The sequence below is a fragment of the Prunus persica genome, chromosome G1 (assembly GCF_000346465.2).
Source record: "Prunus persica cultivar Lovell chromosome G1, Prunus_persica_NCBIv2, whole genome shotgun sequence".
In the NCBI taxonomy this organism is placed as follows: Eukaryota; Viridiplantae; Streptophyta; class Magnoliopsida; order Rosales; family Rosaceae; genus Prunus; species Prunus persica.
In genome coordinates, this window is record NC_034009.1 from 11,018,115 (window position 1) to 11,090,203 (window position 72,089).

General features: G+C 35.1%; 6 protein-coding genes and 1 pseudogene across 8 annotated transcripts in view; 3 read left to right on the forward strand and 4 right to left on the reverse strand.

Moving 5' to 3' along the window:
- LOC109950508 lies at positions 2,206-5,683 on the reverse strand (annotated as a pseudogene).
- On the reverse strand, positions 14,975-15,762 carry LOC18788981 (monothiol glutaredoxin-S2). Its single transcript, XM_007225909.2, has one exon. It carries the CDS (start codon positions 15,558-15,560, stop codon positions 15,252-15,254), a length of 309 nt encoding a protein of 102 aa, XP_007225971.1. The 5' UTR covers positions 15,561-15,762; the 3' UTR covers positions 14,975-15,251.
- On the forward strand, positions 22,103-23,072 carry LOC18792328 (monothiol glutaredoxin-S10). Its single transcript, XM_020556012.1, has one exon. The coding sequence runs from the start codon at positions 22,526-22,528 to the stop codon at positions 22,832-22,834; it is 309 nt and encodes a 102-aa protein (XP_020411601.1). The 5' UTR covers positions 22,103-22,525; the 3' UTR covers positions 22,835-23,072.
- On the forward strand, positions 31,012-36,985 carry LOC18792881 (serine/threonine-protein kinase PBL27). The gene is made up of 5 exons (XM_007223096.2): positions 31,012-31,539; positions 32,460-32,656; positions 32,884-33,073; positions 35,220-35,611; positions 35,746-36,985. Exons 1-5 carry the CDS (start codon positions 31,410-31,412, stop codon positions 36,373-36,375), a joined length of 1,539 nt encoding a protein of 512 aa, XP_007223158.1. The 5' UTR covers positions 31,012-31,409; the 3' UTR covers positions 36,376-36,985.
- Positions 37,786-45,005, reverse strand: LOC18789607 (ISWI chromatin-remodeling complex ATPase CHR11). The gene is made up of 25 exons (XM_020555390.1): positions 44,640-45,005; positions 43,938-44,072; positions 43,723-43,829; positions 43,382-43,494; positions 43,166-43,263; positions 42,799-42,978; positions 42,484-42,705; positions 42,123-42,257; positions 41,753-42,035; positions 41,584-41,657; positions 41,226-41,446; positions 41,037-41,124; positions 40,858-40,951; positions 40,578-40,766; positions 40,421-40,452; positions 40,223-40,296; positions 40,046-40,135; positions 39,883-39,952; positions 39,716-39,770; positions 39,571-39,629; positions 39,325-39,490; positions 39,059-39,237; positions 38,695-38,910; positions 38,473-38,571; positions 37,786-38,384 (listed from the first exon to the last, which is right to left on the reverse strand). Exons 1-25 carry the CDS (start codon positions 44,877-44,879, stop codon positions 38,367-38,369), a joined length of 3,237 nt encoding a protein of 1,078 aa, XP_020410979.1. The 5' UTR covers positions 44,880-45,005; the 3' UTR covers positions 37,786-38,366.
- On the forward strand, positions 66,535-70,762 carry LOC18793219 (lipase). 3 transcript variants are annotated; one of them, XM_020555393.1, is made up of 11 exons: positions 66,535-66,741; positions 66,840-66,909; positions 67,354-67,433; positions 67,738-67,803; positions 67,882-67,929; positions 68,023-68,090; positions 68,414-68,486; positions 68,571-68,732; positions 69,495-69,689; positions 70,007-70,095; positions 70,253-70,685. In XM_020555393.1, exons 2-11 carry the CDS (start codon positions 66,843-66,845, stop codon positions 70,464-70,466), a joined length of 1,062 nt encoding a protein of 353 aa, XP_020410982.1. In that variant the 5' UTR covers positions 66,535-66,741; positions 66,840-66,842; the 3' UTR covers positions 70,467-70,685. The 3 variants fall into 3 exon arrangements, with proteins under 3 accessions (XP_020410982.1, XP_020410981.1, XP_020410980.1); XM_020555392.1 differs by having other exon boundaries at positions 66,535-66,737; positions 66,829-66,909; XM_020555391.1 differs by having other exon boundaries at positions 66,552-66,737; positions 70,253-70,762.
- The window catches only part of LOC109946730, a 1,421-nt gene continuing 515 nt past the window's right edge, over positions 71,184-72,089 (reverse strand). Inside the window, exons 1-2 of the mRNA XM_020555394.1 lie at positions 71,774-72,089; positions 71,184-71,592 (exon numbers count right to left, since the gene is read on the reverse strand). The exon at positions 71,774-72,089 is cut by the window's right edge and continues 515 nt beyond it. Coding sequence (XP_020410983.1) covers positions 71,447-71,592; positions 71,774-72,089 — 462 coding nt within the window. The 3' untranslated portion in view covers positions 71,184-71,446. The remainder of the gene's footprint in view (positions 71,593-71,773) is intronic.

The window sequence follows — 72,089 nt, forward strand, 5'->3', positions numbered from 1 at the left end:
CACTTTTTTTAAAAAAAATTATTTGTTTTTACTATTAAAAGAAAAGGCAATTACTATTAATTTCTGTTTAACAACGTACTAATTTTCTTATTTTTGTTTATTAAAAGAAGAATACTAATGACAATTTGATAATTGGCACATTTTGTGCGTCTAGTTTTGCCCATGAAACAAACAACGTAGTGCTCAAATTTGAGGTTTTAGTAATAAAGGAGTATGATACATTGCGTTTCGTAAAGAAACTCTTTTAAATACTTGTACCAACAATCTAAGCTTTAGTATTTGTTATAATTATGGAGGTTTGGATGAAAAGTGTATAAATATCTTATAAATACTTGTACCTAGCCTATAAGTACTTGTAGGGAAACTCTTTTAAATATTTGTAATTAGCGAAACTCTTTTAAATACTTGAACCTAGCCTATAAATATCCTGTTGTCTTATGGAGGTTTTGGATGAAAAGTTTGAAGAAATCGAGGGAATACAAGAGAGAATGATCTGTATAATTTTTTATTTCTCTTTTTTGAATGAGTTACAAGGCTAAGCTTCAGTATTTATACTGAGCTTTACAACTAATAACAACCGAGCACATGATTAGTTTCCTCCAATATTTTAATTTACTAGTGAAAATTATATATTAAAAAAATTTAATTGTCTAAAAGGAGTGGATAATTCAATAAACGAGAGAATGCAATTAGACACCATACAAATTTTCCTCTCCCCTCTATATACATCTTTATGAGAACATTTTGAAATGGCATGAAATCTTCATTTTCCGTTAGTGCAGTATAAGTGTGACTTGTCAAGTGGAATAAAATTTCATATGATAAATCATTAGAAATTTTTTATTTATGGGCATGCAATACGAATGAGTTCATTATTAGTATCAACATCAGTTGAGTCTCACATAATTAATTACTTATAGATCTCATTTTTATTTGATACTTTTTGTTAGGTCTTATAGCCGCATTTTTATTTGATAGTACGAAATTTATAATATAAGTAGAAGACATAATTAATTTATCATGAAAATCGGGACAGTAAAGAAATAGCTTGGTTGAATTTGTGTGTGTAAGAAGACTTTACCTAACTTTGGAATTACTCTCCAGAACCAACGTCTTTTGTTTTTTTATTTCTTTGGTCGAACATGTCTTTGTTGTATCTTATAAATAGGATAGTGACAATTAATTCCGTATTTTGCGTTTGTTGGCCCATTTCACGGGTTGTATTTTTATTATTTTTAATATTGTTATTCTTTTAGAATTTCAATAATTTTCGAGAAAGTGGGTTAGGGCCACGGGAATAAACTGCTAAGAAGATGACATGAGGCCTACAAAGCCCAAATTACATAGTCCCAAGAAGAGAGAACCCAATTCACTTGAGCTGAGAGCAATCGATGGGAATTCATCCCCACTCTCTCCATAAATAAAAAAACAATTTGTGAGGATGTTAATTGTTACTAAAATTGTCAATTTGTTTGATACACAAGGATGACTAAATTATTTCTAATTTGATTGATTTTTGTAGGGATATTAATTGAATTGTAATTTAAAATATAACAATTCTGATTATTTTACCCCAGAAAATTCATCCGTGGCGGCCCGAAGTTGGCCGCGAGATTGTTTTCACTTGTTATGTAGGCGTGCCATTGTTGGCAGTGAAAACTCCAACAGAAAGTGATTGAAAATGTAAAATGCGCTCCAATATCAACTCTAATCAATCGATTGTGCATTGGGTGGGGAACTGACCCAACATAGATTCTTTTCTATGTCTTAACGAAGAGGACTTCAATAGTTTTCTAGTGTGAAGATAAGAACAAGTAGAAAATTAAAATAACAAAAATGAAAATGAGAAATATGATATAGAACTGAAGCTTTCTCGATTCAGTTCATTACCGATGCAAACTCAAAGTAAATGACAAATAACTGCCCTAAACTAAAGAGTTCTCTATTCACTTCAGTGCAATTATAGATTTTGAAAGTAAATTATGTAAAACTGAGGCAAAAGATAATACTTGCCAGAATGATTTTCCATTAAGCAATAGGTAAGATTTATACAAGAAAGTTTCCTAGAATCAGGTAGCTATCTCTACAATCTAGCAATATAAAAGAGGTAAGAATACATACAGCTAATCAATCAATTACAGCTTTCCTATTCTATCAAAGCAATCCCTAAACTGTAGCTAAGTCAATGATTCTCAACACTCCCCCTCAAGTTGGAGAGTGAATGTCAAGAACTCCCAACTTGCGCAACATGTTGGTGAAAGCATCTTTACCCAAAGGTTTAGTGAACACATATGCTATCTGTTGTGCAGAAGCAACGTATTTAGTGACAATTAAACCCTCTTGAATCTTTTCTCTGGTAAAGTGGCAGTCCATCTCTATATGCCTAGTGCGCTCGTGGAACACATGATTGGTGGCTATGTGTAAGGCTGCTGTGTTGCCACAATGAAGTGTTGTTGCCTCTGGATGTGACAACTGTAGGTCTTGTAACAAGCTTCGCAACCAAGAGAGTTCACAACAAGTACCTACCATGGCTGTATATTCTGTCTCTGCAGAAGAGAGAGACACAGTTTTCTGTCACTTTGTCCTCCAAGAAATCAGTGAGTTCCCTAGAAAGACACAGTAGCCAGTGGTGGATCTCCTAGTAGTAGGACAACCAGCCCAATCTAAATCACAATAGGCACTCAACTTTAAATTATTTTGAGCTGGAAAGAAAAGGCCTTACTCTTAAGATATTTCAAGATGCGAAGTGCCACTTCCATATGTGGCTTCCAAGGTTCATGCATGAACCTGCTAAGGACGTGAACAACGTATGTGATGTTGGGCCTTGTGATAGTCAAGTAAATTAGACAACCCACCAACCTCCTGTATTTAGCTGGGTCTGTAAGCAAATCACATGCATCTGACAATTTGAGATTTTGTTCCACAGGGAAACAAACAGGTCGTGCTCCTAGTGATCCTCCATATTTAAGGATGTCAAGAGTGTATTTCCTTTGTGAGATGCTAATGCCCTTAGTTGAGCGAGATACCTCAATACCCAAAAAGAATTTGAGGTCGCCTAAATCTTTGATGCAAAACCGGGTATAAAGGAACTGTTTGAGAGAATTAATAGCAGCCATGTCGTTACCTGTAATCAATATATCATCTACATAAATTAAGAGAGCAGTGAATGATTTCCCTTTTTTGCATGTAAACAAGGAATAGTCCACTTTGGATTGGATGTAACCGGCAGCTTGAATGGCTTCAGATAACTTAGCAAACCATTGTCGAGAAGCCTACTTAAGACCATACAACGACTTGTTGAGGCGACATACCTAATTCTCCCCCTGTCACTGAAGACCAGGAGGTGGAGTCATATAAATTTCTTCATGGAAATCATGAAAGAAGGCGTTGTGAACATCAAGTTGGTGGATAGACCATGAGTGAGTGGCAGCAACCGCAAGGAGACAACGAACTGTAATCATCTTAGCCATGGGAGAAAAGGTGTCATGATAATCCAAGCCTTCTGTCAGGGTGTAGCCCTTGGCAACTAAGCGGGCCTTGTACCTCTCAATGGACCTGTCGGAACGATGCTTGATCTTGTAAACCCACTTGCAACCAATAGGTGTTTTCCCTGGTGAAAGATAGGTGAGAGTCCAAGTCTGGTTTGACACCAAGGCTTGGAGTTCAGAATCCATGGCTTGTTGCCAATTGGGGTCAGTGGCAACTTCTACATAAGTATGAGGCTCCACGTGGTGTGTAGATGCATGTATGTTGAAAAAGGGTTCCATGTTCCCTAAAAAAATCATATAAAGAAGAGAATTCTCCCCCATTGTCCACACGAATGGTTTGGATGGTGGTATTGAATTGTGTGCGAACCATGGAAAAGAATGATTTAAGGATGCCTTGTGTTTCATGTTCATGATGCATGAGAAAAACCCATGTAAATCGAGAATAATCATCCACAATGGTTAAAAAATAACGCGCTCCTGAGGGGAAAGCAATTTTATGGGGTCCCCAGATATCAAAATGTATAAGGAAAAATAGTTTTGAAGTTGAAATTGAACTAATGCCAAAAGGGAGGCGAGTTTGTTTTGCCAAATGACAAACATCACAAACATTTTTCAAATGGGAAGAACAATTCAAAGAAGTCTTAGCTAGAAATTGAAAACGAGAAGAGGAAATGTGTCCTAAGCGGCGGTGCCACAGATCTGCAGATAAGGTAACGGAGTGGCAGGATGGTTGGGTGGTGATAGAGTTTTTGTCAGAAGCCAACGCCACGGGTAGTAGAGACCGTCACACTGTTTACCTAGACCAATTGTCGTCCTCGTAGCCAAGTCCTGCAAGATACACCAAGTAGGAAAAAAAGTAACTGAGCAATTCAATCCTTGTGTAAGCCGACTAACAGACATAAGGTTGACTTTAAAAGTAGGTACACACAAAACATCTCTCAAATAAAGATAAGAATTAATTGTTAAAGTTCCAATGGAAGTGATGGGAGCAGTCTCTTAACTGCGCAATATCATAGGTGGTAGAGAGGAATTTTTAGTTCTTTTCCCAAGTAAGTTGGTGGCAGATGTAATATGGTCAGTGGCTCTACTATCGATGATCCAGTAAAGGTCAGGAAGTAGTTTTGTGATACCTGAGGAGTGGTTGACGGCATGAGCCTGAGATGCTGGCTGAGAAAAGTCCTTCTCGCTCAAAATGGTGTGGACCTGTTGACATTGATTCTCTGACAAAGAGAGCATAGCAGCTTGGATTTCTTGTAAGCTAGGCTATGAGTTCACGTGATTCGCCGAACTGGTCCCTCCTCCCTTCTTGTTATGTCATCCTCCTTTCTTATTGGATTTGTGGAGACGATGCCCAAGTGGATATCCATTCAACTTCCAGCAGGTGTCGACAGTATGGTGATCGAAGTCCCAATAGGTGCAGTGCAAAGGATTTTTGTCTGAATTAGTGGACTGTTGGTTTTGAAGGACCGCCATGGCTGCTAGCTTCAGTGTAACATGGGAGGAGCCTAATTCTCGCTGCTTCTCTTCCTGCATAATCAAAGAGTAAGCCCTACGCACTGTTGGAAGCGTTTGCATAAGTAAAATCTGACCATGAATAGCGTTATAAGACTCATTGAGTCCCATAAGGTACTGCATCAGCTTGTTTCTCTCTTCTTGTTCTGTATGCTTTTTCATGGAACCACACGTACAGGTAGGAAGGTCGTCATAGGCAGCCAACTCATCCCACAAGCCCTTCAATTTCGTGTAATAGGCTGCTACTGATAATTGATCTTGAGTGAGGGACACAATATCACGTTGAATCTGGAAGATTTGCGGTGCTTGCTTTGCGAGAAACGCTCACGAAGATCCTCCTAGATTTCGTGGGCTGTGGTTGAGTAGATAACACTGTCTGCAATATCAGGTTCGAGAGAATTTAGGATCCAAGAAAGGATCATGTCGTTGCACCTATGCCAAGAGGCAAAATCGTTTGGATTGGTTTTTGCCGAATGAGCCTTCAACGTGCCATCTACAAAGCTGAGCTTGTTCTTGGCACTCAATGATATCATCGATGTCCTGTTCCAGGTTGCATAATTATCTCCATTAAGAGGTTTGGAGACGATAACCATTCCTGGATGATCGGAATGGTGGATGAAATAGGGATTGGAGACTTCTGACTCTTTTGATTTGCTTCCATCCGAGCTTTGTTCGTTGGCCATGGTTGCAGACAACGATACAAAGGGAAAGGAAAAGGTACGGCTAAGAAAAAATAGCAGCAGAAAGAGCTAGGGTCGTGCCTTGGTCTGATACCATGTAAAACTGAGGCAAAAGATAATACTTGCCAAAATGATTTTCCATTAAGCAATAAGTGAGATTTATACAAGAAAGTTTCCTAGAATCAGGAAGCTATCTCTACAATCTAGCAATATAAAAGAGGTAAGAATATACACAGCTAATCATTTACAAAATTTTCGAGTTTATTTTCCACCAAAATAGGCCTCATTTCACAATTTCCATAGTGTCATTTATAAAATTCGACATACATAAATCCAAGGCAAAATTGTAGCAATGGTCCTTGAACTAAGACCAAACTTTACTTTTCATCCCTCATATTGTTAAATTGTTATGTTGGTACTTTACTTATGCCTTCACTTTTAGAAATTGTCATTTCCATCATCTCAGTCAATTTTTTCATTAAAAATGATGACGTGCATGGACAACTCCTACTTGGTATGGGCAAAAATGTCTTCTCACACAAAAAATTTTAAAAAATAAATCTCCTCTCTCTCTCTCTATCTCTCCCCTTCCATTTTCTCTCCCCCGACCCCTACAACAACCAATTTATGGTGTTCCTTTTTCAAGATTTGCACAGAGAAAGGCAAAAAAGAGCAGGTGAGAGAAACAGTAAGAGAAAGAGAGAGAGAGAGACAGAGAGAGAGAGAGAGAGAGAGAGAGAGAGAGAGAGAGAGAGAGGTGAAGACAAAACGCAATATGTGGACTCTTCGAAGCCTTACAAATACAAATCTCCAACATGGGCCGGTTGACTCTCTCACTCTCTCTAAAAGTTTGTGGAGACAGTGAAAAAATTGTAACCTTTTCACACCTTTTTCTTCTGGAGGTTTAGATCTATGACACTCACTTTCTATTTCCCTCTTCTTTTTTTCAACTTTGTACTGGTAAGGGATTTTTTTTTGTACGTAAAAGTTTATATCTTTGCTTTGCTAGAGGTCTGAATTTTCCACCAACTTCTCCCCAGCCAGGAATCCCGCCTCGCCCCGCCCCCCTCGTGGTGATTTCTTCCCCCACCATAAGGGGAATCGAAAAGGAAACCAAACAATAAAATAAAGAGAAGAAATATATATATAAAAACATGAGAACAAATCTGGATTTTAAAAAGGCAAAAATGAAAAGACAAATATGGCCTCATTTTTAATGGAAAAGTTAACTGAGATGACGGAAATGACGATTTCTAAAAGTGGAGGCATAATTAAAGTACCACCATAATAATTTAGCAATATGAGGGACAAAAAATAAAGTTTGGTCTTTGTCCAGGGACCATTGCCACAATTTTGCCTAAATTCAAATACTGAAATTTTCAATTGCCAAAAAATTGAAATGATGGAAACTAAATTCTGTCATTTAGAATTCTATGTAATTTTCAATTCCTTCCTCCAAATGGTGGATAAGAATTTAGTTGCATGGAAGTAATAAAAATACATAGTAAAATAGGTATTGGAAATTTATTGGAAATTAGTCAATGGAGCTACGAATTAGTATGGTTTATATGATTCAATATATACTTTTATTTTTAAAAAGGCTATAAAAACTGTAAGTACAAAAAAAAAAATTGTTCATTAACTTTACCCTAAAGATTTTAGTTAGCACACCTGTTGAAAAATTCGTAGTTCTGTCCTTGAGTGGGTTGTTGAAAAAGCAAGTTGTTTTGGTGTTGTTCACAAGGTGAAGCTCCCCACGTGATTCAAAATTTCTTCAAAGCAACACTCCATTGTTTCCCTCCATCAGCAAGCATACTTTAATATTTATTTTTTGACTAAGCTCATGTCTCCATGATGGCTAATGCACCTTCATTGACTTAACAAAAGTTGGCCAGCAGGCCATTGACACTTATATGAAGAATGAAAGTTCACTTCAAAATTCAGAGTTGCTCGTTGGACTAGCCTTAATGACTGTTACTGCTCACATCTGGTGTTTGCTTTGCAGAGAATTCAATACGTATCGAAATGCTGCCACTTTTGGATATATTGTAGGAAACACCGAGATGAACAACTTTGATGAAGAAAGAAAATTCTTTTAAACATTTGAAGTTGCTCATCAGATTGGAAGTTTGGCAGATTGGACTAGAAACTATGTTTTAGTATTTCATGTCCTCAGGATTCAATACGTATCCAAGTGCTGTCAATTTTGGATATGTTGTAGTAGAAATTGTTGGAATTTTAAAAGGTTTTAAAAATTTAACCGTTTTATTTATTTAATTATTTTGGCTGTTTTATTTTATTTATTGTGGGGGTTATAAATATTTAATATTTAGGTTTTATTTCTGGTTGGTGAATGCCTTAATTTTTTGATTGGTGAACTTTTATGGTTGGTGAAGGTTACATATTTTTGGATGCCTATAAAAAGCCACTCCTCCTTCACATTTGAAATACACACAATACATTATCAGAATATCACATACACATTCTAATTCTCTCATTGTCTACTTTTACATATATTCTCTACTTTATATTATTATTATCTTGGGCAATGGTTATGTGACTTGGATACTTATATCTGTCTGTGAACGTGCTCATAGCGGATCTTGAGTTTGTGTACAAGGGGTCGTATCTTGGAGTCTTGTAGAACGCCAGTACCCGCACGTAGGGAGGCTACAAAGGCTTTAGGACAGCGTCTTTGACGTGCTTCACCGTACCAAACTCACCTTCTTACTTATTATTTATTTTCCTTTTACTTACCTATTATTTTGTTTTCTTCAATTTTATTATACCTTCAAAGCTTTCCAATTTATTTATATGTTATTTATAATATAAATATTTTGTATTTGGCTTTACGGAAAGAGGAAAACTATTATTTTTTATAACAGAAATCTAAATGAATCTAAATGCTGTCAATTTGGGATATGTTGTAGTAGACATCCAAATGAACAACTTTCATGAAGAAAGAAACTACATTTGAGCATTGAAAGTTATTCATCGGACTAACTGGAATGATATGATTGGAAGTCTAGGCTATCAAATCTAGCCATATTGCAAGAACCATAATTTCTTCATTTAATTTGGAGAAAATTTACAATTTTGGTACAAACAGAAGTATTTTTAGTAATAGAGGAGTATGATAACTTGCGTTTCGGAAGGAAAATCTTTTAAATACTTGTACCAACAATCTAAACTTCAGTATTTATTAGAATTATAGATGTTTGGATGAAAAGTTTATAAATATCCTATAAATACTTGTACCTAGCCTATAAATACTTGTAGGGTAACTCTTTTAAATACTTGTAATTAGGGAAACTCTTTTAAATACTTGTACCTAGCCTATAAATATCATGTTGTCTTATGGAGGTTTGGATGAAAAGTTTGAAGAAACATAGAGAATACAAGAGAAAATTCTATGTATAATTTTTTATTTCTCTTTTCTAAATGACTTACAAAGCTAAGCTTCAATATTTATACTGAGCTTTTACAACTAATAACTGTTATAAAAATTATAGTTTTCTTCTTTCTGTAAAGTCAAATACAAAAACCTTTATATTATAAATAACATACTATTAAGGTACAGTGAAATTGAAGAAAAACAAATTGATAGGTAAGTAAAAGCAAAATAAATTATAAGTAAGAAGGTAAGCTTGGTACAGTGAAGCACGTCAAACAAGTTGTCCTAAAGTCTTTGTAGCCTCCGTACGTGCATGTACTAACAGTTTACAAGACTCCAAAATACGATCCTAAGCTCGAGATCCGCTATGAGCACGTTCATAGACGGATATGTTTCCAAATTACATAACTATTGCCCAAAAATACTAATAGAAAGCGGAGAACATATATAAAAGCAGAAAATGAGAGAATCGAATTGTGGTGCTGATTATGGTATGTGATATTCTGATGGTATTGTAGTTGTTCAAATGCGAAGGATGAGTGGTCTTTTATAAGCATCCAAGAACATGTAACATTCACCACATTTAAACAGAAAATTAAGTCATTCAATATAGAAATAATACCTTAAAATTAAATATGTATAATTCCCACAATAAATGAAATAAAACAGCCAAAATAATTAAATAAATCGAAAAGATTAAATTTTTAAAACCTTTTAAAATTCCAACAATAACAACCAAACACGTGATTAGTTTCCTCCAATATTTTAATTTACTAGTGAAAATTATATATATAAAAAAGTAATTATCTAATAGGAGTGGATAATTCAATAAACGAGAGAATGCATTTAGACACCATACAAATTTTCCTCTCCCCTCTATATACATCTTTATGAGAACATTTTGAAATGGCATGAAATCTTCATTTTCCGCTATTGCGTTATAAGTGTGATTTGTCATGTAGAATGAAATTTCATGTGATAAATCATAAGAAATTTTTTATTTATGGGCATGCAATACGAAAGAATTCATTATTAGTATGAACTTGAGTTGAGTCTCATATAATTAATTACTTATAGCCTCATTTTTATTTGATAATTTTTGTTAGGTCTCATAGCCACATTTTTATTTGATAGTACGAAATTTATAATGTAGGTAGAAGACAAAATTAATATATCATGAAAATCGGGACGTTAGTGGTTGATTTTCAAATTTTTTTTACTGTTGGCGCATGTATTCAACGAGCTAATAGTAAAAACAATTTGAAAATCAGCTGCTGACGTCAACAACCCAGTCCATTTTTGCTTGTGGGCTTGCCCGGGTTGGTGGGTCCCATGCCTTGCCCAGGCTGGGTTTTCTGCGCTGGATGTGGAAATCAAGCTGATGAGGGCCTGTTGCCAGGGCAAGGGCCTGTTGCCAGGGCAAGGCCCTGGCGATGGAGGTGCTCTTAGAGCATCCATAAGGGACTCCTTAAATTATCTCCTTAGACAAATTTTAGGGAGAATTTGAAAATTAGAACTCCAACCATGCTCCCTATCCACCTCTTAAAGAGCATCCATAATTATGCTCATTATTTTTTAGTTAAAATTTGGTCAAAAACACTAGAAAGCTATTTTAGGAGCTCCTTATAAAATTTCAACTCTAACCATGCTTCATAGTTTAGGGAATTATAAATTATTTATTTCTTTTTATTGTTTAGCATAAATGCTCCCTCTTCGTATGAAATAATAATAAAAAATATTTAGTATTAAATAAATACTTAAAAGAGCATTAAAGTAAAGTAGCATTTAATTATAGGGAGCCAGTGAGAGTCCTTTCTTTCTCCTCATATTTAGGAGCTCCTAGAGGTCTCCCTATTTTAGGAGTTGGATAGGAAGCATGGTTGGAGGTGGGTTTTCTCACTTCCTTTCTAAATTTTATCTAAATATGAGGTTTAGGAAGTCCATTGTGGATGCTCTAAGGATGTTAATTGTTACTAAAATTGTGAATTTGTTTTGATACATACAGATGATTAAACTATTTATAATTGATTGATTTTTACAGAGATGATTACTGAATTGTGATTTAAAAAATAACAGTTCTGATTATAATATATGTATAGTGAAAATTCGTCAATGCAACTAAATATCGTCCTCCTGCCTAGGGGATATTGTAAAATTAGGCTAAATATGCATGCATGATCTATGCATTATATCAACTATATGCAGAGAACTTTCATTGAGGGATCCCTCAAATAAGCTTATTTGAGGGACACCTTACTCCTCATTGTATTTCACTAATCCGAACAGTCTATTTTTAAGATAATTATTCAAAGATCATTTTTACAAAAAATCACTTGAATCCGATATCATTTGACCACTCAATTGAGTTATTGAAATTTTAGTACTTTCTTGAAGCACTATGTTCATTGATTTTGTAGAACACAATTGGATGTCGAAAAGATTTCCGATTTGTCTAATTTTTTACAAGGATGATCTATGAATGTAGACTTAAAAAAATAGATGGTTTGGATCGTTGAAAAAAAATCCGTAAGAGACTCTAAAGGATGTCACTTAAATAAAATTATTTGAGGGATCTATCAATAAAAGAGGACTGCTACTATATATATAAGTAAATAATAAGTAATTAAGTAACATCTTATTAAATATGAGATTTATTTTTCCTCCCACTACAACTGTTAGTTACATTTTCATTTCAATTGGTATCCATTAAAATTTCAAAAAGCGTTGGATTTGCCTCAACAGACTTACAATAATTGTAAATAGGTTTTGTGAAGGGGGACAAGAGCAGTGAGAGAGTGACAAAGAAGAGGGAAATAGAGAAAAGGGGGAGAGAGAGAGAGCACGAGCGAGAGACAAAGAAGAGGGAGGGGAGGGGCTTGAGCGAGGATTGGAGGTGCCGGTTGATGGGCTGGGGTTGGGTGCGTTATGGTGGCTGCTATGCTGCTTATTTTTAAATTTTATGTTCTAGTTTTTATAAAAGTTGTTTATTCTACTCTAGAAAATTCATCCATGAAGGCCCAGAGTTGGCTGTGGGATTGTTTTCGCTTGTTGTTATGTAGGCGTGTCACTGTTGGCAACGGAAGCTCCAACAAAAAGTGATTGAAAAATATAAAATACGCTCCAATATCGTCGATTGTGAATTGGGGAATTGATCCAATATAGATTCTTTTCTATGCCTCAATGAAGAGGACTTCAATATTTTTCTAATGCGAAGAAAAGAACAAGTAGAAAATAAAAATAACAGAAATGAAAATGAAAAATATGATATGGAACTGAATATTTCTTGATTCAGTTCATTATCAATGCAAACTCAAATTAAATGACAGATTACTGCCCTAAACTAAAGATTTCTCTATTCGTTATAAACTTTATTGAAGATTAAACGACGCAAGGTGCATGATGATCCCTAAGTTCGGCCTTCTTGTTTCTATTTGGCCATTAGGCACCTTGAGCCGCCAATTTGCATTTTGGCTATTGGTTTTCCAAGACACATGGTCGGATTTCGATCAGGGTCAAACAGATTGCTACTACTCTCATTTGGTGTTTGCATCGCTAAGGATTCAATACTTATCGAAATGCCACCAATTTTGGATATGTTGTAGGAACATCTAGATGAACAACTTTGATTAAAAAAGAAAATTCATTTGAGTACTGGAAGTTGCTCATCCGATTGGAAGTTTGGCAGATTGAGTTGGAAACTATGTTTCAGTATTTCATGCGGCCCTGAAGATTCAATACATATCCAAATGCTGTCAACTTTGGATATGTTGTAGTAGACATCCAAATGATGTCTGTTGTATTAAACATCAAAATGAATAACTTTCATGAAGAAAGAAACTATATTTGAGCATTGGAAGTTACTCATCGAAGTGACTAGAATGATCTTACTAGAAGTCTAGGCTATCAAATTTACCATATTGCAAGAACCATAATTTCTTCATTTAATTTAGAGCAAATTTACAATTTTGGTACAAACAAAAGTATTTTTATTTTATTTTAATAAAATTGGTAGTAAGTAGGCGGACACATGTCAAGAAATTAGAGATGAGATATGTAGGGACATCAAAAATAGAGACCGCATACTCATATTGTCTTTCTTGCCTTAATATTTTTAGTTCCCTCTAATATTTTAATTTACTAGTGGAAAATTAAAAGAAAATTTTTTTATCTAAAAGGAGTGGATAATTCAATGAGCCAAAATGCAATTATACACTATACAAATTTATCCCTCCCCTTTATATACATCTTTATGAGAACATTTTGAAATGATAGGAAATTATCATTTTTCCCCATTGCAGAATAAATGTGATTATTAGGTAGAATGAAATTTCATATCATAAACATAAGAACACTTTTCATCCATCTATTTTATTTATATGCATGGAAAATGAATGAGGTCATTATCTAGTATCAATATAGTTGTACTTTAATTATTACCTCGGGTTTTTAGCTGTAGACATCCTTGAATTTTATCTCGAGTTTCAATTGAGTCCTGAAACCCTTTTTTTAAGGAAATTATATCTGTGAACTCAACAAGTAGTTCCAATTAGGTCCTACTGTGATAGTTTGTCAATTTGCCCCTCCAATTAGAAACTACACTTGATGCATTCTGTCATGGTAGGACCCCATATGAACTACTTGTCGAGTTCAAGGATGTAATTACCTTCCGAGACTCAATTAAAACTTGAGGTAAAATTCAAGGATGTCTACAGTTAAAAACCCCATTACCTAGCCTACCCTCGTAAAACTTTCTGGCTTCACCATTGCTAAGCTACCATGTCATGGTGCATCCTCAAACTTTAATTTACATTTTAAAAGATTGTTCTCTTATAATAATCCCCTTGTTTTATTAATTACAAACTACGTGTGAAGTTTATATATATATATATATATATATATATATATACAAGTGGCGGATTCATGAATTTTTCAAGGTAGGGCGGGCAATACTTAAAAGGTTTAAAAGCTTCAAAGAAAAATTTAGATAACCAAATATCCATTTTTTTTAGTACAAGCAATAGTCTAAACTATAGGGTATGGAATTTCTCTCTCACACACACACACACAACTATGATGTCGGGGACCTGACAACCAAATATCCTTCAAATTTAAACAATACTAATGTCATTCATAATTATATGATAAAATTTGTGGACCTAAATTTGTAGGTATATTCAATTAGTTTTTAAGTTTGATATTATGAACTTATGTGTTATAATATAAGTGAGAAACATAATTCATATGTCATGGAACCCACAACAAAGAAATACCTTGATTGAAGTTGTATGTGTAAGAGTGCCAAACTTTGGAATTACTCTAGAATCAGCATACATGTTTTTGTTGTATCTAGTGACAATTAATTATGTATTTTTCATTTTCCATTTTACGGGTTGTCTTTATTTATTAATTGCTGCTAAACGAACCCTAAAATTAACTGAAGTGGGTTAGGGCCGCGGGAATAAAGGGGTGGACCTTGCTAAGAAGAAAGAAGATGACATGAGGCCTACAAGCCCAAATAACATATTCCCAAAAGAGAACCCAATTCACTTGAGCTCAGAGCAATCTACTGGAATTCATCCCCACTCTCTCTTAAAAAATCAACTTGTAAGGATCTTAATTGTTACTAAAATTGTGGATTTGTTTGATACATACGGATGATTAAATTATTTCCAATTTGATATGTTTTTGCCGAAATGATCATTGAATTCGGATTTAAACAATGAATGGTTCAGATGATAATGATACGGTGTAAGTATAGTGAAGATTCGTTAATCAAAATAAAGTGGATAATGAGTTGCTGCACAATGCAGCTAAATATGAATAGGAATTAATGCTACTAATGTTATCTACTAATTCTCATATATATATATATATATATATGCATAAAAACAGAGCATCAATTCTCACCACAAAGTAAGATTTTATTATATCCAGATATAGCATTACAAAAAAGCTTGAGTACATAATAATCATTAAGTAATAACCTCTTATTACAAACTCTTACTGGCTCTATATGCTATATATGTTTATTATATATTATATCCGATATTCTCATACTTGTTATATATATATATATATATATATATATGTATATATCAAACCAGTCATGCATAACCAAGATTCTTAATAGCACCTGTTATATGCAAGTTATAATTAGGTTTAATGATCTGAACATCATCAAACCCACAACGCTCCAGCGCGTTTAAGCATCGGGATTAAGGAGCGCTGAAGATGAAGATTCATGACCTCATTGGCTCCACCCACAAACTCTCCCCCAATGAACACTGCAGGCACAGTAGGGTTGCAGCCAAGCCTTGAAAGAGCTTGCTCTATCTCTTTCCCTCTCTGCATCTCGTCAAGCTCGTACACTGCTGGGTTCACCCCAAAATCAGAAAACAGGGTCTTGATTGAATGGCACATGCAGCATGAGCTCTTGCTGAAGATCACAACTGGTCTCTCTGAAGCCATCTTTGTCACCACCTCCATTGCTAAGCTAACTAGTGAAATGCAGCACAATGCCCAATTGAACAAAGGTTGACAAGTTTGGTGAGATGATTTTCAACTGGGATTTGAAGTGAAATGCGTGACAGAAATTTAGAGGAAATTATTAAGAAAAAGGTCAGGAGAGCAATGAGCAATGTGAGCTTTGTGAGAATTGAGGTTTTGTGTGGTGAGTTTTTGGGTTGTTGTGGGAGTGTATATATAGGGACATGGTGGGAGAGTTCAAGTGGATTGGCATTGCTGACTTTAGCTATTTTGCTAGAAATTAAAAGGGGATTTTAATTTGATAGTGCACTGTGCAGGAAAAGAAGAATGTTATTTCGGCACTGCTTGCCAAATCTTGCTTTGATCTTCACTCGACAGCGATCCAATTTGATCGAATCTTTTTGAATACGGAAATATAGAGACGTGTCCTTTGTACGGCTTCACATTCTTATCTTGTTTTTGATGTGCTTGTTGCCTAAATATATGCACATTTTTTGTATACTTGTATTCTTTTTCTTTTTCTTCTTCACATTCTTATCCTGATTTGCTTCCTTTATACATTATTATTCCGTCATGCTTATATTTTCCGAGGGATTTTTCTATATGACGGTAACACTTTGTGGCATGCGAACATATCCACCAAAATTTTCATTTACGGGTTTATATTCCTGTTTTGTTTTTCAAAGGAACCCGTTTCTGCGCTCTGGTTTCTCTGCCCATAGAACTAGAGAAAGTAGAAAGGGCGATACGATAGTACTCGGAGAATACTTGGTGAGTTGATGATGAACAGCAGCTAGCTAGGTGGCTCATTTTCCACACTTGGTTTTTTGATCTGCCATATCTATCATCGAGCATCTGCTGAGTTGGAGAAACTAGTTGGTTTTATCCATTTGGGACCTCCTTTTTGTATTTGGATTCGCATCCAATTCATGAAAACGAAACAGAAAGCCAAGTGAAAGAGAAAAACACAAATGTGCATGAATTATACATATACATGTGTGTTCATACACAATACACATCAAAGTTATAATTGATCAAGAAGCCTAATATATATATATATATATATATGTATTATTTATTTATTAATTGCAAAGATATCATCTATACGTCTCTGTGAGCTTACCCAAAAACAATTATAAAAAAAAAGAAAAGAAAAGGCTAGAGTAATTAATTAACTAATTTTTTTTGACCTAAAATATGAACTTTCTAATGAATTAATAATTAACTAGTTCTAAATCAGTCCCTCTCACTTTCCATCGATGACAAGTCCCAAATCCAAAAAACATGACGCCGTACGTACAATGATGCTGTGAGGTCCCCAACGTTATCCTCTGTATAGCCTTTTCCATGTCAAATTGATGTAGAGTAATTAGCTGCCTTTTTATATTCTATATCTGGAAAAACGCCATGTATGAAATTTTCTGTGTCTATTTTCCATGAAATAATATCTACGACTGTGGACCGCCAACGCATATATAAATAAATATTTTCGAAAGGTCTAGAGAGAGACGATGATCAGTCGTCTGTATAAGAATTAGTGATTTCCATCAAATGAAAAGCTCCTTCACTTTCTTTCCGCTTTCCGTCACCATTTCCAATTCGAATATTGGCCATGCAATTGATGGTAACGTCAAAGTATACCTACGTAATATATATATATATTTTTTTTTAGTAACCTCCGTCTAAATTTTTGTTGAGGGATCCCTCATAAAAAAGATGTGAAAAACTCTCACAAAAAAAGATATGTAAACTAGACAGAAAATTCAAAGAGTCTCTATGACTTATTTCAAATATAAAGAAACCACAGAAAGAATAATGGTGGAGATCCGAAACCGAGACGCAGGCGCCTGTAATGGTTGTAGGAAAATCATAACAAAACGAAGACAAATAAGGAAAACGTTTTGTCTCTGAAAATAAGGGGAGAAGATAGGGAGGAAGAGAAGACGGGAGAGGGGAGGACGAATAGTGGATTCCTCCCCCCTCAATGTGAAAATGGCTCTAGGAGAATTTTTAGGAGAGAGGGGGCTAGGGTTTGGGCTAGGTATATGTATATATATACTTATTTATATATATATGTATATAAACAGTATAAATATGTGTATTAGTTCTTTATGCTTTATATCATATATATAAATATGTGATTTCAGGGCTTTAAGGAACAATGGCTCAATTGGGAGGCCAAGGGCCGGTTTGTAGCTAAGGTTCCTTGACCGTACATTACACTGCTCGCTCGTACTTATTAGCTAGAGCGTGATGCATACATATGCCAACCATCACCATGCATGCATGGCTTCTTAGTTATCATGTCGTATGTATATATGCATGCATGACTCTCAACATTCCAAAGAACATATTTAATTTACTGCCATAGGTTCATTTATTAGGATTTTTCAATACTTAATCGGTGTCGATTTTGAGTTGGATCACTTAAATTTTACATTTTAGGCCACAATTTAGTAATTTTTCAGAGCATTACGTGAGTAATATATGAAACTTATTTCAAGACAAAACACATTTTAAAAACATAATTAATGGGGTGATGAGTAGCTTATGCTCTCGATATCTCATTCATTTCGATTCGCTATAGCACACACATCATAAACATCGCTGTACCATCATCACATATATGTACCATGCATGCATGGAACTAGGAGAGAGAGAGAGAGAGAGAGAGAGAGAGAGAGAGAGAGAGAGAGAGAGAGAGAGGGATGAGGTCCATATATATGAAAACGTTAATACTGTCCCCTTTTCATACTCGTCGGGGATTTTTCAAGTTTGAAAATCTCCGTATCCGATACCCATTTAGCTCCAAAATCTCCCTCCGTTAGAGTCAGGGACCTGACAAGGACCCGCCTCTGAGAGGATTTTTGCCATACTTAAGAGAGAGAGAGAGAGAGAGAGAGAGAGAGAAAGTGGGGGATGAGGTCCATATATATGCGTGTGTGTGGGTTGCGTAATAAGTTGAGTAAAGAATGTCAACTTTAAGGACAAAAAAAAACTTATTAAAGATAAAGAAGGTATGCGAGGACGGATCGTGGCATCACACAAGTTTGATTTATATTGTTATTTTAGTACAAGTGGCACCACACAATTTGATTGGGTATGTTTTGAGTTGGTGAGGTACATACAGGCTCTGTACAGATTCTCTCTTGTTTTTATTCCATCTGAGAAAAAATAAAGGGAAGGGATGATTTAATTTAATTTAATGCATGGCTGGTGATGAGACCCCCCATTTGCCTTTATTATGTATTGCATCAAGCTTTTGCGGATACGAAACACACAGAATACTTCTCCGTCCAAAATCTTAAAGCAGAGAAAGAAAGAATCAAAATCTCACTCAACTTTTATATATATATATATATATATATATACATATCCAGTCATTTTTTATTGAGAGATTCTTCAAATAATTTTATTTGCGGGACGTTCTTTAGGGTATCTTACAACTTTTTTTCTTTCTTTCTAATGATCTAAATTATCTATTTTTAAGTCTTCATTCATAGATTATCCTTACACAAAATTAGATAAATTGGAAACCGTTTCGACATCCAATTGTGTCCTATAAAATCAATGAACATGGTGCTTCAAGAAAGTACTAAGATGATCTTTGAATGAGAGTGTCTAAAAAATAGACGATTTGGATTAGTGAAATACAATCAAAAATGGCCCCTACAAGGGGTGTCCCTACTCGCTGTATACATATATATATATGTCATTTCTAATATCGAACAACATAATTATATGATCACTACTTGGCCAGCTTTGCTAAAAGGGATCATATATTAATCATCAAACCTTTTAATCAATTAATTATTCTGCAAATATATCCTGTATGTTAAGATTGGAGGAGAGCATGATTCGTGATGTTCTTGTTGGTGCTGGCATCTTCTAGCTAATTAGGTTGGATAGAGGAGGAGGGGGAGGGGGGCCTTAATTTGTCAATCCTCTCTATGATTCTATCTATCAGCATTAAACACGTGCACAAGTTTAAGCAATTTTTGCTTTATCTCGATAATTTATAGGAACATTTCGAATTATGGAATAAGGGTGGAATATGGTTTTAGTTGGAGTCGAAATTTTCGGGTCCACAAATAAATAATGTTCAATTCATGTTGAGAAGCATAACGCAATTTTTAGATTTCGCTATAGTCAAACGAGAGTTTCTATAAAAATCTTGTGACAATCAAACTTGATTTGTAAAAATTCTTTACAAGTTTGGAAGTAAATGCATATGTAAATACTGGTTTTAGTAAAGCCAGAAATCTTAGAGTCAATTGTCCGTTTTTACCGACTCCTCTCGAGGCAAAGGAGATTTGCAGACTACCGAAGGTCAACCCTTGAGGGTTGTTGACCAGTCAAGTTATAGATAAGGGATACTGAGCATCTCCAACAGTAGTATCAAACCAAACTCTTCAAATTGAAGTTTGTTGATCTAGTGGCAATTTGATAAGCTTTGTTTGCTACTTTAATAATTTATGCCCCAACAGACTCTTCAATTCAATTAATACAATGTTATAGAAAAATATGAGAACATATGAAAAATGTATATGTATTTATTGTTTGAAAAGAAAAAATTGCATGTTTTTAACATTTTTCAAGATAAGTTTTAATTTTTTCAAAGTAAAATTAAATGATTTGAAGAACCAAGGTTAACTTACCAGTCATGAAGAGAGAGAAAGAAGTTATAGCCTTGATGGCTGAGTTTGACAAGGCTGTTGGAGAAAGTTTTGATAATGTGGCTCACCTATTTTAGCATTCCAAAGTTATTGAAGAGACTGTTAAAGATTTATAATATAATCCACAATCACGAACTAGCCTAGCCATGAACCATGAATGAATAAGGGCTTATAATCATGGATCATATGGGTCAAGGGGTGCATGTGAACCCAAATTATTTATACATAATCTTCAAAAGTACATATTACGTTAAAATTATATATTTTAAGTTACACATAGTTTAAAAGTGTAATTAATGATTAAATTCAAAAAAGAAAATTGTCGCGCTCAGAAAACTGGCACGTAATAATGTCACACCTTATTGACAATGCAATGTTACAATGTTAAAACCAAACATCATAATACTACACTCTCAATAGAACGTAAGACATATGGTTAGAAAAACAAAATGTAGCAAATATAATGTGGAAATGAAACATCTGAAAATTTATAAAATACTTTCTAAGCACCAGAAAATAAGCAAGCCTACTTATTTACCCTAGGGTCTCACAAAATTATGTGTTCAAGCTAAAATGTGCTTAGTACTAGCAATGCGTTTCCAACTTACAAAAATATAGGTTTTACAAAAAGGGTATTTAAGAGAGACTCTTGTCGTTTAGCTTGTTACGCTTTGTCAATTAGAAGAGCCTCAAGTGGCTTTGCAGGATGTGGTGCTTGAAGACTTGTGTCATGTTCGTTAAGTTCCTTCAATAAAATTTTCACATTGCTCTCCAAACCTAATGAAGAGACAGTTTTTTGTTTGTTTAATATAAGTGATGGTCTAAGGGTCAATTTTGGATTGCTGTTACTTTATAAAAAAGTTATGTTTGCTCTGCTTTGAAAATAATTAGTTGTAAAGTAGCTCCATATTTGGTAAACAATATTTTTAAAGCGGAGGTGGAGGAGGAGGAGGAGGTGGTGGTTGTGGCAATGGCGGTGGTAGTGGAGGTGGTGGAGTTGGATGTGGAGGTGGAGATGATGTCATTTTTAAAAATGAATGATGATATTTTAGGAATTAAAAAACATTCATTAAAGGCTCATCCGCTTCTTTTAAAAGGCCACTACTTCTAAAATAATCAGGATATTTTAGTTTTGTCAAACACCTCAAACTACTTTAAAGTGAAGCATGTTTTTGACTGAAAAAAGCAATCTCAAACGGAACCTAAACCAAATAGTCTACAAATTAAAATCCTTTTTCACTTGATTAGACCCTTTGACAAGAGAAACCATATTTTTAGGCAATGTGATGTACTGATTTATGTGTTAGTTAAACATCAATCATAATAAATGATGGAATAAATACACATCAACTTGCGTCTCAAAATTTTTGCATTTTTTGTTACAAAGAAATTCTTGTTCAGTGAACGGAGACACACAACAGAGAGAAGTGGCAAGCTCTCATCCATCTCTCTCACTACTTTTTAAGTTCTCTTCTGAATTGGGATTTGATATTCTATATATGCAAACATCATCTCATCTCATCTAGAGTGTTCCCAACTTTTACGAAGAATGAATTGTACAAAAAAAATGCTCAAAAAGCCATGCATGCATCACAGCACCATCGTCTTTGTGTGATGCAACTATTCGTGCAAGTCTTCATCCAACACTTACAATATCCTCCTCCTCCCACGTTATCATCACCAGTTATATCCAAAGTTGACATTCGCCGTCATGCATACAGTCCACTCACAAAATTGTCACAAGGGTATTTTCGTCCATAAAAAAGCCAATGCCCCATATGTTTTTTTTTTTATTATTATTATTATTATTATTTTGATCTCTCTTATTAAACCCACTTTCGGCCACGTTTGGCTTATCTTTATGGTATCTTAGATTCTTGGCACAACTAGAGGTAAATGAGCTAGTGCAGTAAGCCACACAAGTTCCTTTCATGTCAAGGGTAGTTTGGGCATCAAAACAAATATCTAAACGAACCTTCCCTTTTCTCCTTTGGATTAAAAAAAAAAATTGCATAAATATAATATGTCATCTCTAGCTTTCTCCCATACGGCTTACCCTATATATACATGCTCACAAGAGATCCAATTCCATCAACACCAAACCAATACACTTCTACTACTCTACATTTGCTCCATTTTCCACAATTTTCCCACAATTTTCCCACACATTCCCATCTAATTTTCTTGGCTTCCAAACAAAAACCCCATTTGAACCATTAGACCTAAATCCCATCTCAGCCATCCTTAACAACTACATTTCACTTTTTGGGTACATTTTATTTTCTTCAAATGGATCGCGTAGCAAAGTTGGCGTCACAAAAGGCAGTGGTGATTTTCAGCAAGAGCTCATGCTGCATGTCCCATGCAATCAAGAGACTGTTCTATGAACAAGGGGTGAGCCCTGCAATCTATGAGCTCGATGAAGAATCAAGAGGGAAGGAGATGGAGTGGGCTTTGGTGAGGCTAGGGTGCCAGCCCTCAGTGCCAGCTGTCTTCATCGGAGGCAAATTCGTCGGCTCGGCCAACGCAGTCATGACCCTTCATCTCAATGGCTCTCTAAAGAAGTTGCTAAAAGATGCTGGGGCATTATGGCTTTAGAAACCCTAAATGGAGCATATTATGCAGTAATCTTTGTGTGTCCCAAATAATTATGGGTAACTCGTCACTTATATTTTCCTTTTATCTTTCTCTTACATCCAGCGGCTTAAAGTACATTTTGTATGGAAAATAATATATAGAGAGTATACTAATTTCAGTTGTGGTTACAACTAATTGTATAACTACATTATTTTCTGAAGTGCAGTACTATTATATAAAGAACTATATTTTATGATTAGTTATCTAGTCATTTCTGTTTTCAAGTTATAAATACCTCGCTAACTATAGTTCTCAGTTTTCAAGTTATAAGTACCTCGCCAACTAGTTCTTAGTTTAGTGATACTTCTCTTTTAATGTTAAAAGATGTATATATAACTATTATATGTTAACAATTTTATGCTTTTAAAGTTGTAGATTAATTATTGATGACATAATATAGTGCTAAGACGCGACGAGGGTTTCCTAAGGCCGATATTAAAATCTTCGTAAAAATTTTGTGTGCACTAATTATATGTAGCATTTCTCTCACAACATGAACACATACAAGTAACGATAGATCTTGAAAGAAATTTATCGTACAATAATGCTTCAAATTGATACTCAATTAGTGATCTTTAATTAATTAACTTAGAAAATTAGTAAATGGAAAACAAAACAAAAAAAAGATGATTAGCAGTGACCACACTATATATAAAGCTAGGATGCTTTCTAAGTAAACAAAAACATACGCAAGTGCCATATAAAAAGGATTAATCGAATGAGATAGAGCTGAAGATTCTGAGTTGCTTAAATTTGCATCACGTACCCTTTGGAATAAACTCTGAAATTCTGCAACAAATATTACGTGGTGACAATATACACAAAAAAAAGGATCGAATTTTGCAATGTCTTTTCAACGAAATGGATATATTCTTTGATGGCTAAATGAGCTAAATTAGAAATTGGATCAAATTTATTGGAGCTATATATATACATATTCTAGTTAGTGTTGTTCCATCACGCATGGCCTTTCGATTCTGGTGTCGTGGGGTTGATCCGGACAGCCTCAAAGTTTAAATAAATAAAAACACACCTGCATGCCATGCCATGCCATCAAAATATTATTCCAATCATCATCATGATCATTTGGTATTCTTATGGTGTGTTAGAGTAGAATCTACGATCAAGTTAAAGATAGATAATATAGAAGTGAGAAATGAAGACCCGTTTGATAACTATTTCAATTTTAGTTTTTATTTTTTATTTTTTATTTTTTGTGCTAAAGTATAGAGGAGAAAGAGGGAGAATGGAAGTGAGAATGAGAGTGGAGAAAGGATTGAGAGGGAAGATGAGAGGGGAGGATGAGAGGAAAGAATAACAAAAGTGAAAACAAAAACTAAAATCTAAAATGTATTTGAAATTATTTTATGATGTAGAACATATGGCGGGAAGCAATTGTAGAGGAGTTGGAGCAACGTGTGGGCAAGGAAAATTCGGATAAACTGCAGATTTGGACTTCGAGCTTAGAATCGGGCCATGACTCGTCAATTCAAAGAGAACGGCGTCACGAGTAAAACTCATTCCTTTGCCATGATGTATGGACTTTTTTGGGTATCTGCTCGAAATCCAATTTTGAAGTTTTTACAGTTTGTAGAAACTTTGTTATTTTCCTATTTTAATTCCTTTGTTGTTCCTAGGGTTTTTAGGAGTATTTAAACCTATTTTACCCGTGATTATGGTTATATTTTGTTATTCTAATTTTATCAATAAATCTTGAGGTCCCCTCATATCTTCCTGGCTATGTAGCACGGACACGACATGGATACGGGTCAACGGTCAAGACACGTTTTGGACATGGTCAACTAAAGTCAAAACACAACAAAGACCATTTTGAAAATTATAAAACAAAAACTGGGGCCAAAACATAATTACTGAAAACTATGTGTACATATTTAAAATAGTTTTAAAAAGTAGGCTACAAATGTCAACAATATTTTTTTTAAATATGTTTTTTTTTTCTTTGTTCCTTCATGGCAGAGCTGATATTTTTGGTTGACTAAGGATATTGATAGCAAGTCGTGAGAGAAGCGTCTTTTTGAGTGGGTAATTCATTCACTTTGTTTTTATTTTATTTTATTTTATTTTTATGCAAATTAGATTCTTATTTTATGAAGTGGGATATCGTTTTTCTTATTTTGAAGATGATAGATCATATACGAAAAATATGATATGTGTGAACAAATATGTGTAACATTCTTTATTTTGTTTAGGAGGGAAAGATGAGTAATGCTAAGTTAACTCAAATGAGTATGAATTTATTCAGTGGTGTTATGACATTGAAGTATTAAGTATGATTTTGTTTCTTTCAAATACATATATATAAGTATATACTATTATAATTTTATTAGGATTTATTATTATTTTAATTATCGTGTTCTAGTCGTGTCTATGTGTTTTAGTTTTTTGAGATTTTCTGTATCACTGTGTCGTGTTTCCTTGTCCTCATGTTTGTGTCCGTGTCCGTATTACTTTTGTTACTTCTCCCTCCCATCCTCCCTTCTCATCCTCTCTCTCAATCTCATCCTCACTTTCATTCTCACTCTCATTTTCCTCTATACTACTAAAACTAAAATTTAAATAATTATCAAACCAGTCCAAAAATTATAACAATTTTAAAACAAAGATATCATTTGCGATTAGAAATTTGGAGCTCTATATAATTATTAAAGAATGAGCTAGGAATGTCCTATTTAATTGTTGTACTTAATAGTCGCCTAGAGCTAGGGCATGACACATTTGCTGAAGTATCCAAATTATTGTACGTAGCAGCATATATATATGCTCCCAATCCCAAAACTCCACAATTTTGTGTATATTCCAACCATGGAGCTAGAGTTCATTTGGAACTGCTTTTTTAAGAAGCAATTCTGCTCATAAGCATTTTTAGTAAAAGCGCTTTTGTTATAAAGATATTGAAATTTTCATAAGAAATCCAAGTACTTCTTGAAAAAGCACATAATAGGTGCTTCTCCAGAATGCGTTTCTATGACCCATAAGCACTTTTAAATTTTTGTTGCAAAACCCTGTCTGAAGCGCTTTTGATTATCAAAAAACGCTTTTACCCCTCTCATAAGCACTTCCAAGCGGAGCAAACTTTCATTTCTTGGGGGCCCAATAATACAGATTTATTATTTTTCAGGGGCCGACAACATAGATTTTTCAATATTTTGCAACAATTACATAAATTTAATACACATTTGACATGAAATGTTAGAATTATCGGAAGGGGGCACGACCTCAGACCGAAGTGTCGTGGTATATTTAGTATGATCATGATCCTCGTAATTTTCATCACTTTCTTAATTTGTTGTCCAAACTCCAGCATGATCGATCTCATCAACCTACTATGTATTATAATCTATTTGATTTAGGACAAAACTGGATGTAATGCACAGATGATATATACTTCTGAGAATGTTTTAGGTTTATTGATGTTGTAATGAAGATTCATTTGACCACAAACTTGGACGGGGAGGAGGGGAAATGAACTAATTAAGCACAAAATAAGTGGCTCAATAATTCAATTCAACCATCAAATGCTAATATGAACTTCTAAGGCTGCAATTAGATGTTTTGCCAACAAAACCACTCAGCCAACCTGAAATTCCAACCTGGGGAAAAAAAAGATACTTCACCTTTATTATATATGCGGCACTTTGTAGCTCCATTTTGGAAAAGCTAGCTAGATAGGCAATATATTCACCTTGTCTATATTGTGTGTTGGAATTGATTCCACGTTATCTTATAATATGCAAAAAATTAACAATCACCAAGCATGAAAAAAAAAAAACATATAGCAATTAATGGGCTCATCGTCAGCATTTTATGTCAACGAGGTCTAGCCTAGTGAAAATAGACTTTGATTTGCATATTAAAGATCTTAGGTTTGAACTCCCATGGTATTTTAGTTGTGTATGTGTGAGAAACCACCCTCCTCTATAATTTAGACTATCGCTTGTACCCAAATAAAAATTTGCTTGCAAAACTCCACGATGGTATATAAAGTTGAAACTTGTAGCAACTTTTTCAAAAAGAGGCTTGGGCTTACGATGAGGTTCGGGTTCAATATGAGCCCCACAATATATTCAAGAGCTACATCATTGGGCTTTTCCCTCAAGACTTAGTCAATGACAACTAAAGTTCTAATTAATGTATGTATAGCTAGGATTAATTTTGATCTCTTGGACTACAGGGGTTTAAGAGATTTGTGGTCACTCACCGTTGGATGTAAATTCAACGGTTCACTCACTCTTGTACTCCTTTTAAAAAACTTTTTTGAACCATTGAATTTACATCCAACGGTGAGTAACCACAAATCTCTTGAATTCCTGTGGTCCAAGAGATCGGGATTGTAGCTAGGATATAGCTTTATGTTTTTTTTCTTTATTCATTGGAAGGGAATGAACTGTTGACCTAGTTTAATCCAGTTAAGATCTTTATATTGAGAGGTAGTTGAGTTTCGACTGCCCGTTTAAGGAAAAGTTAACTCGTTTAAGTTAACAATGCATAACATAATATGTCAGACTATTTAACAAGAAAACATTCTTATATTATTGTAACTTATGTATAAAGACTCCGCATGCAATTAAAGATGATGTAGGATGTTTTCATTGGTGGCATTGGTTGCTTCGTCCCTAATTCAATGTTAGCTTTATTCAGCGAAAAAAGCTAGAAGGGAAAGGAAAGCTAGCAACCCAACGATCATATTAGGCAGATTCTACCAGATAAAACTTATCCTGCTTTTCATGTCATCCATCTGAAGTTCAATGCATATTCAAGAACTTAAAAAGGTACTTGATATCATGTAAAAGAAAGTAAAAGATTATTAGAAGGGCCATTAAGATCAATTCTTCATGTGGGCAGGCCAGTCTTAATTTGAAAAGACATACATTCCCAACTTAGAGTGATCCAAAAGCTGTTACCAATCTACTATTAATAATAGATTAGCTGATTTAATCATGCATTAAGCCACCAGCAAAGACATACGGTAGCTTAATTATGTAGCCAAATAAAAATAAATAAAAATTCTCCTTTGCAAAATTGCACAAATATATTAGTGAAGATTCCAATATCACATCTTCTTTTCCAGTCACTTTGTATAGATTTTCCCAAGGCTAACCAATTAAATTAATTGGGCATTAAGCATCTAGAGCTATGCATAAAGCCTTGATCTTCAGACTCTTTATTCATTCAGATAGATGACAGGAAAATCTATATAAATGTGCTGGCTTTTTATTGTCATTATGCTACACATTTTTATCCTCCAATTAAAGGGATTTTTTTTTTCTTCACATAGAATTAGTATTGGCTTTTGTTTTTTGTTTTTTGTTTTTTTTTATACCTTTTTTTCTTCACATAGGATGTCTTAGATGCTTAGGGAGTGGAGAATGATTAGGTATGTGAGGTAAATAATTTAACGCATATATTATAATTAGGGATGAACATAATTTCTGACCATAGATGCATGTGAAATCAACAACATATTAATGGATCAAATTTGTGTCTGTAAATAATTGAGGCTAGCAAAATTCAAATATTTTAATAGTAAGAAGCCTAGAAAGCCCTAGATTGGTAGGTGCTATTTGGGTTGAAGCAATCGTGTAATGTTTTTGACATTGGCACTTTGATTGTGTAAGTTGGGTGGTCAACTGAGGTTATTGGTTATTACTGGACATGAGCACATGCAATTTGGTGCGTCCCTGCGAAGTCTGCAGGAGCCAAAAGCCTCACAGCCGTAGGAAGTGCCCAATAGACTCAGCTTTTAGCTAATATTATGCCTATGGCATGGATATGGGGGTGCATCTTGGGTTGGGTTGGGTTGGTTTGGGTGGGATATAATCATCTTAAGTTGAAGTTTCAAGTGGAGGGCATATTCCAGATATGTGCCCATTCTCTCGTGGCTCATGGGCATTGCTAAAAGCTCAACATTAAGTTAGTGCTTTAGCCCAATTGTTTTAGGTTAAATTATATAATTAATGCTAACGAGTTCTAATTCAGTAGAAAAAGGGTCTTGACTTGCAGACCAATGATCTCAAGTTCGAACCCTCCCATAACACCTTGGTAATATGTGTATGAGAAATCTCCTTCATTTTTGTAGTTTAGACCATGGCTTGTATTAAAAAAAGATATTAATATGCATTTCTTCATGTGCAATTTATATCCTATGTTAATATATAAAAAGAGATGTAAGATGCTCGTAACTCAAGTAGTTAAGAGCATTTATCTCTGCATTTGAAGTCCTAGGTTCAATTTCCTCTTCCTCTATTATGACTTTGTATATATATCGGTAATACTAGAAGCACCAATTTTATACCAACTTTTTCTTACCGACTAATATGGCATATGACATTATTGATGATCTTAGAACTCCAAACCTGAGACTCGTATCTGGTTTTCCTACGTACTCGTTTCATTATGTCTATTCAGTTTTTTTTATTATGAAGTTTATTTGGGTTGATGAATTTGTATTATTGCTCTTTCTTCTTTGCACTCCAAAAGATACAGAGAAGATATGTCACGGCTCGAGACATCGTAAAAAAAAAAAAGGAACAAAACTAATGTTATGGATTACATAGATGAGTATATCCCTTGCATCGGATTTTTTATTTAAGGTTAAATCTGATGGTGTTCAAAAAAATGGAGTTTAGTTTGTTTTTCCTAAATTTTTCTGCAAAAGTTGTGCGATTATGGTGACGGTACTACAAAGGAGGTTATGGAGGAGCTGTAGAGCGGCAACGGAGGGTGTTCTTAAGTCGTGGCTGCATGAAAGATGTCTATTGAAGATACAAACATATAAAAGTTAATATAAATTAACATAAATTAACCAAATAAAATAAGATAAACAAAATGAAGGATGTAGCATATGACTTGGATTGTCATGTCATATGCTAAGTCAGTTGGTAACAAAAAGTTGGTATAAGAGTTGATGTCCGTAGCATGACCGGTATATATACAAAAATTCTCCTATATAGACATCTACGTTATTATCATGCGAACGCTATGTATTTTGTACTACTCATCTCCGCTTTCCTGCTTGTTTACAATAGCATCTACAAGATAATAACGTGCAGACATCCAGATAAAAGAATAACTATATATATATATAGAAGAAATGAGAAGATAACGACTCTTTTTAGAGTGTTAATAACAACTCCCTTTAATTTAAATGGTAAAAAGTTGAAATTTTTTCAGCCCTTAGACGAAGTCTCTCCTTTTCTTTTTACTGAATTCATTAACACCCCTATTTGTGAAGTGTGAACTCACACTTTACCTTCTCTTGACAAGGTTTTCTTTTTAATATTAATTTTGAGTCAGAGGAATTGGGTTTGTGGTAGGGATGTTAGGCAGTAGTTGTTGGTTTATTTGACTAGAAAATATATAAATAAAAAATAACATAAAATAACAAGCAACTTGTATAATCCTATTGGGCCATTTCAATTCACAGCACACTCTAGAGACTTCCATTGGGCTCGGATTCACCTCCACAACGACAAAAATATTTCATTTTTTATTATTTATAAATAAATAAAATTTGTAGTTTCTTACCAGACAACGTATAAAATATAAAATTTTGTACTGGTATTAGTTTTTTTAATTTTTTTTAAAAATTTGTCAGAAGTGTGTACTGTGCTTCTCTGAGCTCCCCACAAGGTTGGATCAGGCACCATGACGTCATACCTTTTGTCCAAGCCACCCACTCATCTTTCCATCCAACGGCTCACAGCCCAATACCACACACAACAAAATATTCCCTACCGCACCCGATCATCACTCTTCCTTACAAAACACAAAGTCTGAATGTAGTTTTAAGACATGTGTTAAGAATGTCCATCACAAGTGTGTGGAAGCACATCTCCTTGGGAGGCGGGCCCCACTTTTCCGACCGTGATGATGATTATTAGTATTGGTATTAACCCTTGCTCTGGCTGTAATATTTTGACATTCCGAGGGGTAAAAAAAAAAGTTTTAAAAAAAAAGGAAAAAAAAAAGCAAAACCGAAAAAGCATTTTCTTATTTATTTTTTTTCCTTGCTGGTGGCATAAAGCATCTTCTTATTATTCCAAGAGATTACATTACGTATGAGGATTTAGCTCTTAATGACAACATAAATCCATAGTTAAATTCAAAGTTAATCCCCAAGGACTCTTATTATTATTTTCATTATTGTGGGTTTACTTATTTCACATATTTGTTTATTTTTTGTTACTTTATTTTATTTTTTGGGGGCTTCTTTTTCTTTAGTCTTTACCTTCTCTTATTACACACCACATCAGTTTTCTTCGATTTGTTGATCTGCTTCTCAGACATGTTGGTCTCGATCTTTCTCTTAAATGGCCACTGGGGATCCTAGAGAGAGAGAGGGAGGGTGAGAAAGAGGGACAGAGAGACAGAGTGGGTGAATTTGAATTTTGATTGGAATTGTGATATGGGGTTGTGTGTATGGAGAAGAAGGTAGGTAATGACTGATGAATGATTGTGAAAAGTTTTGAGCTTTGTGGGGCTTTGTTGGGTGGCTTTGATTTGCTTGGACTTTGATATGGGTGGGTGCTTTCCTTGTTTTGGATCATCCAACAAGGAGGGTAGTGGTGTAAAGGAAGTGACCAAGAAGGACTCAGTTAAAGAAGGCTCAGCTGCTCAGTCTCACCATGTTACAAGAGTTAGCTCAGGTGAATTTTTTTTCTCCAATTTTTTTCACAACTGTTTCTGGGTTTTCTTTAGTTTTGGTTAGTCTGATTACTGGGTTTCTTATGGTTGTGCTGAATTTTGTAAATTTATGGTGTTTTTGGAATTCTTCTGATGGTGGGTTTCTGGTGGAATTTTTTATTATGTTGATCTGATGCGTCTATGGGGGTGGTCCTTTCTTTCTTTTTTTGGTTGGTTTTCTAATTGGGGTTTTCATGCTTTCTCTGTTAGAGTGATTCCTTGTTTGTGGATTTTCTTGTTTGGACTTTAACTTGATGGAGTTGCGAATGGATCATTCCTAGAGATCTGCAATTAATTTCTGAAGTATCAAGCATTTTGCTTTCTTTTGATGACGTTTCTGTTCATTCTTGAACTGCCAAATGTGTGAGAAAGAGTTTCTAATAAGTGAGGTGAAAGCTTTAATGGAACAACCAAAATTTAAAACAGAAAACTTTTTTCTTTTCAGATGCTGTGAACCTCTGTATACAATTTAGAATCTATATTAGGTGAAATGTTTAAGCTTTAAATTAACATGGTCTTTGGAATCACTACCATAGCAATTTCTGTGTAAAATACAGACTACAGTACTGGTTTGGATTACTTGTCCAGCACAGGACATCCAACAAATGTGTTATGCGATATTATAGTGGACATATTGGAGTAATCATCATTTTCAATGATTTGATTGTACTATGTTTGCTTGTATATTTTGCTTTAGAAAACATAAAGGCCATTGCCATCTCACTTCTTGTTTTTTTTTTCCCATTTTTATAAACGTCCATTAGGCTACTGAATATTTTCAAGAAATTCAGGGAAGATTTTATGTTGGATCTGTGTATTTTAGTTTCATTGTTAACCAAAACACCTTTTTAACATCTTTGTTCCTTTTGCATAATTTTTGCAGACAAAAAATCTCGAAATGGTTCTGATCATAAGAAAGAACCAGCTATTCCAAAAGATGGACCTACGGCACACATTGCTGCACAGACATTTACTTTCCGGGAGCTCGCAGCTGCAACAAAGAATTTTAGGGCAGAATGTTTATTGGGCGAAGGTGGTTTTGGACGTGTCTACAAAGGTCGATTGGAGAGCACAGGACAGGTAGGTTGATTGGTTGAAAATGAAATGAGAATCATCATCAAAGCATGTTTTGAGTATTGCCTCTGAGTCATTTATCCTATCTGTAAGATTTAGATCTTATTCAGCATATTCCACATCATTCTACATTTTGCTTTTCCAAAGATCCCAGGGGTATGGTGGTGATTGATACGCTCAAGCCATATCTACTCCATGATGGATCTCTTTACTTTGGAATAATTTGTTTCCAGGTAGTTGCTGTGAAACAACTTGACCGGAATGGCCTTCAAGGAAATCGAGAATTTTTGGTGGAGGTTCTTATGCTTAGCCTTCTGCACCACCCAAACCTTGTCAACTTGATTGGCTATTGTGCTGATGGGGATCAACGCCTCCTTGTTTATGAGTTTATGCCTTTGGGATCCTTGGAAGATCATTTACACGGTCAGATTGAATTATTCCCATAGAAAAGATAGAGACTTTTACTTTATTTAATGGTGATGCACCTTATACAATGTACGCGTTAAATACATATTCTGGATAACTAGTTCTGCATGTGTAAGTCCTAAAATGTTAGTTACTTTACGTGATCTTTTGAATTTGCAATAAGCTGTTAGGGATTGCTTTTATGGCAACATTTCTCACATGAAACATGAGTTAATCAGGGGTTCAGCAAAAGCATTGTGCATAGTAGTGAAAACTCAGTTGTTTCCTTTAGAATATATGAAGTATATACATACTTTGTGTTGTGTCGTCATGTTTTGTGTATGGTACGTGTCTGTTTGATGGCTGTCTTAAAAAATGTAAGAGCTATTGTGGCCTGTGAATTGAGTTATTTGATGGGGGTTTGCAGTCAAAAGTACTAATTAATTGACATCACCGAAGTAATGTTGCATTAGTCAAGAAAATTAAATGCCTGTCAGGCATTATCTAGGAGTTCCTAACAAAAATTATCTGGGAGCTGAAGCTTTTTAAGGTATACAATGTCAAGAAGTTCTATCACGTGAGTTAGTATTCTGCAAATAGGTTACCATCAGTGAAGTAGATGGGAGTGCTGATGATTAAATTAACATAATTAGTGATAGTGGATGGTTTTTAGCTTTCGCCAAGTCAAAAAAAAAAGAATCATGACGTAGTGAACTATTGATTAACGGTTTCTGCTATTTCATTGACCATCATACAATGTTTTACCCGACTCTGTTATGTTTATCATTAGTGAGATTGGATGTCCTTCCTACTTGGAAAATGTAATTAAAGTTTATTGGGGAATTCCAATTTAGAAAAACTACTGATGACCAATGATTGTTGGAGAAGACGTGGAAAATCTTCACTATTATAAGTTCTCAAATCTAGCTTCCTAGCTACTCTTTGGCCTATGATTGTATGGCTCTTATTTTGGTTCATTACGTTCATGGGACATTGTGTGTTTCTGTTGTAGTTCTAGGCTTGGTTTGTATGGTCGAAATTCCAAATTTCATCTTTTTCATATTTTTCAATCCATGTACTGTTTAAATTGGGGATACTAGAAGACTAGGAAGGGCATCACTTGAATGTACATTGGGACTATGGTCCTAAGAAAAGCAGTACTGAGATGTACACGGGATATGTACAGAAGCCCTTTATGTAAAGCTGACATCCTATTGATGTTGATTCCAATTTAGAGGAAGCTGTTTATCTAGTCACCACTTTGTTGTAGAAGAAAGAAGGGGAGGAATCTTCACCTAGTCACCACTTTGTCGGGCCATGAGATAGGGGTGAGGGGGAAAAGATCTAAATAGTATGGAGAGGTGATTAGATTCAAGTTCAAGGAAAAGGGCCCTCAAATTAGTATTGGAACAGGAAAATAAAGTTTGAAAAGGCCCTGAATGAAGCTAAGCTGAAAAAGGGGTTTGGCAATTCCCAAGTTGTTAGAATCAAGACTCTAACTCAATTTATCTTTCTCCAAAGATGTGGACTGCTTCCCTAATAAAGTCTTGTGTGGGTCAACTACCCATACCTGGGTTCAAGTTTACCAAGGATCTCTAGGAAACCTTTCTCAGTGCTAACAAGTGAACAACTAAACACTGCTCGGTGAAAGAAATACTGTATTAACCAGAAAATGTTGACATGAGACAGTAAATAATATAAACAGAATTCTTTAGATGAGTAATTTGAAGGCTACTGGCCTTTTCTGCAAACATGATAATTACTTTTGCCATATCTAGTATACGAAATGAAGAATACAAGTCAATGATCGCATAGAAGAATGCCCACACATGCCTACATTTCATATATGTATAGAGCACTTCATGGACAAGTGATGTCAATGTCATACCGTGAATACATAGCGATCTAAGTCATAATTACTTAATGTACTGAGAAGCATCTGTAATTATTTTGCTTAATCATATCACCAAAACTTCAAGATTGTAATTTTGAAAATGCTTAAGAGCCTAATTTTAAAATTTTGCAGTATGATTATCTGTATTTTCCTTGAGCAACTTATTATACCCTCAAATCTCTTAGTTACTCAAGTAAAAGTCTGAAGTTTGTGTTGTGCGTGTATAATTTCTGTAAATTACCCAGATTGCTTTTCTTTTACTGTTTTCAGATTTTCCGTCGGACAATGAACCCCTGGACTGGAATACAAGAATGAAGATTGCAGCTGGTGCAGCTAAGGGGTTGGAGTATTTGCATGATAAAGCAAACCCTCCCGTCATATACAGAGACTTGAAATCATCCAACATCCTTCTTGATGAGGGCTTTCACCCGAAGTTATCTGATTTTGGACTTGCAAAACTAGGTCCTGTTGGTGACAAGACACATGTCTCCACGCGTGTGATGGGGACATATGGCTACTGTGCTCCAGAATATGCTATGACCGGCCAACTCACTTTGAAGTCTGATGTCTACAGTTTTGGAGTGGTCTTCCTCGAACTTATTACAGGGCGAAAAGCCATTGATAATACCAGAGGTCATGGAGAGCATAATCTTGTTGCATGGGTAAGTATTCATTTATCATTTGAGAATTTTTTGCATCGTCAGCATTTATCTAGTTAACTTTTCATGGATTCACTTGAAGCAAAGGTTTCCCTTTTTTTGTTTGTCTTTCCATTTTTTGGCTCTTTGGTTTGCAGGCACGGCCACTTTTCAAGGATCGTAGGAAGTTCCCAAAAATGGCTGATCCACTATTGCAAGGCCGTTACCCAATGCGAGGGCTTTACCAAGCTCTTGCTGTTGCAGCCATGTGTTTGCAGGAACAAGCGGCTACAAGGCCTCTAATAGGGGATGTTGTGACGGCTCTCACATACTTAGCCTCTCAAACATATGATCCAAACTCAGCCAGTGGTCATAGTAACAGAGTTGGTCCATCTACTCCTAGGCACAAGGACGAACGAAGGAACATGGCAGATGGACTGGATAGCCCAGATGAACCTGGACGTGGTGGGCGGCATGGTTCCCCTTCTACGCATAAAAACTCACCCGATTACAGAAGGAGAGAATCCAACAGGGACTTGAATACTGGCGTAGAATTAGGGAGGATTGAAACTGGCACAGGGTCTGGGAGAAGGTGGGGTTTAGATGGGTTAGAGCGACAAGAGTCTCAGAGAGACAGTCCAGTGAGTGCTGGGAGAGCAAGGGAAACTCCAAGAAATCGTGATCTAGATAGAGAACGTGCAGTGGCTGAGGCAAAGGTTTGGGGTGAAAATTGGAGAGAAAAGAAGCGAGCAAATGCAATGGGTAGCTTTGATGGTACAAATGAGTAAATGCACCAACATTCCAAGCAAATTTTTCTATCACCTTCTGAGGGAAAAAAAAAAGTGTTGTTAGGTTCTGGGGCTCATTGTTGATGAAAGAGAAATTGCGAGAGGTAGATCATCCTCTACGATCTTGGTTTCCATCTTCACCAAGGGAATAAGTGTCCTTTCATCGTCCGGCTTTGGCTATTGTTTGCTTGTCATATGTCATTCTTGTAGTTGAGTATGGAAACTGAATGCTTGGGTATTGTGGTAAAAGAAAAACAGTAAGAGAAAGGGAGGTATTGGAGGAAGGGGGTAGATTCACGATTTCGGGGGATTTACTCGTGTGGCCCCAAAGCGGAATGGTTGTATGGAACATATTCATCTTTGTATTTATGTTCTGATGCTCATATTACAGGGAGAGTCAGGACGATGTGTAATTTTTGCCCCATATATTAGCCTGTTGTAAGTGGGGGAATTAGTGGGTTTGGTTTGGATGTCGTTACATCTTTGTACTCATACAATCTCATGTATGGATTTCTGAGTCATGTTTTCGGCCTATACAGAAACGTTTGATCCGATTGTTCTCCATGTAAATTTCTCTCCTTATCAAAGCTATTTTCCAAATGTTTTTGAAGTCTTCAATGTTCAAGTGCAAAAAAGAAACAAAAAAATCCTATTGCAAAATATTGGCTTTCATACTATGTAAAGCTACATCCATTCATCATCCTCTTCTTTATGTCATGACATTCGTTCGTTCGGCATGGACCCAAATTGAAGAAATATGTATCGATAATGTGTCGAAGCATTTTTTTTATTGGCATATTATCGACAATGATATTGTCACTTTATTAGTATCAGTCTGCAACATCTGTATAAGAATAATTGATTTTTTTATTTTTTTTATTTTGCCAAAGTTAGAAAAGAGAAAGAGATTTCTCTCATGTAGAGTTCGAATCCAAGACCACTGATCTACATGTTATTGTACTTTTCTATTGGACTAGCCTCTATTAGTGTAGGAAGAATTGATTTATAGATGGTACATTTACAACCTCAATGATAAGACAGTTGAAGTTGAGCATCCATAAAGCCTAGGGCTCAAGAAAAATACGGGAAATGGCGTGCAGGTGGACAACAGAATTGCAACCACTCGTACAGCCTAAATGCCAACCACCAGGCAAACAAGATATCTACTCCCCAGTAGCTAATAATCATAACACGACATGAAACCAATGAAAGCCAATCTGCATGTCATTTTACCGCAATAAATGACGTTACAAAGTACCATAACTAGGCCCACACTAAAAGAAAAATTAATAAATTAATAATAAATAAATAAATAAATCCTCGGGCTACTTTCGATGAGACTTTCGAAGATGCTTCTACAATTTCACTTCAGTTGGGTAAATCTAAAACAGCTACTACTGCTCACAAATGGGACAAAAGTAACTTTGTATTTTACTTTCTACCCACTGCTGGAAAATATTTACTGCAAGTACATATTGGAATGTATTTCAAACTCCAATTTGCTCAAAGTACTCACTTGAAAAGTATTGAGATACTGTCCCCAACATCTGATATTCTGACGATCCATGAATTTTTGTGACAAATTCAAAAACAATTCTAGTGCAAAGGAAAGGAGTTCGAACTCAGGTGCAATGGGGTGGGCACACTTCCTTGACCATCTGACAATTCATGATTTTTCCTAACATATAATGTCACAACACAAAACACTAGCAATTACCCAAAAATATACATCTCATTAAATGACCTAATAGTAATATTCCTGGTGTCCAAAACATTGGGGGTAAATCAGTACTAGGCGCTATTCGTTTTTACAGCTTCATAATTTGGTTAAGCCTTCCACTCCACCACTACTGTTGAGATCACGGGTAATGTTGAACCCTGATCGTGATCCCAAAAACATCGGGGGAAAATTAATATATAAAAAGAAAAACCTAAACTCTGGCATCCATGCTTCCAAGTCCCTTAAAATATCCTGATCGTCAATTTTTATATCATTTTCTCCTCTTTCCCTGCAACCAAAAAAAGAAACATAACTTGCTTCAGTTATTCTAGCCATCAACCGACATAAATTACTCTGCAACTAGAAATGAAGCATACCGAGACATAATCATCCATAGTTAACTGCTTCCTCTTCTTTCCAGAAGTCGGGCTCTCAGTCGGCTGCCTACCCATGGCACGCTTTGATGGTGTCATGCTCTGACACAAAACATGATACATAATAATATGATAATGCATTCACCAATTTGGCAATAACTAGACCGCAAACATAACAAAAAAGAACAAATGTGTATAGGTTGGGGTAGGGAACACAGATCAAACCTTAGCAAGCTTCTTCTCTTTGCGGGCTTGTCTCTCCCTCTCGTCATATTCTTGGTTCTCTTTCTCCACCAATCTTATTAATGTATCACACCTCCTAGCAAGTTCCTGAGTTGTGCGAGACTTCACAAACCAATCAAAACGAAACAAGGGTGACGTGCGAAATGCTGCCTTCAACTCATCCCAGTTCCCATATCCGAGCTTGTGAACCATGCATATCTGCATTGAGCAATAGACACGAATAACCAGGTAATGGACATCAAATATTGGCAGTTAGTATAAAATAAATGAACAACCAGGTAATGGACATCAAATATTGGCAGTTAGTATAAAATAAATTTTTTATAAAGATATTTTCAAATTGTACCATGAAACGATCACATTCTTCATTGTACAACTTCCCCTTGTTCTGACCATACTGGATCTTCAGTTCCAGCCATGGATTCTTGTAACGATCCAACTTCTTCCCAATAGCTTTCATGATCTCATCTTTCCGGGAAATCCTAGCCTCTCCTCTTTCAATGTTCTTAATGATTCTATCATAATCTGGAAGCATCAATTGAGTCAACAAGTTAGATTTAAAGGCTACATTCTTTACCTAACGCAACAGCAAAATGGTTGGACATTACTAACCATTTAACTCCTTGTATCTTTCTTTAAAAGCCTTTGCATATCTTTCAACTTCCTCCTCTGTTTTCCCCTCCATCTCGGCAGCAATGCTTTTTATGTCATTTCGGCCATACTTCTCACAGGCCCTAATGAATGTATTGAAATCTCTTCTACTCCAAGAAGAGAAACCCTGAAATTCACCAATAATAAAACTCAATAAAGAAAACCTAGATGAGAACCTCATCTGCAGCATATATTCAACAGACTTACCTCTTCTAACAGACGTTCCTTTTCTTCCACCTCTTCAGCAGTCAATGGATCCCCGACTTCTAAACATTCAATACCCAGTTAGCAAATGGAATAGCAGAAAGCAGATCAGCACATGGGGACAATTCATATGGAAAACAATAAGTACCTTCTGGTTCATCCACCTCTATTGTGTCTTTCACCTGATTCTTTTGATGTGTTTGCTGAGAATTTTTCATCAAAAAGATAAATAAATAGTTTGCAAAGCAATAACTCTCAAACCATAAATTGTTGCAGCTAAAATAGAAAGGAAAATGAGAGTTCACTTATACACACCATGAGGTAGCGTACTTCCTTTTCATACAGCTCACTGAGCCTCTGTGTATTAAAAAATTGGAAATCATGTCTGATAAAGGAAAGAAGAGATAATATTATCAAACATTGATAAGAGAACACAACACAGATGAAAATCAGTAAGCAGCCTTCAAGAGGTGCTTACAATTGAGGCATGCGTGGAATTCGAGGCTCTTTTGGTTTTGCTGGACCACCTTGGCGCATTGTTTGCTTAAAATATTCTGACTCCGAGTAACTAACAGTGAAAGCACAAAAATTCATGCTTCAGAAACTAAATGAAATTAATACACAACTAAAGAGGCAGACAAGTAAAACCCCTTACTTGCGCTTCCTCTCTCTTTTTGGTGGCTCAATCCAGTTGTCGCTAACAATTTTCTTGAAGTCGAGCTTCTCATCCTTCATCAAGTAAAAAGATGCACACATAAGATGGCCAATAAATTTCAAATATGGGCCATAAGACTATGGTAACATAAATCAAATATACTATAATAATTGATAAAAATACAAAAACATTCTCTACCTTCTCATCATCAAAGTCATACAATTCAGCAGCTGCAGAAACAGGATTGAAATAAAATTTTGAATTTCCCTTTTTGACATTGTCAATTGCAAGAACAAAAATATAATCAAATGGATAAAACTAAATGCCAAGAACTTTTCAACATTGGTAAACATACTATCATCCATCTTAAATTTTATAGCATCTTCAGTAAATTTCTTCATCTTTGCATCAAGCTCAGCAGTTGCCTCTTCTCCTTTAGCAATGATTCTATCGATGTCCTCATCAGTAATTGTACTGTCCTTGGAGCTGAAAACCATTTCAGCACCAAACCTCACCATTTGAAGTAACTCATCTTTATTAACAGCTGCATCCAAGAATAAAATGTTAGGGAATAAATTTGTGTTTCATATATGCATTTTAAAGGAGGGATATCTTGAAGAAATCGTGTTGCTCACTTTTTTGCTCTGCTAATCTCCCTTGTTGAATCACCAAAGCATCAAGTGCAAGCTTTTTATAAGCCCTCTCAATCACTTTCTCCTCAATAGTATACTGTTCGAAAATTAAAATCATTTTCTGATAAAGAAGTGCAAGCATTGCATAGCTGGAAATGTATCATAACAGGACACGTTCATACCTCAGTGCAGAACCGGAACACTTGAACTTCTTTCTTTTGACCAATCCTGTGAGCACGGTCTTGTGCTTGCAAATCAACTTGAGGGTTCCTATAACATGTCACATGCATTATCAAACAGTAGAGGTATAGGCATGCAGACAGAAGAACAATAATCACTACCACTATAATGAAAAAGCTGCAGATGCTTACCAATCGCTATCATAAAGAATGACAATATCTGCAGTAGCAAGATTAATACCAAGTCCTCCAGCTCTGGTTGATAGCAAAAAAACAAATTTCTCACTTCCAGGCTTATTAAAGGCATCAATGGAAGCATCACGATCTTCTCCACCAGTATTTCCATCAATCCGACAATACAGGTAGCCCCGAAACATTAAATAATCTTCAAGAATATCTAGCAGCCTTGTCATCTGATATTAAAACCAAAAACCAAAGGACACAGATGAGATATAATATCTCTGGGCATGCACAGCAACATAAATGCTTACAAGCATTCACAGGAATTCATACCAATACTCAATAAATGATTTTACAGAATGGAACAAACCTGTGAAAATATTAAGACCCTAGAATCACGTTCTTTTAACTTTGGAAGCAACTTATCCAAAAGAACCATTTTGCCTACAATGGAGATTTAAAGTAAGGATGAGTTAAATGACCATCGACCAACCAATAAGCATCCATGAGATCAATGGCTCACAAAATGTTAAGCTTACCAGCATTTGTGATAAGATGGTCTCCAGTTGTATAAGGAGGCCCAGGCTCAGCACCTTGAAAAAGATATGGATGATTGCAGCATTTACGAAGCTGCATTGCTATGTTCAGAAGGCGCTTACGTTCTCCGCCAGCATTAACAACTTCAAGATCTTTTTGCAGTAAAGCCCTGTAGTACTGTTTTTGCATTTGTGACATGCCCACTTTGAGTATGGTTTCCTTTTTCGGAGGCAAACCTTTCTCAACATCTGACTTCAACCTTCGGAGAAGAAATGGCCGAAGGACCTTAAAACACACATAAATCAAGTGAGATACTGTAATGATAAAAGCAGGAGCCACAATACTAAACAATTGAGAATATTTTAGGCCTACCTTATGAAGCTGTTGAACAACCTCCTGCTGGTCATTTTCACCAGAAATTTGAAACCATTCATCAAAAGTTTCTGCAGAACTAAATATCTCGGGCAGAAGAAAGTTAAGCAGAGACCATAGTTCATGGAGATTGTTCTGCAAGTTGACGCAGCAAAAAAAAGGTCAAGAATCCTTACAGCAATCCGAAATTCACAGAAAGAAATATTGTTGCTACTTCAAAAGAGCAAGACAGACTGAATTGAACGCAGGTTACCCTCCGAAAGTTATATAGAGGAAAAAGAGATTAGGAACTTTCACGTGAATGCAAGATAAGCATGCTTAAAGCATCAGCATAGCATGTCCCTAATATCACAATTGATACCTGAAGTGGTGTGCCCGTAATTAGAAGGCGGAAATTGGTATTATACAGCCTCATAGTTTTTGAAAGCAGTGAATTCTCGTTCTTGATTCGATGGGCTTCGTCAATGATTATATAGCGCCAGCTAAAACGGCGTAGGCAAGTCTTCTCTTTGATGGCCATTTCAAAACTTGTAACACAGACATCAAAATTTCCCGCAACCAGCAGGTCCTCACGTATATGCTTCTGCAAGATTTAGAAAGTAATGAAATATTGGGCAGAGTATAAACCAAAATATAAATACGACTCACTCATACAAACGAAGCCAGAATGACTTACTCTTTCATCAGGATTACCAAGAAACTTTACAGCACGCAAGGTGGGGCAGAAACGCCGAATCTCATTCATCCAGTTTCCAAGTGTTGACTTTGGAGCAACTACCATATGAGGGCCAGTTATCCCTCTAAACTCATGCAGGTATCCCAACAAGGAGATGGTTTGCAATGTTTTACCAAGCCCCTAATGGAAGAGAACAAAAAACATTTATCACTACCATAGCCTACCAAAGTAAAATATCCCTCATGTAATAACATTAAAAACAGAATGACAAAGGCACATTGCAACTCGAAAACAAAACTTAAATACCCAAACCAACACGGGGAAGAAAGGACAGAGTCAACCCTAAAAGACACAATTCAATGCTTACCATTTCATCTGCGAGGATTCCATTTATACCATTTTCGTAGAGTCGTATGAGCCAATTCAACCCAGCAAGTTGGTAATCCCTCATCTTCCCCTGAATGCCTACAAAAAAGGAAAAGGAAAAAGCAAGGGTTCAACTTTAAGCTGCACCTGAACTGTGAAGTTTGTCATTTAAAAAAAAGCCTTCAGAAAACAACTAAATTTAAGAGAAATCTCTCACAAGAAGGTTGTGTCAACAGCCGTGTGGTTCCAGTCCCAGACAAACCATCTTCTTCCTCCTTAAGGCATTCTTCATCTTCTTCCTCTTCAGTTATTTTTGAAGCATGGCGACCTCTAATTTGTGTGAAAAAGGAAGAAAGCACCAGTAAGAACATTTAAAAAATTCATTCATGCAACAATAGTAACCCATTAAAGGCATTCATCCTACTTTTTGGAGCCTCGGACACTCTAGCGTTCCCATTCATTTCTTCAAGGTAAATAAAAAGCCAGCGACAATAATCAATAACCCAATACAGTAAGAATTAAGAATATGCAATACTCTTAAATGGTTGTTGAACTTACTTTCCCTTCACTTTCTTCTGGGATGCAGATTGATCACTTTTGGCAAAATGGGCAAATAACTCTGTTTGCTGCAGAAGATACTTCAACCGCCCCTTCCCCTTGTTGTTCTGTCATTAAACCAACAACGACGGAATCAGCTACCTTAAAACACAGACTATAAATATCCAATACCAAGTAAACTCAGCCAACCATATTAGCCCTTCCAACATACTCACCATGTCAGCATCAATGGCTGCATTTTGCGTATCCAAAATTTCCTGAACCTTTTGCTTCTTCATTTGTTGCATATCTCTAAGCCTGGCCTTTTCACGTTTTCCAATTTCAGCATTACTCAAATTAGTGACGTCATCCTGCAAGACGATCATGCAAAAGAGTACATGAGGGAAGAAAAGGTGCACCCAAATGGTTTGGAGTTTACAGCACCAAACCTTGAAGAGTCAAACTCAATTAAACATGACAATGACAATGACAATGATTATCAACCAAAAGAAAAGTAATTTAGAGAAATTTCAGAAGAAATATCCGGTAAAGCCAACCAAAAATCAACCACTAGCATCGGTCTCTCAGCTTTCATATCCGAAGATACAGTAAACGTCTAAAGAAACTTGTTTTTACCCTCCTTTACTCAGCTTTAGCTTCGAAACAAAGGACCACCATGCAAAACATAGAAATGGAGATAAATCATATAAAAACCCGGATCCTAAGTATTCGTTTCTCTCCTTCCTTCGCTATTCTTCTGACCCCAAAAGGGGCAAAAGTAACCAATCCCTAGACCACCAAAACCCTAGCGCAAAAGTTCCCTAAAATAAATTAAACAACCCAGTACACACAAGCATAACCGAACTCAGATCCAACAAAACGACACCCCAAAGCACCACCACAGAAGCTGCCGCAAAGGCAGAATAGTAAATGCGTACCTCATCCTCCTCAAAGCCGTCATCGCCGTTCTCATCGGCAGCCACGTCATCGTCTGAGCCAGGGGAGGCGTCGCCGGCGGCGGCCTCGTCGTCGTCAGAATCAGCGGAGCGAGCCACGGCCTCGAGCTCCTCCTCGTCCACCTCCTCCTCCTGGTCATTGATCGGGTCCTCCTCGGACGAATTGGAGCCGTTGGATAGGGCTTCATCGGACGACACCTGCGGCTTCGAGGCTCTCGCCATGGTTCTTTTCTCAGATCGAGGGTTTCGTAAATGGAAAAAGAGGAGACGCTCAGGAGGAGAGAAGGACCGACTTTAAATTTTAGAATTTAGAAGGCATTTAGCGAAAATAATGAAAAATTGAAAAATACGAGAGAGTGAGGTGCGCTTGGGGGTGGATTATTAAATAATTGCGTTCGTAGCCGTCCGATTTGGAAATGTGAGATGTGCGGTTTAGAATGGCGTTTGGGGGAGAGGGAGAAAAGTGAGAATTTCCCGCCAATAATAAGGAAACGTGATTTCCCGCTCGTGTGTAATTGGGTTGGTACTCCGGGTCATTGGGTCGGGCACCCGTAGGCTTATCGGCTCGAACCTTCATCTTTTTTGGGTCGTAAATGCGCTTCAAATGGGTTTGCTTTCCTGTGGGTTTGTGTGAGGCTGCAATGATTTTTTTATTTATTTTTTATTTAAATATACAAGGGACGGAATATTAGAGAGGGGGGAATAGAACTTAGAACATCAAATATAGGATTAAATGCTTTTAATCACTTTCAAAATGTCCTCATAAAGATGTATATAAAAGGAAGATGAAAATCTGTATTGTGTCTAATTGCATGTTCCTTCATTAATTAAATTATCCACTCTTTTTAGAATATATATTTGCATTTGTGTGTCACATAAGAATGCATAACTCCATTATTAAATTAAAAATATTGGAGGAAATTAAAAATATCAAGGTGAGAAACATACTTCTAGAAATTATATTGAAATTCCTTATTAGAGGCGGCCCATGGCATGTGCGACCATACAAAGCCCCCAAAATTTAGGGGCCTCCAAATATTTTTATAAGTCCAACATTATATTATATATTTTGTGCTACTTTTTGTTCTAAGCAAATTTTGATTCCAAAATATTATTTTTTGTTCCTAATGGGCAGATTTTTGTTCCAAGCATTAACAAATTAAAAACAAAACTCGTGAGTCGTGCGTGCGTGCGTGCGTTCGGTGTCTCTCATTGCTATTCCCAAATCGCTTTTCTTTCATTTGGCCCAAATTCACTTCTTCCCAACTTCTTCTTGACTCTTCATTCCAAAAACAAATTCTTCTTTACTCTTTGGCAAGGCAAAAGGCTTGCTGGTGCTATGCATCTCTCTCTCTCTCTCTCTCTCTCTCTCTCTCTCTCTCTCTCTCTCTCTCTCTCTCTCTCTCTCTCTCTCTCTCTCTCTCTCTCTCATTTTAGAATTTAGAAATTATGTGTTGCATTTGGAATTAGCCATCATATGATTGCAAGTAGAAACCTAAAAAATCAGGTGAATCTCTATCCCTAATTTGTCAATGCTTTTCATATATTGTTTTTGTAATTATTTTACCAAACTTTATGTTTTATGAAAATCAGGTGAAACCATCAAAATCAGATGAAAGCTGCAAAAATTAGGTTCTATTGTCTTTTCGTTTGTTTGTTATAATGTGTGTTATATTGCTATATTAGAAAAATGTTTAAAAGAAAACACTCATCTGGATATAGAAAGCGCCAACAAAATAGAAGAGTTGAAGAATTAACTCAATCTCAAAGAGGTGCTCTTGATAAATTCATTATTAAAGAACCACAAGGTTGAGTTGAAAATCTTGAAAATGTAGATTATGATGAACAGGCTAATGAAAATATGGAAAACTTAGGTCATGCTCATGTTGAAAATGATAATGTAATCAATGAGGAGGAACAACCAAGTCAATCTATTCCTAGATATTTACGATCCTAGGACTTAGGATGGTCTAGATTCAAAATCAAGAGATGAGTTATTGGCAAATGGTCCAAGAAGAGATCTATCAATTGAGAAGGGACCTAGTGATAAATTTTCTAGACATTTATCCTCAACGTTTTACACTTATTTATCAAATGGAGATAAGTATGATAGGGAATGGCTGGTGTATTCCAAGCATTTGGATAAGGTGTTTTGCTTTTGTTGCAAGTTTTTTAATAAGAGCCCAAAAATAAACTCATTAGCTAATGAGGGGTTTAATGATTGGGTACACCTTAGTGTGAGACTTAAAGAACACGAAACAAGTGGTGAACACATGATTAACATGAACACTTGGATTGATTTGAAAATGAGATTGCAAAAAAATGTTACAATTGATAAACATGTTCAACAGCTTATTAATAAAGAGAAAGAACATTGGAAGGGTGTATTAATAAGAATAATAACTGCTATAACATATATTGGCAAGTATAACTTGGCATTTTGTGGAAAGAATGAGAGGATTCATGAAGATAGCAATGGAAATTTTTTGGACTTAATTGAAATGATAGCGAAATGGGATCCAATCATGAAAGAACACTTGAGACAGATTGATGAAAAAGAAATTTATCATCATTATCTTAGTCCAAGGATCCAAAATGAGCTAATTGCAAGGTTAGCACATGAAATCAAAAGTTCAATCATTCAAAAAATTAAAAAAGCAAAGTATTTTTCTGTTATTCTTGATTGTACACCTGATATAAGTCATCAAGAACAAATGACCTTGATATTGAGATGTGTGGATGTTTCTACATATCCAATAAAAGTAGAAGAATTCTTTTTTGGAATTCTTACAAGTTGATGATACATTAGGAGAATGACTCTTTGAAGAATTACAAAATGTGTTAAAAGATCTTAAATTTAATATTGATCATGTAAGAGGACAATGATATGATAACGGATCCAATATGAACGAGAAAAACTAAGGTGTACAAAGAAGACTATTAGATATAAATCCTAGAGCTTTGTACACACCATATGCTTGTCATTGTCTTAACTTGACACTTTGTGATATTGCAGACTCTTGTAGGAAAGTATATGATTTTTTTGGTGTGATACAATATATTTATACTTTGTTTTCTCATTCCACAAAGCGCTGAAATTTTTTTAAAAGATAATGTAAAGGGTTTAACTCTTAAACCATTGTCAACCACACGGTGGGAGAGTCGAGTTGAAAGTGTTAAAGCTATACGATTTAAAGTTGTAGAAGTAAGAGAAGTTTTACTCCAATTAGCTGAACAAGATAATGATTCTAAAATTAGGACTCACACTAATCATTTAGCAAAACTTGAACTTGGAAACTTTGAGTTTTTATTAGCTGTGATTATTTGGTATGAGATATTGCATGCTGTCAATTTAGTGAATAAAAAATTGCAAGAAAAAGACATATGCTTATTGATGTTGCTATAGATCAAATAAAAGGATTTATTATTTTTTTGAAAAGTATAGAGAATTTGGATTTTCTCAAGCTAGGTTTGTTGCTAAAAACAATTGCTACTAACATGGAGATTGATCCAAAGCCTGTGGAAAAACGTCAAATTCATAGAAAGATGCATTTTGATGAGAATCTTAATGATGAGTCTACACAATCAACTCATGAATCAGCTGAAGACAGTTTCAGAATTGATTACTTTTTATATATTGTGGATCAAGCAATTGGTTCTTTGAAAAGAAGGTTTGAACATTACCAAACAATTGAGGATATATTTGGTTTTTTATTTACTTTAAATAAATTAAACTCATTCAATGCAAATAATTTAGAATCATGTTGTGATCATTCGGAATTTTTTTTAAAACGTGGCATGTCTTTTGATCTTGATGGGAAAGATTTGTTTGAAGAGTTAAAAATCATACGAGAGATTCTACCAAAAGAAGCAAAAACAACCACTGAAATTTTTAGTTATTTAACAAGGCTAAACTGTTTTCCAAATGCAATTACTGCTTATAGAATATTATTAACTTTGCCTGTTACAGTTGCATCTGCGGAGAGAAGTTTTTCAAAATTGAAGTTATTGAAATCTTACTTGCGGTCAACCATGTCACAAGAAAGATTAAATGGTTTAACTTTGATATCTGTTGAAAGTGATTTCTTGGAAGAACTTAATTGTACTCGTTTTATTAATGATTTTGCAGCTGAAAATGCAAGGAGGACAATTTTTAGATGATTCTGTAGCTGGTTTGGTTGCTGGTTGATGATTGTACTTGCTTGGGTTTTTGAATGTTGTTGGTTTTATAGTATTTTGCTTTATTTTGTTGGTTGTAGTTTTTTGGTATAAAAAGAAAATTGAGTGGATGTGAGTATGTGAAAATAGACCAAGGATGATCTTGATTCTATTTTGTGGGTTATAATGTAATTGATGCCACATAATGATTTCGGTTTAATTTATGATTTATGAATTTTAAAATTTTAAAAATTGTTATTTTACTTATACATATAGGGCTTCATCAGCTTTTTTCGCACAGGGCCTCCATATCTAATGGATCGGCCCTGTTCCTTATAGTGGTAATTCTATACTTACTCCCACTTAGGCCTCAAGCAATCAAATGCTAATTAATCATTATACGTGAAGTATATTATTCTTACTCTTTCAAGCTCATATTTGTTTTAGTATGTTAAAAGATAAACTTGCTAGTGATATCTTTGTGTTTAGTATCTTTGAATCATGCACAAATTCAAAGATTACCCCCATTACTTTATACATTATGGACTGTTAAGAGTTTAAAAAATGTGTATATTAATTATGCAAGTACAACAGAAACATCAATGGGTTAAGAAACTTTTAATTTATGCATATGCCTTGAAATAAGTGTATTAATTAGAGACGTCATGATCATCATGTATGTTGCTAATTTATTTGTCAATATTTAAAATTTCTCCACTATTGTAATCAATGGCGGAGCCAGAAATTTTATTAAAGAAGGTCAACCTTAACTAGCGAGTGAGAATTTTGCCTAATTGATTGGCTTATTCGATTAAAGAAATTGCGAGAAATCTTAGGAATTATGAGGTGTGTTCATGTGATGTTGTGTTCAAAAAAAATACTACTGGAGCCAAGAAGGATTTTGTAGCGTACTTGGTTAATTGTTATAGTTCAACGATTTAAATAGTAAACAAAGAAAAGTAGAAAATGAGAAAGTGAGTAAACTCAAAAGATGAGAAGGGTCAGCCATGTAATATAGAAAGTAATTAAGTCAAATGCAACACATACAGAAACAAATTATCAAAGAGTTAGGGTCAAGTGACCTTTTGTGGGTCTTAATTGGCTCCGCCATGATTGTAATGACTTTTGTGGCTAGTTTGTATTGTCATTTGTGACTAGTGACTTTTTTAGCTAAATTATAAATACAATCTTATAATTTCACAATATATATAAAGCATTCACAATGCCTTAATGGTTATCATGTACATCGTTTAATTATATCTAGAAGATGAAAGACAAAAGGGTGATAAAATTTAAGTAAGCTAAAATAATGTAGTGGGGATTATTACAGAATATACATAGCTAGCTTGGCTTCCACTTATATATTGGCTATCATTATAACTCTTATATCCTAGACATAAATCAACTTATTTTTAAACTATTATCAAAAACCCAAATTTGAATATAGGTTAATAGTTTTCATAATATTATAAAATATTTATACACTATATCATCTACCTTACTTGTCAAATTCCTTATGTTTAGCATTTATATTTAACTATTTTTGATTGGGCACCTATTTAATATTGAAACATTTTGACAAAAAATAAATCAATGAATACATAAATAACAATGTAATACACATACCATATAGTAATATACTACCTAAATTATAACAATAATATAGCTAAACAATGATAATATATACCTATTACAAATTAATCTTTTTGTCTAAAAGAATATTTATTAGGTAATTGTCTATTGATAAATCATGGTGATACATACAAAAAATAATTTATCCACATATCTAATACAAGATAGGTAAATAGATAGATACAAATTTATGTATAAAAAAGGTACATTATTTGTATAGAAAAATAGAAAAAATAAAGCGAAAATCAAAGATAATAAGTACATTATTAATATTTATAAAAGATAATACGTAAATTATTATTTATAAAATATATTAGGTAAATGGAAATCATCCCCATCATTAAAACGAATAATTAATTGTAAATAAAAATTCTAGAGAGGATCACCACAATAAAGTGGGGAACGAAAAATTAAAACACCACCACATGACACGTTGAATTGTAAATAGGGGTATTTTAGGAATTTAAACATTATAATAAATCAGATATTGAGTTTAATAAGGTAACTTGATGAGTTGGATCCTAGTCATGAATTTTGAATTATAAAAATTGAGTTTTATTCATATGAACAAAAAGTGATGAATTGCGGGTAATGAAAATTCAATTTGGAGGGGGTAAGCCAAATTTACTATAGCATAATGGATCGACTTTATTTTTATGCCTTACCTATAGCTTCTTCCTCATCAACAACTGAGGTTGGTTGAGGGTGCACTTTACCCAACGCTCTACTTAATTAGCAAGTAACACACTGCCCAACACACCACCCAAAAATTGGAAGGGCACACATACACATAGAATGTCAATCTAAGTTGTACTAGCATGGGTCGTCTCTATAACGCTTGTCTTACTGGATAATATTCTTCTCTCATCTACCAAAGCCATTGGAACAAGTGCTGTCATCAAAACGCATCGTGATCAGTAAGATGACCCTCGCAAAGGGAGATGAAGCATAGCTTAGTAAGATGATCCCATTAAGCACCATCACCAGCTTTGTAAGCTTCCTATGCTCTCCGTGAGATCCATGTGTGATAATAAATGTGGTCGAGGTGTCCATAAATGAACATATATAGCAAGTTGATCGATCATGCATGCTTTCAACACATCTGGTGGTAGCTAGTGTTACAACTCTAACTTGCATGCATACATTGCAGGGTTTTTGCTTTGTAAGTATATGTAGGAGCAGATCCATAGTGGAGCAATGGTTAATTGACCCCCGCAATCTCTGAAATCCCCTATTAGAAGGGAAAAACTTGACCCTTGCAAACTGTTAGATGAAAGGTCCCAAAGGGCGCGCATTGCAGGTTGTTTCTTCCTCCAAAGTGCAGCGCCTTTTTTTATATAGTTTGCTCGACATCAAAACGACATCTTTGCACTTAAGGTTTTTTTTTTTACCAGGCCAAAACGAACTCGTTTTGGCATAGGTTTTTAAAAAAAGAGGCAGTAATTGTTGCCCGATATTTAAGCTCCCCCAAATGAGTTTGAACTCATTTCTTCAATTCTCAACTCTAAATGATCAAACCCTTAAACCTATTAAACCATCATTCACTCAATTTGATGGTAGCTTCCCCATAAATCCGACACCAATGATGACATCTTAATAGTGGAGTGGCAACAACATCAGTAATGTAAAAAATTCACCCCCAAAATCAATTTGATTTCAAAGGTGTATTTGTTCCTCAAATTTGAAAGTATGTTATCCAATCTCTTTATGCTTTATTTAATTAATAAATATTCTTATATCCTATTTGAAACCCTATTTTTTCTTTATTAGTTTTTATTGTTGAGGTTTTATTTTGGTTAGTTAGTTAGAATAAATTAGGGTTTTATGTTAGATTATATCCTAAATTTGATTAGTTGTTAGGATTTTATTTTGGTTAGTTTGAATAAATTTGGGGTTTTTGAATAGATTGTAATTGTATTTGTTATTTTGTATGCTTTAATTAGATTATATCTTCTTAGAAAATTGGATTAGTTTTTATTTATTCAATTAGTTGGTAGATTGGTTGTCGATGCTTGATTGGTTATTTATGCCAATACAGTTATGAAACAATACTTTAAGAGAAAGTTATCATTAATTACTAATAGGTCGGATAATATGGGTAGTTCAAGTTCGAGAGATGTGGATAGTTTGAAAGAAAGTGAATTGCAAGATGTCATGGCTAATCTTCCTACAAACCTTGGACTTCGACGTCAAATGTTGGATTATAATCCTACCATTTGAGACAAAGTTTGAAGGGCATATCTAGAAAAAGGTCTATGTCAGCCTAAGGATCACATATTTCCACAAAACGATCTTTCAAGATATGATTGACGTTTTAATGTCAATTGGTTTGATGAGTTTGACTGGTTGGAGTATAGTATAAGTAAAGATGCTTCATTTTATCTTTATTGTTATCCCTTTAAATTCAATTTCAAAATGGTCAAGAGTGTAGCGACGCCTTCACAAATATGGGTTTTAGAAATTGGAAGAAGAAAGATATAATTAGGCAATATGTTGGAGGGGCTAGAAGTGTTCATAATCAATCTAGACAATATTGTGTGGATCTTATGAATTACAAGCAACACATCCAAACAGTTTTGAAAAACAATTAAACCAAGCTTGTATTGATTATCACATTTGCTTGACAGCTTATCTTGATTGCGTGAGATTTTTGTTGAAGGAAGGTCTTCCTTTTTGTTGCCATGATGAGAGTGGCACTTTAAACAACAGGAGGAATTATTTGAAGCTCTTACAATTTCTTGCTGGTTATGATGAGAAAATTAAGGTCATTATGTTAGAAAATGCTCAAAAAAATCTCAAGCTACTAGCTCCAACAATTCAAAAAGATCTTGTGAATGCTTGTGTTACTGAAACTATTAAGAAAATCATTAAGGATATGAATGATGCGTTCTTTTCTTTATTAGTTGATGGATCGCGTGATGTGTCAGTAAAAGAATAGATGACGGTGGTGCTTCGTTATGTGGACAAAAGTGATAATGTAATTTAAAGGTTTATGGGCATTCAACATGTTAGCAACACTACATCAAACTCACTAAAAGAGACTACTAAACATTGTTTTCAAGAAAGGAATTGAGCATTTTCATGCTAAGGGGACAAGGGTATGATAGAGCTAGTAATATGAATGGTGAGTTCAATTGTCTTAAAACACAGATTTTAAGAGAAAATTATTGTGCCTATTATATTATTATTTTGCACATTAACTTCAATTAGCTCTTGTGACCGTGTAAAAGGAAAAAGCTAATATTGCCACTTTCTTCACATCTTGCAATAGCTTGATTAATATTGTCGGAGCATCGTGTAAGCATCGTAACATGCTTAGAGATCAACTACAAAAGGATATTGCAGAAGCTCTTGAAAAAGATACCCTTCCAATAAGGCAGGGCTTAAATCAAGAAACTTCTCTCAAGTGTCCCGGTGATACACGTTAAAACTCACATTATGGTACATTACTTAATATAATTTCCATGTTCAAATATATGGCGAAAGTGTTTAAATTGATTATTGAGGATGACTTCAATGATAACATAGGTGAAGTAAATAGGTCGTTGAGATAAATACAATCTTTTGAGTTTGTATTTAACATATTTTTCATGAGATCTATATTGGGAGCCACAATGGATTTGTCACAAGTATTATAAAGAAAAGACCAATATATTGAGAATGCAAGGACTTTAGTCAAAGATTGCAAGGACCAGCTACAACACATAAGAGATAATACATTTGAAGCCTTGCTTGATCAAGTATCTTCCTTTTGTGGTAAACATGATACTGAGGTTCCAAACATGTATGATGCATATGTAGCTCAATAGAAATCACATTGGAAAGCTCTTAGAATAACACACCTCCATCATTATCGTGTGGACATTTTTATTCAAATCATTAAGTGGCAACTTGCAGAATTAAATGATCGCTTTAATGAGGTAAATACTGAGTTACTTCTTTGTTTAGCATGTTTGAGTCCGAATGATTCATTCATAGTTTTTGACAAACAAAAGCTACTTCGTTTTGCTGAATTTTATCATCAAGATTTTACTCCCCGAGACCTCTTGGCACTTGAAGATCAACTTGAGATTTATATTCATCATATGCGTACGATGATCAATTTTTCTCAATTGCAAGGGATTGATAGCCTTGCAAGAAAAATGGTAGAGAAATGGTTGCATAGAACATTTAATTATGTTTATTTGCTTCTCACATTAGCCTTAACTTTACTGGTTGCAACTACTTCTGTGGAGAGAGCATTTTATGCGATGAATATTGTGAAAGGTCTACTTCGCAACTGAATAGGAGATCAATGGTTGAGTGATTGCTTACTTGTTTATATTGAGAAAGATGTGTCTATTTGTATTGATGATGAAACTATAATGCAACGTTTTCAGAATATGAAAACTCGTTGTGGACAATTGTAATATGGTTTTTTCTATTAATTAGGAATTATAATATTATCGTTTCATTTTTATTGGTCTATTTTGTATAGGAATTTTATTAACCTTTTAGACGTTGATCCTTGAAAGGAAAATTCCTGGATCCGCCACTGAGTACATGCATGTAGTGGCAGACCCATAGAGGGGCAAAGAGGTGTAGTTGCACTTTTTCTCGCTTGAAAATGTTAACAGTTTAGAAGAGAAAGCTTAAGAATTAAGAAAGCTAAGAAGAAGAAGAAGATTCAAGAGAAAATGATATGCTATGTACATTGATTTCACAGGAAATGAATACAATTGTAGTGTCATCAGTGTTATATATCTCACTAACCAAGACTTAATAATCTAACTAATTACAGCTAATACTAACTAACAACACGTGAGCACACACGTGACAGCTTAACTGAATACAAATGAACTAATATTGTTATCATTCCCCCTCAAACCCAACTCTAGATCCTGCTCTGGATTTCCAAGTCTCATACTAATATAGTGACTTAAGAAAATAAGACTATGAAGTCCTTTAGTAAACACATCTGAAGATTGTATTAGGTTGAGGAAGTCTAGCAAAACTTATCGAATCCAAGCCAACTCTGCAAGCTGTATTAGCCAATGCCCTATACTCAACCTGTGTTGAACTTCTGGATACAGACCCCTTACTTCTTAGAATGCCACAAAATTAACATGTAGTTGACCTCCTAGTATTGAAGTCCTTTGCCTAGTTAGCATCACTATAAGCTTGTAACTGTAGAATTTTAAGATATCTGAAGGCCAAGGAAATAGGAAAGTTGACCCGTGTCCTTCATCTTAAACACAGCTCCTAAATCATCAATCACTGTCTGTTGAATTTTACTGTATATAGTTGAAGCAGAGTATACTACATTTGTTTTGTTTTCTTTGTAACACCAAAATCCAAAGTGTGAGACATAAGACTACTCATGTGAAGCATAACCCAGCAAAGTTGGCCAGTTTGAGGCATATCAAAAAAGAGTACCAACTCCATTCCATCATTTTCCTCCAATGAAGACATGCTAAACGTTCCACTGATTCAGAGAGAGAGTATAGGAACCACAGACAACTCAAATACACCTCATCAAACTTCGGCAACTGATTAACAAGTAATATCATAGGTAAAATACATGCTCCATCAACTCTTCCAGTCAACGAATTTCTCAACCTTACGGAGCACAAATTACCAACTGTGTGCCTATGAAATTTACCAACTGATTCACTATGTGAACCATCAAGTATGCCAAATTTTTCAAATAACTGCATCCTCAATAAGCAATCCAAATCAATTATGTAATCAGACCCCTACATCTAGAATGAGATAGAAAGAAAGAAGAATTGATAAATTCTTTTGTTCCCTTAGAAATTTTAGAAAGGAGATAGAAAAGAGGAAGAATTGGGACTTCATATGTTCCTTTAGAGATTATAGAAATGAGATAGAAAAGTTGGAGGGAGAATTGAGAAATTCTTTTGTTCCCTTAGACATTGTAGAAAAGAGAGAGAAAAAGTTGGGAAATTCTGGTGTTCCTTTAGAGATTGGAGAAAAATGATAGAAGAGAATGAGAAATGAGAAATTCTTTGTTCCCGGAGATAAGAAATTGAGAAGAGAATTGGGACAGACCCATGTAAGTATTGTTTCATTCAAGATTTTCTTGTTCTCCAAAGAAGTGGGATTGAAGAGTGAAGAATAGGGGTATTGAGATTTTGGATGCACAAGAAAATTGACACAGTAAATAACAAATAAACCATCAATATTTGACCCATGGTGATGTATTTAAGAACATGAAGATGATTTTATAGCAAGGAATTCAATGTTTGATTTGGGAGCGACTACAGTAACTATCAATCAAAGGTGAAGAGAAAACTTGAATCTTTGAACATAGGAAGAGATAGATGATGAACAACAGAAATACCAAAAGAACATCTATAAGACGCAAATAACAGAAATGCAACGAACAATCTAAAATCCGCCACATATCAGAGTTGAGAAAATACAACCTCCATAGGCAGACATGAAATTGAAGTTAGCGAGTCGAAGCAATCTAAACAGCCATAATTTGACAATTTGAGTAGAACAAATCCCAATTGAAAAACCTTAACGTGAGCAACAATCCATCAATAACATCGAATGCCACAAGAACATCAACAAATCCCAATCGATGGGTCTTTGAATTCGCAAATCAATGGAGAATTACGCGAAATATATATGGATTTAGAAATCCTCAATTCGAAGGCTTGAAATCAGCATTCTCATAGAAAACCCCCAAAAGTGAGTAGCAAGCGAGTAAGAAAAATGAAAATACAATCGAATCAAAGAGGACACTGAAAATCCCCAATAGCAAGTTGAATAGAAACCTTAAAGTAGTTTGACGAAATTGAGAATCCAATAATGAAGTGGAAGAATCAGATATCGACGTCAATTTCCATGGAGTTCCAGAAAAGAGTGTCAAGGCATAGACAGCGGAAGCAGAAAAAACTCAGGATCGAACCATGGCTCTTGATACCATGTTAACAGTTTAGAAGAGGAAGCTTAATAATTAAGAAAGCTAAGATGAAGAAGAAGATTCAAGAGAAAATGATATGCTCTGTATATTGATTTCACAGGAAATGAATACAATGGTAGTGTCATCAGTGTTATATATCTCACTAACCAAGACTTAATAATCTAACTAATTACAGCTAATACTAACTAACAACACGTGAGCACACATATGACAGCTTAACTGAATACAAACTAACTAATATTGTTATCAGAAAATACCATAGAAGTCAGTCATCTTGACCTCTTGGGCTACTGGGTGGCTGGCCAAGAATGCCCACAACATGTTTGTGGAAAGGCCAGAGTGAATAGCAATAAAGTAACAAAGCATCGCAATCTATTTTTCGTTTTAATGATCCGGCCAAAACGAATCGTTTTGGACCAGATCAATTAATCTGTTTTAAAATCGCTTTGTGCACTACATGTATTTTTGTTTTTGTTCTATTAAAGACCACAACATGTTGCAGCTTTAGTTTGAGGGTAGAGTGGTCATTAAAGCTTACTAGAATATTTTGTTATTCATATATACGTTACAATATTGTAAATCCAATTAATCAATATATTCAAAACATGAATGTGCATTATGCAACTTCTTCAAAAGCAAAAACAAAAAATTCATCAGTGAATCTTTTTCAATTAATAAGAAAATATTGTGTCTTTCATAAATTATGAACAATAACAGTATCATTTGAATTATACCTTGATTTTTATGTAAAAAAATTGAGAATTCTTAAAGTAAATTTATGTGTGTGTGTGTGTGGAGTTGTTAGCCTTTTAAATGTTGCCCCTCCTTTAACAATTTTTGGATTTGCCACAGCATGCATGCATTTTGGCAGGTTGCTTCTGTATAAGGATGGCATCTCATTCAAATTATCCGCATACCGATCGTACTGTATCAACGGTTTGGTTTGGTTTAGTTAAATAATTATTTTTTAATTTTAATTATTTCAATCCGTACTAAAACGTTTGGTTTAATTAACAGGTAACAATATCCTTAACCCAAAGGAAACCCATACCGGTCCGATATTTATAATTATTTTATTATTTAAATACTAATATACACATGTCAACTGATTAGTAGTGGAGTTGAAAGTTATCATATGCTGCAAAATACTAGAACACAGCACACCATAACCTAAAAATTAGCTATGCCACTTTTAGTTTCTCATTCAACCGCTCAAACCTCAAACACCCAATCTCTAAGCCCCTAAGCATATGATATCTTGTCTCTCTGTCAGCTCAAATCAGCCGCTCTGCACCGTGTCTTTAACCCACAAGCAATCACCATTGCTGTCTATAACCCGTGTGACATCATTTTGGCTGTGTTTCAATTGCGTGAGGTTTGTTTTTATGAAGTTGGGTCCTCTAGGTTTTGCTTCAATTGCACATGTATTTATATTCATGAGTAATTTATTGTTTTCTAATATTCAAATTCCACCATAGAAATTATAATAATAATTGTACATGCTCAGGCCAGTTTCTTTAATTGAATAATTGTTTATTAAATAAGTCCATATGCTTTATTAAATATCAATTTATTTTATGTTGTTGGTTGGACTAAATAATTGTTTATTAATTCAATTAGGCTTGTTCTTGTAAGTACAATTTACAAATGAGTAAGAACCCAAGTTCTACCTTGACACCAAGCTTTACATTAACTGTAGATAGTTCATCAAATGTCATTTCCCCACTTCCAAAAACGAATAACTCAAAAAGAAAAACTGCAACTCGGTCTAATGTGTGGGAATATTTTGATAAGATAAAGAAGAAAGACGATACGAATGATGATGAACCTGTAAGTAAAACTGAAATTAAATACAATAAACATATGAATTACAACATGAATGAAGAATAATTATTGATTGATTCATACTCAGTGAAGAAGACATGACAACTATGAGAATGATCTTCTTCTCTCTGCAACACCAGAATGTTCTTGCTATCAATAGGTCAAGCACGCCACAGAACTTGTGTATTGTGAGAGGAGGTACCGATTCTTTTATATTGAAGAAACCTAAACACTATCTCTCATATTATAGATAGAGTAAAAGTTTAAACAAAACTAATATACTTAAGTGATTGAGTCCTAGTCAATATAAACTAACCAAAGTCTGTCAAAACTGGAAGTTTGACAATAACTGATAAACATAAATCCCATTATCTCATTCTAATATGATAATCATAGCACGTGATTAGGCTAACTCACATAAGTTATCTTACAGAACCTAGATGCATATGTAAGTATTGTAAGCAAGATTATGGATGTGACTCCCGTAATGGTACTTTTTCCTTATGGTATCATTTAAAGAGTACATGTAAACCATCTCAACTTAGAGATGACAAAAGTCAAAAACTCTTATAGTTTGACAAGAAGGATGATGGGGGTAGTATAGTGAGTTGGTTATTTAGTAAGGAGAGATCTCGACTTGCATGTGCACGGATGATTATTCGTGATAAGCTTCCATTTAGTCATGTAGAGGATGTGGGGTTTAGAGATTAAATGCAAGAAGTCCAACCAAAGTTTGATCCACCATCTCGTAATACAATTGCTAAAGATGTGTGGAACCTTTTTCAACTAGAGAATGGTAAAATCAAGAGTGTGCTAAGTCACCCATCACATAACGTGTCTATTACCACCGACACATGGACATCTTTTCAAAAGATAAATTATATGGTTGTCATGACTCACTTTATTGATGTTGATTGGCACTTGCACAAGAGGATTATAAGTTTTTGTGTCATTCCAAACCATAAAAGTGAAACTATTGGAAAACTTTTGGATTATTGTTTGAATGATTGGAGTATAGAAAAGGTGTTTACTATTACTATTGATAATGCAACTCCTAATGATAAAATGATAAGTTATATGAAGGGTAGGTTGACCAAGAGCATGACACTTATGTTTGATGGTGATTGTTTGCATGTGCAATGTTGTGCACATATTTTCAATTTAATTGTGTTTGAAGGGATGAAAGAATTGGATAACTCCATTATGGCTATTACTAATTCAATGAGGTACATCCACTTTTCCGCTGCAAGGTTGAAAAGTTAGAGAAGATGTGTTGCTTTTGAGAAACTTGATATCAAAGGGCTTGTGGCCTTAGATGTGTGTACAAGGTGGAATTCCACCTATTCATTATTGGAAAGAGCATTGAAGTATCAAATAGCTTTTGAAATGATGTTGGAGGATAATGGAGACCCACACTTTGTGAGTATTTTATGGATGATGATGTTGAGAAGAGGAAAAAAAAAATAAAGAGGCCTTCTACCTCAAATGATTGGGATTGTGCTAGAATATTGGTCAAGTTTTTGAAGTCGTACTATGAAACCACTTTGAAATTTAGTGGGTCAAGGGTAGTGACTTCCCACTAAGCTTTCCATCAAATGTGTGCTATTTTTGTTCAATTGCAAAAGTTTTGTAGGAGTGAGGATTCTCTCATGAAGAGCATAGCAACATCAATGAAAAGAAAGTTTGACAAGTATTGGGGGAAGGTTGACATTAACAAATTGTTGCTTATTGCAATTGTTCTTGATTCCCGATACAAAATGGAGTATCCCTTATTTAGTCTTTTTGATTTAGAATCCAATACCCAACGAACCTAAAACCCCAACTGCCGGTCTTCATATATATATACCACACCCTAACCTGCAGCCATATCCTCACGCCCATACCTGATTTTTTTCTCCCTAACCCAGATTTTTTCTCTTATTCATATTAAAATTTAAAGAAGAAAAAAAAATGTGGGATTCATAGTGCCACGTAGGCAACTAACGGAGAAATTTGACGGAAACCTAACGGTGGAACCATATTGTAACAAATTTAAAAGACCGGGGTATGTGATTGTTAAAATTGAAAAGATAGGGACTAACATGTCTTAAGGGTGTAACCACAAGGTACTAAATTGTAATTAACCCAAGTTATAATGATAGCAATTTGGTGAGAATTGGGGATACAATTATGGTAAATGATGAAGATGTTGTTGAGGCGGAAAGATTATCTAAATTTATGAAGTTGAGACAAGTGATGGGATGTTGTTGAGATAAGAAATGAAGTGGATAAGTATTTGTTAGAACCACTTGAGAATCTTAGAAATCCCAACTTTGACTTGTTGTCTTTGGTGGCAAGAGAATAGTCCAAGGTTTCCGATTTTATCACAATTTGTTAAGGATGTATTTAGCATTCCAATATCTACCGTGGCTTTAGAATCTGCCTTTAGTTTGGATGGTAGAATTGTAGATACTTTTTGTGCTTCTTTGAAGAATGGGGAGGCCTTGGTTTGCACAAGTGATTGGCTGAAAGTCAAGGAGTTTTCGTTTTAGAAGGATCCCACTAAGGAGGAACTTGAGTTCTATGATGTTTTGGAGAAAATTGAGACTGGTAAGTAATTTTAATTTTGCATATTTCTTTTGTTTTTCAATTGCATTCATATGACATATGTTTATTTTCTCACTTTCATAATTTGTTTAATGATGTAGAAGTATATTCTAGTTCTCAAATGAAAGAGCAAGTTGCTACCAATACATCTTCGATGCATATTGAATGATATAGTGACTAATAACCTTCCTTTATCTTAAGTAACATGCCCATGTACTCGATATTTATTCTTAACTTTGTTTTTCTTTGGCTGCAGTACACGAATCAGATTTGAATTGAAGATTACTAGACCTCTTTGTTGTAGTTTTTGGTTCATTGCAACGTTTAAACTATTTTTTTTGTTTTTTTTTGTTTTGTAATGTAATTTGCTATTTTATTATGTATTTTTAATGTTAGTCTGTAACTTTAAAACTAATTTCTTTGATTTCATATTTGGATGAATTAGACTATTGGATTTTTATATTTTACAAGGATAATTTGGTGTATTTGCTCAAGAACTTATGTTATGTGAAATGATTATAAATTGTATTTTTATTTGTATATTTTTATTACGGTACTATCGGCCTTCCGAACCAATCTGATTTGTATGTTAGGTTAATCGATTTGAATGGTTAAAGGTCCTAATGGTTGGTTAACAGAAGAGAAATTGGTCTACTGAAGTCTTTGGTTTGGTTAACAGAAGAGCCCTCTATTGTTCTGAACCGATCTGCGCTTAGGCCTACTTATGTGTGTGTCTATTATATATAACAGAAAATATAAAACACATATGGCTTCATTCATGTCTTCTCTGCAACCAACTTCTCAGTCTCCCACTTAATGGAAGGTAATTAATGTTAGAGTAAAAAAGATAAAATTATATTTCTTGTTGTTACCAAGTTAGAAAGGGGAAGGGAGGAAACTCAAACACACTAGTCTCTACTTTGCTTCCATTGTAACTCTCACTTTCTCACAATCCCAAATGCTAATTGTTGTGAAAAAGGATTAATTGTTTGGGGTAAAAACTTTCACATCTTCACACGCCCGTTCATGTGTAGCGAAATTTCAATTCTAACACGTGAACTATTTAACTGGTGATGCAAATTATGTTTGGTCATTGGCAGTGGCTGATCTAGGATTGTAACTTTATGCTAGGGCTCGTCAAGCCCGACCCAAAATTAATGGGCTTGGGCAGGGCCGGGCCGGGCTTTAAAGAGGAGAGAGAAAATATCGGGGCGGGCCGGATTTTTTTAAAAAATTCAAAGCCCAAGCCCGACCCTTGAGTCAGGCTTGAGAAAGCTCATCTGGCTGGGCCCAAACGGACCCTACTTCATTCAAAAAAAAATCATAAACTAATCATAAGGGCATTTTAGTCCAAATTTGAGATTAAACTCACTTAATTCCAATATTTTCACATCAAACCAAATTCATAAAACACCCAATAAAGCAAGTATTATTTTTGAGGTTATTACATAATTAGATCGTAATACGTTTTAAGAAATAATTTTAAAAAATAACAAGTATCAAAAAAATATATTTTTAAAGGATTGTATGAATAAATATGCAAATATTTAGTGATGTGTTCAAGAAAAGTATGATTATATTTGGTGGTATGATTATGTTTCGTGATATGATTATATTTGGTGATGTGATATGTTGTTCATCTTATATATATATATAATTATTGAATTAATAATTGACACAAATTAATGTGCTAATCATCCAATTATAAACTAGGAATAAGTAAAGAAAACTAAATGAAATGAAACAAATTATATATGTGATTTAAGTGATATAATCATAAACTTAAACTCTTATTTATACATAATTATATATGTATGCGGGCCTAACGGGCCGGGCTTCAGACATCCAAGCCAAAGCCTAGGCCGGCCCAAGGCAGGCCGGGCCATCTCAAAGCCCATAACGGGCCGAGCCAGGCTTTTTTTCGATGGGCCGAGCGGGTGCCCATCGGCCCATGAGCCCGCATGCCAAATGATGAGGCCTACCTATGTAAAAGTTCAAATTTTTTTTTTTGGAAAAAAAATAACACTAAAAAATAGAAAGATAATACTTCCATTCATAATTCATGGCAAAAAAAAATATATAATAACAATAACAATACAAGCTACAATAGTCCACGACATTATGTAGTTTCTTATTCATAATTGTAGTGAGGTTATCTAATTTGAGAGAGTTTATATAGGCTGACCTTTTAATGGAAAAGAATAGAATTGCAATTGTTTATTTTACTGCCTAAGCTGTTAAGTGTTGTGTTGATCAGAACATCACATTGATAGTTATGGTGCTAAATATTTCTACTTATATAAATAAATGCTTGAAATCATAATTTTCATCTTTCTTTGCTTGTGTTGGTTTTATTAGTTTGTGCATTCTATACAATTTGATCTTAAGTATTAGTATTTATTGATTTTTGTTTAATTCATCCTAAGTGGGTAAAATGAACCTCTGGTATACTTACTCCCTAACTTAAGCATAATGTAAGAGATTGGCAAAGTTGGTGTGCTAGAGGAGATGGGGAAGATTGGGGTTATAGAGTTTAGGAAAGAATAAGAAAATTGGGGTTTGGAAGGGGTGGGTAACTATCGAGTGGGTGGATTTTGGGGGATGCTTCAGTGTTTTGGCTTAGGCTCTTTTGAAAAAAATATATAGACAAGCTGTGCTGCGCAGCTCCTTCTCCTTTTCTGGACTTTCGTCGAGCAATTGGTGGGCAACTCCATGGAGTCGCACCACTAGCAGACACGGACATCAGGCTTCTTTCATGATTGCCATGAAGTCGTTTGACCCCATTAACCCCATGATGACTCCGCAACTAATCATTGGGCTTCACATGTGGGTGAATGACCAACTCCTTGCAAGGTTTTTAAATTTTCCAACATTGAATAATTCATGTTAAATGTATTTATGATAATAATTAACGAAAGTCTCTAATTCAAGGCTCTGTAGTCACATGACTCGTTTGGTACGTCGGACTGTACTGATTAATTTCCTTCGGATAGTATTAATCTGTTCCGGAGAGTACTGACTATTTATCCATAATATTATAAGGCGTTTGATGCTGTTCCGGATAAATAATCTGACTAAATTATACTGTGTTTGGTGATGGTTCAGATAACATCATATCAGACTATTTATAAATAAATAAAAAAAAAAAATCTTTGATAATTTTAATGGAAATTGAGATTCAAATGACACAATTTTTTTTTGGGTAAGATTCATATGACAAGATTTGTTTTTCAATTGTTTTTGCCAAGATTTTTTTTCATATAACCCATTATCATAATTGTAGTGTCTCATAAAAATTCCAACATACTCGCATACGTTAATAAAAACAGTACCAAATAATGTATAATTAAAAGTGATCACATATTAAGGTGATAAGAGCAAAAGAGAAAGTTGTTCATAAACCAAACTACATCAAAGAGTGAATCACAACTCCCACGCCTTACGTAAGAGAAGAACAAATGTTTTTCTCATAGCACCATCCAATGTCAGGAATGTTTTTTCATCACTTGCTTTCTCCAAAATTAGCCGTAGTGCCTTAATTTGGTCATTAATAAACAAGTCCATCTTTGCTTTTCTAATAGCAATTGACAAAGAAAAAAAATGGTTCCTAGAATTCAGGTTCATACAATTTTAATTTTGTAATTTTGCTCTTCTAGTCGTCAGGTATGTATGTATTCAACTAAACTACCAACACTAGCACAGTTGTTTGTTTTTGGACGAAAACTGGCAATACTCTGTTTAATACCAACAATCTAAATATTCCCACAACGTCGAATCACTATATCACATACAAAGAAAACATTCGATTAAAAAAAATGCCAAAAAAAAAATTTCATAATCTAATTTCCACTAAAAATTTGAAATATATAAAGCATACTGAAGAGAGTATGAAAAAGAGAGAGAGTGAGATATGGATACCTGGAGAAGAGTGAAGAAAATAACATGTGGAGAAGATAGTAGAGAACAAGCCTAGGGAGAAGAAGATGAAAAGAGCGTCTGATTTTTTTCGTAGAACGGGTGTTCTTTTTCCCTAGCCGTATAATTAAGCGTGTACTATCTAAACCGGGGTGTGTGGGTTGTATTAGTTAGTCAGGTAAGGAGAGTATTAAAAGCCCAACCCGTATAAAATAGTCGGGTAATTAAATAATACAAGTTGACACCAAACACTTGACATAGACTATTTACTCCTATCCAGAGTCTAATACAGTATACCAAACGAGCCCAACAGTATATGCTCTGTTGGGTCAACCATAACAGTATATGCTTTTTTTGTTAACAATTAAAGTATATTCTTTTTTTTTTTGGTCAACAAAATAACAGTATATGCTTTAGTGACGGTATTAATTATACTAATTTTTTTGGATATACATATGGACTAACATTGGAGCAAAACAACAATTTTTATTATCAATGCATAATATTTTACTTGCGTCTGTAAAATAATAACACGACAGAAAAAGTATTAAATATTTTTGAAAGGAAATTTTTTTTCATAAAGTAGAGGCAAAATTATGGAGGCAAAATTCGTATGATCCAAACCCAATCCCAATCCCAATCCCAAACCCAATCAGGAATAAAAACACACATCAGCAGCGCTTGCGAGTCCGCCACGTCTCAATCACGGTACATTCCCATAAGTGCCCTCCAAAAAGATTAGATCAGCGGTAAACACAACACTGACAGAAAGGGTAATTTCGTTACTGGACATAAATAAAACAAACTTTGTTTCCCTTCTTCTCTCTTTCCGTGGTTTGCCCAACTCCTCCTACCTGATTCAATTATTTTTTTATTTTTCCTCGAGTCCTTTTCTTGGGTCTCCCTCAACAGTCTTAACACGTTGCCAACCACCGCGAGCGTCTCCAAAACGGTGCGTTTCGGTCATCTACGGCTGGTCGCTCACCGTAACCGGCACAGTTCGACAGCCGTCGGAGCTCCGAAGCCGCGGGGTGAGTGAGTTGTCCTGGCCCGTTTGTCTAATTGTCTTTCTGCATCTAATTATTGCTGAATTGTGCCCTAAATTGTTTCCTTTGATGCAAGCATTTTACCAGAGCATGGAGAAAAGGAGATGGTTGGTATTTGTAGTATTTACATGGATGTTTGTTTTTTCTGCTGGAAGAGGTAAAATTTGAACTTATGCATCAAAATTTTATTAGAAATGTTTAACTTGATGGTGGTCTTGGGTTAGACTAATTTCTAGTTGTGAACGTAGAAATTGTAATTGGGTTTGAGGAATTTTGGTTGGTTGGAGAAAAATTAGTTGAGGAGACACAGTGGGCGAGCTTAACAGTATGGGTGGTATTGTTGGTTCTACATTGTTACAATGTACTTAAAAAGTTGGTGTGGTTTTAGTCTGCCCTGGTCTCGAGAGGTAGTAGCATTCACTTAGGAGAAGAGAGGGAAGCGCATACGTTGAGAATTATACAAATATGAATTAGTTGTGTTATGATTCTTACCGATGAAATGGGTTGAATATGGTTTAGGGTAGATCCCAGATAGACTTTGCTGTTGTTGAGCTTATGGAACAAATTTTTAACAAGGAATTATTCCTTCTTCTAAATGCAGAACTGAAAATTAAGCACAAGGATCATGGCCCTGTCTATAATCATACGCTTGCCACTATATTAGTGCGGTACGCTTCCACGGTAAGTTTCATGAGATATTGGCTTGTGTGACCATTTACGAGGATTTGGTTGGTAAACATTTATGTTACGGAAATATGTAGCCTCACAATTTCCCTTGCAAATTGTACGATATATTTTGTGATTCCGAGTATGCTGTAATTGTGACATAGGGAAAGGTTTATTTTGGGGAGTATTTAAATCTGTCTAATTAAATAGGAAACAAAACTATGGAGATTTGCTGAATTAGATGTCAATATTTTAACTATTAGTAGTAGCATTGCCTATAAGTTTTGTAACAATTGAAATCAAACTTCTGCACTTGTAGGTGTATTTATCAGATTTGACAGAGCTGTTTACTTGGACATGCTCAAGATGTGACGGTTTGATTAAGGTACTCAGATTTATGGCATCAATTCAAAAAATTTATGCCTAAAAACCGCTGACCTTATTCCTCCTTTAATGTGAACAGGATTTTGAAATGATTGAGCTGGTTGTTGACATCCAGCATTGCTTACAGGTGCAATTTCATAGTTCAGCCTGGTTTTATGTGTTAAAATTGTTTTCTTATCTGCCTCTGTCTTACATTGTCATTACTCATTACTTTCTCCAGGCTTTTGTTGGAGTGGCACAAGATCCCAATGCCATCATAATTGCATTTAGAGGGACTCAGGAACACAGGTAGAGTGCTAGAGTGCTTATATCATTCGAGATTAAAATTTTTGCTGAATTATTTATGTGAGCCCAAATTACCCAGTGACCAATAGAAGGGGTTTGCTCATGAATTGTGCTGGTCAGTTGTGCAGTCCAACTATATTGTCTGTGACATAAGAAAACATAGGTGACAAGAAAATTTAATAATAAGGATGTTAATACAGCACTTATTGAGAAATTAACATCTAGATTCCTTGCATTACCTCAAAATATATGCATCACCATAGGCAATCTGATTTGTTCTTTTATCAGAGTTGTTAGTCGACTAATGGTTGACTTTATGTGTACAGCATACAGAATTGGGTTGAAGATTTATTTTGGAAACAGCTTGATTTAGATTACCCTGGCATGCCTGATGCAATGGTATTTATTACAGTAAAGTTTCTCTACTCTGTTGCTTGCTGGAATATAAAGTTTCAAGTCTCAATTCTTTTTCTATTGCTTCAGGTGCACCATGGGTTTTTTAACGCTTACCACAACACAACCATACGCCCTGGAATTTTAAATGCTATTGCAAGAGCTAAGGAGTTCTATGGAGATATCGACATCATAGTTACAGGTCATTCAATGGGTGGGGCAATGGCTTCATTTTGTGCTCTTGATCTAAGGGTAATCATAGATTCATAATTAAGCGAGTCTCTATTTTGCATGTTTCATCTATAGCAATATTTGTTTGAATTTTTCTTTTCCTAGTGCCTTCCATCAAATTTTTTTGTAATTTTTTTATTTCAATGTATGCTATCTCTAGGTTCTGGGTAACTACTGAATGAGGATCATTTTTTGTTATTTTTCTCGGATAAATTCTGAGTCGGGGTAATGTACTGGTTGTCTTTTTTCTTCAAAACAGTAGTTTGTGGTCGTCATGATTGCTTAAACAATAAATGCATGCATGGTTTTGAATATAGTTACATATAATGGTTCGCTTGGTCCAAAGACCCACAATGAGCAGTTACCTTTACTTCTGTTAGCGAGTTATAATGTTTTAGCCTTAGGCAGGTAATTTGAAGTCCTGTGAGAGGATTGTTGTAACTTGTATGCAATAGCTGTAGTAGCAAGCAACTAAGTAGTATTAGGTATCGTATCATGTCAGAGCTTGACTCATATGTTATGTCAACGTAGCTATTACCAATGGAGCTTCAATTAATCTTATCCCCTTTCACTTCAACTGATCAAGATATGTTAGTGTGTCAGTGTAAAAGAGTGTGAACTTATTCTACAAGGGTCTTTTGAATTTGTCTAATTGCATTCACTGCTTGCTGGAGTTTTTCTTGGCCCTGCTGCACTCATGTTATTTCTGTGAATGTTATTCTGGAAGCTTGTTCTTCAAACCTGTAACATTGAAATGTTTCTTTTTTCTTTTTTGTAATCCAGGTCAATCAGAAAGAGAGAAATGTTCAAGTTATGACATTTGGACAACCTCGTATTGGTAATGCAGCTTTTGCATCCTACTTTAGCGAACTTGTGCCAAATACTATACGAGTTACAAATGAACATGATATGGTTCCTCATTTGCCTCCATACTATACTTATTTTCCTCAGAAGACATACCACCACTTCCCAAGAGAGGTATTTTTTCTAACCCACAGAGGTGGATTACTTATGTGTTCAATTTGAATCCTTTAATATCAATTAGAGAATAAACGGATCAAGTACTTTATTCTAGCATATTCTTGGTGGCCCATTATTTGTGAATAGTTTGAGTAATGAGAATAATGCCAGATGAATAAGAGTCTTAGATATACACTTGCACACTGCTTTTGTAACCAAATCCATCTTTATCTGCACCTTTGAGGCAATTTTGGAATCATAAACATGTATGTTTATGACCATACTTTGGAAGTTTCTTTCTCTTCTGACCATTGAGAGCCCTATTCTTACACTAGGTGTGGCTTTATAACGTTGGAATTGAAAGTCTTGTTTATGAGGTTGAGAAGATCTGTGATGATTCTGGCGAGGACCCAACCTGCAGCAGGTAATCTCTCTTTTGTGTTGTGATGTCATCAAAAGTTTTCTCCTTGGTTTCTTTTCTTCCACCCTGTCTTCTATTGGTAGAAGAACAATATAATACTGAATTGAAAAGGACAATCTTATCAGAAAAGATGATACAAGTTCTCGGGAAATTTGTGCAGGTCGGTGAGTGGGAACAGCATTTCAGACCATCTAGTTTATTTTGGTGTTGAATTAATGGCGAAGACATGGAGACGGTGTAGAATTGTGATGGGTCCTGGGGTAGTGGAATACAGCAGAACAGATCTTGGAGGAAATTTTGTACTGTCCAGAGATCTTGCAACTCCTGTTCTAAACTTGAATGCAATGTCAGAAGCTGGGGCAAAACCTCTGTAGAATGCCAGCCAATGATTCTCTTGGAAGAAATCTGAGAGAGGTCAGTTGTAGGTTTATGTCCCTAAAAAGCTGTTTCGTCCTAGGCCTTTTGTTTTCGAGAAGCCATAGCTGACAAATATCGGTGGGATGGGGCCAAGGCTGCGAATGACACGTGTATATATTAATATGTTCATCTTCATTCTTTTGGATATGAATGCTGACATTTGTGTTACTTGTGTATATATAATGGCCGTTCTCTATGCAGAAAATGCTAGTTTTCTAACATGTATAGCTTAAATCCAAATTGCATCCGACAAGATCGAGGGTCTACTTTGCCTTCTTTTTTTTCTGAGTAAAATAACTCGTAACCAAGCAGAACTTGAATGTGATCAACCTGGCAATTTCTTAATGCAGACTTTATTTGGTGCTCTAGTCCCATGCATCCAATTTCTTAATAAAAAGGTTATATTTCTTCTTACTTTAGTTATAGCCTGTCACTTAATTAAACCCCCTTTTCTTTTCTAAAAGTCTTCTCAATTATCTGCATAAGGTTTAGGCAACCCTTGTTTATTCTACTAATTAATAATAAACCTTCCAACTATGGAATACGTAAATGCAATTACATTCTACGGCAGCCACTTGTTTAGATTTATTTTTCCCACGATCTTGATCTACATATATTTCACAATATTCTTACACGAATATTAAGTGGTTGAAATCGATCGATTAAGTCTGGCATATAACAACTTAATTTCACAAATTTGTAATGTCATCATCATTGCCAAGTACATAACACACAGTAGGACTAGATATTCTATGTCCAAGTTACATGTTTAGATGCATAGCAAGAGTTCAGCACAGGAGCAAAACCAATCAAAACTAGGTGATGATCAATTACAAAAGAAGGTAAATGTAGGAGAAAAAGCTTTTCAGATTTAATTTTCCTTTCACACCCAAGCTTGTCTTCAAATCCTTGGCTAGCGAATCACCCACATGTTCCTTCACTCTGTTTTCAGACTCAGATTATTCTTCTCTTCTTCATCAAGGATAGAAACTTTGGGTTCTACCACTTTGGGTTCAGCAATGGCTGTTGTGACTGCCACTTCTGCTTCCTTCACCAAATTCTCCTCCGGTTTTACGGGCTCTTCTATACACATACATAACCAAATTATGTTAGCAAATAATACGTTTGACTAACGACTTGTCAGAGATATACTTATGTTGCCAGATTATGAATCTACACGTTGCTCTTATATACATGCAATGTGATATGTATAGTTTTATAAATAAACTATATGCATTAAATTAACATGATTGAGGTCACAAACCATTTTGTTGTGTCTCTGGGGCTTTCGTTTCTTCTGCTTCCAAACCCAATTCTTTGTTGTCTTCTAGAATATCATCGTCTACCTTGAAGTACAAGCTACCCTTGCTGCCGGCTCCATGGCGGGGAGTGTAATAGTCAGACGTTCCAGACCGGCCCTCCGAAATAATCCCATCAATTCCTTCCTCATCTAATTTCCTAGACGAAAAGAAACGGTTCGGGGAGCCGTGGGTGATCAGCCTCTCCGCAGCCTCACCGTGCTCTTCTTTGTTACTTTTGTCCAAGGATTCTTTATCACCATCGTCTTCATAATCTCCATC

Coding starts and splice junctions, on each gene's coding strand:
- LOC18789607 (XM_020555390.1), bottom strand. CDS start 44,879: ATGGCGAGAGCCTCGAAGCCGCAGGTGTCGTCCGATGAAGCCCTATCC. Junction 43,264..43,381: donor GCTGTTGACACAACCTTCTT/GTGAGAGATTTC, acceptor CCTTTTTTGTAG/GCATTCAGGGGAAGATGAGG. Junction 42,706..42,798: donor TTGGTAATCCTGATGAAAGA/GTAAGTCATTCT, acceptor TAAATCTTGCAG/AAGCATATACGTGAGGACCT.
- LOC18793219 (XM_020555393.1), top strand. CDS start 66,843: ATGGAGAAAAGGAGATGGTTGGTATTTGTAGTATTTACATGGATGTTT. Junction 66,910..67,353: donor TGTTTTTTCTGCTGGAAGAG/GTAAAATTTGAA, acceptor TTCTAAATGCAG/AACTGAAAATTAAGCACAAG. Junction 68,733..69,494: donor TTTGTGCTCTTGATCTAAGG/GTAATCATAGAT, acceptor TTTGTAATCCAG/GTCAATCAGAAAGAGAGAAA.
- LOC18788981 (XM_007225909.2), bottom strand. CDS start 15,560: ATGGAGGTGGTGACAAAGATGGCTTCAGAGAGACCAGTTGTGATCTTC.
- LOC18792328 (XM_020556012.1), top strand. CDS start 22,526: ATGGATCGCGTAGCAAAGTTGGCGTCACAAAAGGCAGTGGTGATTTTC.
- LOC18792881 (XM_007223096.2), top strand. CDS start 31,410: ATGGGTGGGTGCTTTCCTTGTTTTGGATCATCCAACAAGGAGGGTAGT. Junction 33,074..35,219: donor CTTGGAAGATCATTTACACG/GTCAGATTGAAT, acceptor TACTGTTTTCAG/ATTTTCCGTCGGACAATGAA. Junction 35,612..35,745: donor AGCATAATCTTGTTGCATGG/GTAAGTATTCAT, acceptor TTTGGTTTGCAG/GCACGGCCACTTTTCAAGGA.